This window comes from Artemia sp. Qi Xiang Cuo, chromosome 2 (assembly GCF_049724085.1).
Source record: "Artemia sp. Qi Xiang Cuo chromosome 2, ASM4972408v1, whole genome shotgun sequence".
In the NCBI taxonomy this organism is placed as follows: domain Eukaryota; kingdom Metazoa; phylum Arthropoda; class Branchiopoda; order Anostraca; family Artemiidae; genus Artemia; species Artemia sp. Qi Xiang Cuo.
The window spans coordinates 85,657,642-85,729,730 of record NC_142795.1 but is presented as its reverse complement, the minus strand read 5'-3'; the positions used below and the strand labels follow the sequence as shown (position 1 = coordinate 85,729,730).

Sequence of the window (72,089 nt, the reverse complement as noted above, 5' to 3'; positions counted from 1 at the left end):
CTTAATTAAAATTACACCATCAGATTCAGCGTATCAGAAAAACTTACTGTAGAGGTTTCAAGCTCCTATCTGCCAAAATGTGGAATTTTGTATATTTTGCCAGAAGAAAGATCACGGATGCGTGTTTGTTTTTTTTTTTCTCTCCAGGGATGATTTTATCAACCCGGTGGCCCTAGAATGTCGCAAGAGGGCTCGTTCGAACGGAAATTAAAAGTTCTAGTGCCTTTTCTAATAAAAAAAATAAAAATAGATTCACTTTTTAAAAAAATTGCATTTTTGATGTCTTTTCATACTGCAGTCTTTTCAAAGATATTTGATTTTTTAAATAATCAAAAAGTTCGTGGTAACGATCTGTATAGTAAGAGCGACTCGTCTCAATAGTAATCGAAACTCTAAGAAACAGAATTTGTATACCAATAGATGCATCAAAAGAATCGGATTTTGATCGTGATTTTAAATATATAAGTTAACAAGTTTAGTCTTAGCTATCAAAAGTTACGAGCCTGAGTAAATTTGCCTCATTTTTGAAAAAAAGGGGAAAACATAAAAATGTGGTTTGTTCTCAGTTCAGGATCACTAAATTTATTATGTAAACTGAAAATATATTTATGGTATCCGAGTAATAATTTGAATCTTTCAATACACTAGAAAAATACATTGAAATTTTAAAATTGGTTTTATTTTTATACATTAAAAACGAACTGTAGCCCATAGCAACTGAAGTGTTAAAGGGAATCATTATATAGAGGATGATATAACACATATTTATCTTTAGATAAGATAGTATAACATTATAATAAAGTTATATTAAAAGACGATCATTAAAAGAACAAACAATTGCATATATTAGACTTAGCTGCCTGATTCTTTGAGATTTGTTTCTTACTATTCCAAAGAAGAAAGTTACATTAAAGAACGAACTATAGCCTATAGTAATTGAACTACAAAGCACGCCATTAACCTAATATGAAGGATGGGTCTAGTTAACTATAAATGGAGATTATGTAAGTTAAATCGGTATCTAGACTGTAGAGATGGCTGAAACCTGGTAAAGAAGAAACCATGGCACATTCTGGATTTAGTCAGCTGCCTGATTCTTTGATTTTGGAAAGAGCGGCACATTAGTTGCACTGACAGTAGGTTCTCTAGAATATGATGTCATTTCTGCTTAGAGATCGGCTACATCCATTTCATACATTTTATGAATATCAAATCCAACACCTTGTAACAGCATAGTGGATAAAGCCACGCCTGGAAACTTTCGGGGGTAGGTTCAATCTCGGCTGTTGCAAGGAACAGAAAAAGAGAACAGCAAATTAATGGAATTTTTGTTACTATAATTTACAGTATAGGTTACATTATTATAAATAGCTTCTAATTTTTCGTTATATTAGTCACTTGGCTTTTGTATGTTGGTTCTTGTATGAGATTAAACTTGATGAATCTTATATAATTAAAGTCAGCGTAAAAATCCAATTTTTTTGATGTATCTATTGGTACCACAATTCCGTTTTTTAAAATTTCGGTTACTATTGAGACGAGTCTCTCTTACTATACAGTTTGTTACCACGAACTGTTTGATAACTCCTAAAAAAAAGAGTCGGATCAAAACAAAACGTACACCATTAGAACCGCCTTGTCCGAAACCCTTGTATAGGAAACTTTCTGTCCCTTGGATTGAACAGCGAAGGAAATATATTGGCTTGAAAATCAAGAAAACTGGCAGCTACTACAGCATTCTGCCTAAACGGCATCTTTTTTTCCTCTTTTTTTTTTTTCCACAGATAACTTGGCACTGAAACATCGTAGAGAGTTGTTCAATGGCTTATTTTAAAGGAAATTGCTAGATCTAGTGCTGTTTCTAATTAAAAAAATATTTTTAAAATAGAAATAATTTTTCCACTAAAAACTGCATTTTTATGCAGTTACAAAAGCATTTTTATGCAGTTTTATGCAGTTACTAAAACCTGCATAGTGGGCTCATCTATCAGCTGTTCGAGATAGTTTTCGTTAAACGTTTCCATGTAGAGCCGTGTAGGCCCATGTGTCAAAGTGCCAGTGTGGCGTTGTTGCCAGGCAACCTTAGGTAAGTTGAAATAACTGACAATTACAGGGCTCAGGTCTTGCTCAGTTGCTACAGAGGAAATTGTGGAGCATATCGACTGGTCATTTTCCAAAGAGCTGTTGGGACTTCGGTAGGTTACCCCTACAACAATGCTGTTGCCACTAGGGATAGTTAGCTTGTTCCAAAGGCATTCGTGAGGGTTAGAATTTCTGAAGGAAACGCGCTGAGCTGATAGTTCTTCGGAACAATAGCATGTTATTCCTCTGTCACTTTCATCTTCCAGGTTTAAGGCAGTCGTAGTGTAGCCATCCAGTTTAAATTTGGCTAGTGTCGGTAGGTATCTTCAATTTTTCGGCTTCACTTCGATTATAGCAACAACATCCGGGTTTTGCTTCCTGATTAATTCCTTTGTTCCTGAGAGTTTATTGAAAAGCAAGTTATTGTTGAAATAAATGTATTTGATAGTTGTTTTCTCAGTTTTTCTTCGGTTTCTCTGATGTCAGTTTTGTTGTATCTTTTAAATAGGGTTTTTAGGGATTTTGAACTGTCTTTGTGGGGTTCTCAAGGGATTTTACGGATTTTCCGACCTTCTATATTGACGCTTTGCAGCTTTATGGGCTCTTTGTCTTGGAGTAAGATCGAGGTTTATGAAAATGTTTAATTTTGTGAAATTTTCGACAGAATTTCTAAGGTTTTGGGCACACTTTACTATCTTGTTATGCTTTCTGAGGCAATCGTACAAATTTTTCTTGAGCTTGACCACCAGTAAACGAGGTTTTCTGTTTTCTCTTAGGACTCCTATACTCAAGGTTCCGGATGTGTCGTCGATTTGCAGTTCTGCGCCCAGGTCAATTTCTATAATTAGTTTGATCACCGTCTGTTTGTCAGGCACGGTCTTTGATTCTGGAAGTCCAAACACGACGAAGTTTGTTTGTTTCTCTTACCTCAATCTTATCTCGTTTTCTGCTTTGAGCAGGGCATCGACAGTACAGCTAGAGTCGAGAAGCATTTGTTGGCTCGCTGATGTTGTAATGGGAGCTTGGTTCGTGGTTTGATGAGGGGCCAGCACTACTTGTTGCAAAAACGGAGTTCCACCTGTTTGAAGGCTTTCCCTTAGCTTCAGCTGCAAGTATGAGACACTTCTTTTACAGCAGGTTTGGCATTCGTACTTGAAAAGGGTCGAATTCCAATCGTGCATCTTGATTGCAAGGAAGAGATGAGCTTTGATTCCTCTACAAGCGGCATGTTCCAGCTCTCCACAGAAAAACATCTATTAGCCGTAGCTTCCTCTGTAACTAATGAGTAGCAATAGCTGCACGGTTCGTCTGAAGTTTGAAAAGAGATTTCCTTCAATTGGGGAGGGTCGCGCCGCTTGTTGACTTCAATTGACTGCGTTCTCTTAGACAAGGGTGAGGGAACGGGAAGCTGATTGCCTTGATGACCAGAGGAAGAGGTCACTACTGACCCCGCACGGGCTCTGGTGTTTGCAAGCGAAAAGGAGGCGCGAGGTATGCATTTCCAGTTATGTGCAATCACTTTGGCGTCGGCAGACGGAATCTTCAGGCATTTTTTGTATGGAACTGTTTGTTGCAGGACTTACAGGACAGGGAGTCGCCCTGTTTTGTATGAAGCTTACTAATGGTACAGCTCATTACTCTGTTTGGAGCTTTTACGTCGAGGAAAACGAGGGAAGCGTAGAGCCCCGCTACCTATTCCCCGCAGTTTAAGAGTCAAAGGACCCGGCAGGTACCTCTACGGCCGTTGCAACAGGTTCCCTTCCCACTTCTGCTCGTTTTCATCCCAAGAAGAGCCTCAAATCCCGCTAATACAATAAAATACTGGTTTGTGCCTTGACCGCTAGATGGCGCTCCGACGTAGGCTTTCACGGGAGAGGTGTACCATAGGTGAATGAAACAGGAGTGAAAGGGATCGGGAAGAAAAGTGCTTAAAGTTGTTATTGTTCGGCGTTGTAGAACTACTGGTAATTTTGGTTAATGGTGAGGGTTTTAATTTTAAACAACAGAAAACTGTGTCCTGAAGACGTTTCTTTACTCTAGCATCAGATCTTCACTATATTTGTAGGTAAATTTCACTATTCAAAGACTATATATATATATATATATATATATATATATATATATATATATATATATATATATATATATATATATATATATATATATATATATATATATATATATATATATATATATATATATATATATATATATATATATATAGTCTTTGAATAGTTCGGGGGAATCTTTTGTGTTCATAGATCTCAATGTGAGTTTTGTCACAGAGTTGTTTATTGTAATTTATATTTTTACTTTTTTATTAATTAAAACCCGATCGCTAATTGAACCTTGAAAGTGTTGGTGTTAATCAATCTTTTTAAATGAGTAATGATTGTATATATGTCTAAAAAAAATTGAAACCGTGCTATAATAATGTTTTGTGAAAATTTCCCATACTACAATTTTCCGATATGAAACTAACGATCTAGATAAGTCACAAATTTTGGTAAAATCGTTTCTTCTTTCCGGCCTCATTGTTTCAAGGCGCAACTCGTTGACAAATTTCCTTTAACGGTATTCTCTGTACAAGGGTGGGTGAATAGCAATCGCGTGATTACTATTCTTAAATATTCCTACCTGGACTAATTCAATCTGTATGCAGAGGTTGCTTAATTAATTAATTAGCCCCCTCGCTTAATGCTGTGTAATAGAATAGGTCAATTGAACATAGAACAATAAGAACAAGAGAGAGATCAGTTGGAGCTTTTGCATTTAGGTAAATAGTATTCGACCCAACATCAAGGGCGCCCGCAGAAAATTTTCCAGGGGGGGTGGTAGATACCAGAAGAGAATTTTATTTGGGTTTGAACTTTTTAATTTCCGTCGGGAGAAGGAATTTTGTTACTTTTGTATTATGCGCCACTCACTCAAGTCTACGCTGTGTAAAATTCGAGAACATATCGGTTTTTTTGTTAGTTTCTTCGTTACTTTAGGAATAAATCTGGGCTATAGATTTGCACATTAGGGGGGGGGATTAAGTATAGCGGGACAGAATATATGTAAAATATATAATTTGGGCTATATATTTGTGCATAAGAGGTGGAGGGAAAGTATTTGGATAGTTCGAAGACAGAAAACAATTCTTTCTAGGTATATGGCCACTAAAAAATTACAGAAGAATAGCGAGGTATCTCGATATTTTGTAAACTAAAAAAAAAACATTATAAAGTAAATGTAATGTTTCATTTTAAGCGTTTTTTCCATGAGTTAGCTTTTTTTTTTTTTTTTTCAATGAACGTTTTTCAAGTATTAAGTACTATTATTAGGTTAATGTAGTATTTCATTTAAGTGTTTTATGATGATCGCTGATCAAAGTTTATGTTATTTGTGCCTTTCATTTATGTTATTTTACTGTTTTCTTGGCCGTATGTTTGGCTTCAAAATACGCTTATCTATCTATGTATCTAATTTGCAGAATACTACTTCTACTACTAACAACTCACCGCAGCACCAAGCCGCCTGAGGCCAACACAGCTACGCATGCTCCTCCTCCATCCCAATCTATTCGAGGCCTCCCTTTTTACACCCACCCACGAAGTTCCCATTTCCTTTAAATCTTTCTTTATGACTTCCTCCCACCCCAGACAAGGACGACCTGCTTTCCGTTTAGCCCTAGACAGTTGGCCGAAAAGAAAAATCTTCGGCAATCTGTCATCATTCATCCGCACAACATGCCCTAGCCACCTCAACCTTTCTTTCATTAAAGCCCTAGAGAGCGGTATTGAACCACATTTTTCGTATAGCCTATTGTTTGAAATACGGTCAGTCAGCCGGGTACCCAGAACAATCCTTAAGCAATTCCTTTGGAAATGCAAAGCGTAAACTAGAGTGAGTGGCACATAATACACAAGTACCAAAATTCCTTCCTCCTACGGAAATTAGAAAAATAAAACTCAAATGGAATTCTTAAGGTTGGAAAGCCTTTTTTCCACGCGGGGGGGGGGGGTATTTTCCTGCGGTATTTTCTGAGGGATATTTGTAATTTATTTAGAATTGTTTGTTGATTAATTATTAATTATTTGTTGATTTATTAAAATATCAATATTTTTAATTCACAAATTCTGGTATCTTTACTAGATTCCTGTTCAGGTTTAAGCTAAAAGTTAAGTTTCATTATTATGAAAGAAAAGCAAGCAAGATTCCTAATAGGATAAGACCTTATATGATACAACCAATTGAATAGAGACAGGATGTTCATTATAGACTTAAGCAAAATTAGAATCTTACCCCTTAACAAGGATTATATTTTAAAAACTAAGAAAAAGAATAAAAATAAAATTAGACGTATATTTTTAGCTAGACAAAATATGAGCAAAAACCAAGGCCAAATTGACTCCTGGTAGGGCACGACAGTATATATATAAAACTTTAGAGTATTTACTCTACCCCCTAAATGGGGTTCCGGTTTCGGTCTCCTTTAGATAGATAAATAATGACCTATATTGAGTAAAAAGATCTAAGAATTGAATGATTTTACGAATTGATTTTAAACAAGTTTCATACCAGTTCTTAAAGACGAAACAAAAATAAGAAATTCTTTTTCTTTGATTAGTTGCTATACTTCTATTTTCTTCTTACTCTGGTCTAAATTCCATGGGGGGCCACTCCCCTGCCCCCACCCTGCGGGCGCCCATGCCCAACATATTGTTATTTTGGATTGGATTTTCACCTGTCTTCCTTTTCACTGAGCGAAGCTCGGACCCCTGGTTCTAAAGTATTTAAGTATTTTTTCCAAATACGTGAGAATTCATGTGCAAGATACGTATCTAAAATGTGTGAAAAGCATTCAAAGACATTTCAAAATTCATTTATTTTAATGTTTGGTTCAGTACACGATTAATATGCATCTTGCACCTAGTTTTGAATGAGATTTGTTTTGAACAAATGCCAAAAAGATGTTTAAAGCTATAACTAAAAACGTACTAAACAAGAGTTAGGTTGAGAAGAGAGAGAGAAAACCTTTGTTTAACATAATTTTCACCAGTTATTTAAGTACGTTATATCAAGTGTTAATATTCAAAAGTATTAAGTGTGCATTTCAAACGCTTGAACAGGAATGTGCAACTAATATGTATTTAACATGCAGAAGACGTATTAGAGCGCATGTTTCAAGATACATAAGGTCCTTTCTTTTGCATTAAGGTCTTACAGCTAATATCTCACATCTTCCTGCAAAGATTTCTGTTCTTTTAACTCATCTTTGTTCTAAGATCTTACAGCTCGCTGATGTTAGCAACAATTGTGAAAGACGCCATCTTTCAGCTATATAGAAGAATGACGAGAGAACTTGATGATATAATCATCATTGTTCTTAGACCGCTGATCAGAGCATAATGATAAAAGAGGTTTGCAAAAGAACGCCATAAGATGTAAGATCTTACTGCTAAGATTCCACTTTTAAGCGTTCTTTGTCAAAAGATGCAAGATCTTAGCACCAAGATGAGTAAAAGATCAGTCCTATATATATATAAGTAATTACTATGACTGATATTGTGCACGATATGGGACTAAAAAATAGAATACATCAAGTAAACAAAAACACTACAATAATGAATTCTGATTATATAATCAGATGCAAAGCTATAGCATTGCCTATAGTAAAGGCTATATGGCTTACATTTGTTATTTGTTATTATTTGCTCCATTATTCCATTATGCTTACATTATTATTTGTTTCCTAGAGGGGTTTCGTGTGGAAGGAGTGGTTGTATAAACTGTGGAGAGGGGCTGTTTGATTGGTGACTAGAAGTTTTAGTTCATTTGGCATTAGACTCGGTCTACGCTGAGTCTACTGCTTGGTAGGGGCCTATCCCTAGCCAATCAGCGTGTTCCCAGGTAGCAGATACGGGAACACTCTACAGATATGTATGGTACCTTCATAGGAATTGCGGACCAAGGTGCCTTGTCCCTGGGGGTCCATAATAGAAACGGGAGAACCCTCACCTGGGGCTGTAAATACAGAAGGGGGAGGAAGGCCCCTCAAATTTCCACTTCTCTACTTACCCTCTATTCCCTCTTGACAGGCGGCGTCTTTTGATGAAATTATAGCCTAGTAAACAACACAGCATTCGCACGGAATTCTGATTAATGGATAGTTCTTCTGGGCTTGTCCCAGGATTTCGACTCTTATTGATAGAAAAGCATTGCCAAGTGTTGAAAACCATGTTGTGACCAAGATAAGCCCATGATTACACAAAGCCTCCATTCATGCTGGAGGTCCCAGGAACTTCTTGCTGCCTGGTTCTAAGCCGGCTTAAGTGCTTCGCTGTGGACTTGAGAAGGTGTGTTGGCCCCCCTTCACTGGTTTCTAGGACCATTGCTTTTCCTGAGGCAAAAATAGTTTCAATGATTTAAAGAATATGAAAATTGCAACTTGGAATTTTACGACAGTAGAAAATAACTGTCGTTTGCACATTTTGACTGACGAACTCAGACGCTTTGAACTCGACTTATTAGGAGTTTCAGAACCTCATACGCCAGGGGTAGAAAGCATGAAATTAGGTGATATAGGATTTATTTACTCAGGAAGGATGGATGGGGTATATAGACAGGGAGTAGGGCTCATGATGAATAAGGAAGCTGCTAAGTCTTGTTTAGCCTGGGAAGGTATTAATAATAGAATACTAATTTCTCAATTAATTACTAAAAAATGCAGGGTATCAGTCGTAGTAGAATATTCCCCTGTAAAGCCGACTGACGGAGATAGTGATGACTCAGACGAATTTTACTTCCAGTTCATAGGCAGCGCGCTAGCGCTGCCTAAGTAAAAACGATGTGGGCACAATATGTGTTTTTTTTTTTCTCCATACCCGGGCACTTCATACCGAAGGGGTTATTGTAGAAACTTTGATGAGAGCTCATTCAATTGGAAATTGGAATGGTTAGTGCCCTTTTTAATAGTCGAAAGTGATTGGAGGGCAACTAGCATCCCCCACGCCCATGATTCCCCCAAACACATCCAATCAAAATTTTGAAGGGGTCGTCGTAGAGACTTGAAAAGGGGCTCATTCGATTTGAAATCGAGAGTTCTAGTGCCCTTTTTAGTAGTCAAAAGTTATTGGAGGGCAACTAGCCCCCCCCCCCCCTCACGGAAATCATTCCCCCAAATACATCCAATCGAAATTTTGAGATAGTCATTTTGCTCAATGTAGTGGATTTCCAGATAGAAAATTTGTTTATGAGGAGGACACTCCCCAAAACCCTCAGGTAAAGGGTTTTGAGTTATGCGCTGGGGGCATATAATGTTGTTTATAGAAGGCGTTGTCGTAGAAACTTCAAAAAAGGCTCATTCGATTGGAAATTCAAAGGGCTAGTGCACTTTTTAATAGTCAAAAGTGATTGAAGGGCAACTAGGCCCCCCCACGCCCATCATTCCCCCCATCACATCCAATCAAAATTGTGAGATAGCTATTTTGTTCAGCGTAGTTGATTTACAGATAGAAAATATATTGTTGAGGAGGACACTCCCCAACAACCCTCAGGGCAAGGGTTTTAAGTTATTCCCTTGGGGCATATAAGGTTTTTGTTGAAGGTGTTGTCGTAGAAACTTCAAATAAGGCTCATTTGATTGGAAATTCAAAGGACTACTGTCCTTTATAATAGTCGAAAGGGATTGGAGGGCAACTAGCCCCCCACACCCATCATTCCCCCAAATACATCCAATCAAAATTTTGAGATAGCCATTTTGTTCAGTGTTGTTGCTTTCCAAATAGAAAAATATATTTTTGAGGAGGACACTCCCCCACAACCCTCAGGGCAAGAGTTTTAAATTATACCCTGAGGGCATATAAGGTTTTTATAGAAGGCGTTGTCGTAGAAACTTCAAAACAGGCTCATTCGATTGGAAATTCAAAGGGCTAGTGTCCTTTTTAATAGTCGAAAGTGATTTGAGGACAAATAGTCCTCCCACACGCCCATCCGTACACCACACACCTCCAATCCAAATTTTTAGATAGCCAGGTTGTTCAGCATAGTAGATTTCCACACAGAAAATATGCTTTTGAGGAGGAGACTGCTCCGCAACCCTCGGGGCAAGTGTTTTAAGCTATGACCAGGGGGTATTTGGGATTTTTATAGAAGGTGTTGTAGTACAAACTTCTAAACAGGCTCATTCAATCGGACATTCGAAGGGCTAGTACCGTTATTAATAGTCGAAAGTGATTGGAGGGCAACTAGCCTCCCCCCACGCCCATCATTCCCCCAAACACATCCAATCAAAATTTTGAGATAGACATTTTGTTCAGCGTAGTTGTTTTCCACATAGAAAATATGTTTTTGAGGATGACACTCCCTCACAACCCTCAGGGCAAGGGTTTAAATTTGTGGCCTGGGGGCATAAGGTTTTTATAGAAGGTGTTGTCGTAAAAACTTCAAAACAGGCTCATTCGATTGGAAATTCAAAGGGCTAGTGCCCTTTTTAATAGTCGAAAGTGATTGGGGGGCAACTAGCCCCCCCCATGCCAATCATTCCCCCAAACACATCCAATCAAAATTTTGAGATAGCCATTTTGTTCAGCGTACTTGATTTCCGGATAGAAAATATGTTTCTGAGGAGGACACTCCCCCACAACCATCAGGGCAAGGGTTTTAAGTAATGCACTGGGGGCATATAAGGTATTTATAGAAGGCGTTGTCGTAGAAACTTCAAAACAGGCTCATTCGATAGTAAATTCAAAGGGCTAGTGCTCTTTTTAATAGTCGAAAGTGATTGGAGGGCAACTAGCCCCCCCCACGCCCATCTGCCCCCCAAAGACATTCAAGAAAAATATTAAGACAGCCATTTTTTTGAGTATAGTTGATTTCCGGGTACAAAATATATTTGTGAGGATGACTCTCCCTCACAACCCGCAGGTCCAGGGTTTTAAGTTATACCCTGGGGGAATATAAGGTTTTTGAAGAAGTCATTGTCGTAGAAACTTCAATAAAAGCTCATTCGACTGGAAATTCAAAGGGCTAGTGTCCTTTTCAATAGTCGAAAGTGATTGGAGGGCAACTAGCCCCCCCTCACCTCCCTCCTTCCCCCAAAAACATCCAATAAAAATTTTGATATAGGCATTTTGTGCAGGGGAGTTGATTTCTTGATTTACCACATATTTTTGAGAAGAACACTCCCACAAAACCCTCAGGGCCATGATTATAGGTTAATCCCTGGGGGACTATAGGGTTTTTATTGCAATCTTTGTCGCAGACACTTGAAAAAGGGCTGTATTAATTTGAAATTATTGGGACAAGGGACCTTTTTAATATTCAAAAGTGATTTGAGGGCAACTAACACCCCACCCACGCCTACCTTTCCCCCAAACACATCCAATCAAAATGTTTAGGTAGCCATTTTATTCAAAGTAGTCGAAAGTTTTGGAAATTAGGTCTTTAAGGATGACAACCCCTCACCCACAGCCCTCAGGGCAAGGGCTGTAAGTTATGGCCTGGGGGCATATCAAGTTTTTACTGAAAGCGTTGTCGTAGAAACTTCAAAAGGGCTCATTCAATTGGAAATTGAAAGGGCTAGTGCGTTTTTTAACAGTTGAAAGTGATTGGATAGCGACTACCGCCCCTCTCACGCCCACCATTTTCCCAAACACATCGAATTAAAATTTTGAGATATCCATTTTGTTCAACGTAGTTGAAAGTTCTGGAAATTTTGACTTTTAGGATCATAACCCCCTCAGACCCCTCAGTGCAAGGGTTGTAAGTTATGCCCCGAGGGCATTTACGGTTTTGATCGAAAGCGTTGTCGTAGAAACTTCAAAAGGGCTCATGCGATTGGAAATTGCAGTGGCTAGTGCCCTTTTTAACAGTCGAAAGTGATTGGAGGGCAACTAGCCCCCCCCCACGCACATAATTCCCTCAAACACATCCAATCAAAATTTTGAGACAGTCATTTTGTTCAGCGTAGTTGATTCCCAAATAGAAAATATGTTTTTGAGGAGGATACTCCCCCTCAACCCTCAGGGCAAGGGTTGTAAGTTATGCCCTGGGGGCATATAAGATTTTTATAGAAGGTGTTGTCGTAGAAATTTTAAAACGGGCTGATTCGATTGGAAATTCAAAGGGATAGTACCCTTTTAAATAGTCGAAAGTGATTGGAGGGCAACTAGCCCCCCCCCCACGCCCATCAATCTCCCAAATACATCCAATCAAAATTTGGAGATAGCCATTTTGTTCAGCGTAGTTGATTTCCGGATATAAAATATGTTTTTGTGGAGGACACTCACCCACATCCTTCAGGGCAAGGGTTTTAAGTTATGCCCTGGGGGCATCTCAGGTTTTCATAGAAGGCTTAGTCGTAGAAACTTCAAAAAAGGCTCATTCGATTACAAATTCAAAGGCCTAGTACCCTTTTTAATAGTTGAAAGTGATTGGAGGGCAAATAGTCCCCCCACGGCCATCATTCCCCCAAACACGTCCAATCAAAACTTTGAGATAGCCATTTTGTTCAGCGCACTTGATTTCCAGATAGAAAATATGTTTTTGAGGAGGACACTCCTCATAGATTTTAGTCTTCCTCAAATCCAATTTTTATTTACAAGATATTCTACCTATTCATGAGGAAGAAACTTTGCCATTCGCTGCTGGACGCTGGTCTTCTTCATTATTCATCAAGAGAAGTAGAAACCTGGTAAAAACGAAATGGCTGTGGCATTTCAGAATCCTCTCAGAATAGCTGAAATATCTAGGAGCTATGTTTTTCTAAAAGAATTAATAATCAAAATTACTATTATTTTTATTCCTCGAAAACTACTGTATACTAAACTTCGAATACCGTATCAAAATTCATCATTTATCTTTGAATATTAGTGCGTCGAAAACAAACTCCTTCAGGCAAACTTCAGAAGTATATTAGAACTACGGGATGTGGCTATAGTTATTGCGAATGAATTTTAACTTATCCACTCTGTGTGAACTGAGGCCGTTTCTCTTCTAAGTCACTATCATAGTCACTATCAGGCCTACCACCAAAAATGGTCTTTTTGCGGAAAACCTAGTCGCAGGAATAGGCATTGACTTGCTGGCAAGTGCGGCGACTTAGGAAATTTCATCGCGATTGTGTCTTTGGAACAGAAGAACGTTGCCGTCACCGTCGTCTTCGGTTTCTTCCTATGTCTTTAAAAGGATGAGGTATAGTGCAACTTGATTCCTGATTGGTTCCAGCTCTTCTCGATTCGCTACTCTTTTTTAGACAACCTCCTTGTTCTCTTTTTCAGCCTTCTTTTTTTGGCAACGTTTCTTCAAACTAAAAAAATTTCAAAGAAAATCATTTTTTCACACGACCTCTTTTCCGCACCACCCAGGAGGTAGAGGTCAAGGCGTGTTTTTTTTTATAGAGGTATCGCCATTAGCCACTAAGCCTCTGAGTAATTTTCATTAAAAATATTTATTGAAAATTTCAAAAATTGTTTTTAATGAAAATTAAATAAAACAAGTTCTTACTAAACCAAATTTAATGAATGTATATTTTTTTAAAAATATTCAGTATGGTCCACTAAGCCTCCTTTAGAGCCCGTGGTTTACATTTATAAAATTCACATATATTGTGTATTATATTTAAAAAAAACCTCTTTTCCATACCATCCAAGAGGTAGAGATCTAGGTAGGTTTTTTTTTTAGAGGTTTCGGCAGTTTCTTTTACTCGTTAACATTAGTCAAATGTCATAGGCAGCGCGCTAGCGCTGGCTAGGTAAAGAACGATGTGGGCACAATGTGTTGTTTTTTGTCCATACCCGGGCACTTTGTATCGAAGGAGTTGTCGTAAAAACTTCGAAAAGGGCTCATTCGATTGAAAACTAGAGTGGCTAGTGCCCTTTTTTATAGTCAAAAGTGATTGGAGGGCAGACTAGCCCCCCCCCATGCCCGTCATTCCCCCAAACCCATCCAATCAAAATTTTGAGATAGCCATTTGGTTCAGCATAGTTGATTTCTAGATAGAAAATATCTTTTTGAGGAGGACACTCCCCCACAACCCTCGGGGCAAGGGTTTTAAGTTAAGGGCATATAAGATCAATGTTGACAATGTACAGTTTATTTTTTTTTTCTTTAAAACAGGGCACTTCATATAGAAGGGGTCGTCGTAGAGACTTGAAAAGGGGTTCATTCGATTGGACATCGAGAGCTCTAGTGCCCTCTTTAATAGTCGAAAGTGATTGGAGGGCAACTAGCCCCCCCCCCCCCTCACGGAAATCATTCCCCCAAATACATCCAATCGAAATTTTGAGATAGTCATTTTGCTCAGTGTAGTTGATTTCCAGATAGAAAATGTGTTTATGAGGAGGACACTCCCCAAAACCCTCAGGTAAAGGGTTTTGAGTTATGCCCTGGGGGCATATAATGTTTTTTATAGAAGTCGTTGTCGTAGAAACTTCAAAACAGGCTCATTCGATTGGAAATTCAAGGGGCTAGTGCCCTTTTTAATAGTCAAAAGTGATGGGAGGGCAACTAGGCCCCCCCACGCCCATCATTCCCCCAATCACCTCCAATCCCAATTGTGAGATAGCTATTTTGGTCAGCGTAGCTGATTTCCAGATAGAAAATATGTTTTTGAGGAGGACACTCCCCAACAACCCTCAGGGCAAGGGTTTTAAGTTATGCCCTGGGGGCATATAAGGTTTTTATAGAAGGTGTTGTCGTAGAAACTTCAAAGCAGGCTCATTTGATTGGAAATTGAAGGGACTAATGCCCATTTTAATAGTCGAAAGTGATTGGAGGGTAACTAGCCCCCCACACCCATCATTCCCCCAAACATATCCAATCAAAATTTTGAGATAGCCATTTTGTTCAGTGTAGTTGATTTCAAAATAGAAAAATGTGTTTTTGAGGAGGACACTCCCCCCCCCCCCCAACCCTCAGGGCAAGGGTTTTAATTTATGCCCTGGGGGCATACTCGGTTTTGCTAGAAAGCCTAGTTGTAAAAGCTTCAAAACTGGCTCATTCGATTGGAAATTCAAAGGGCTAGTGCCCTTTTTAATAGTCGAAAGGGATTGGAGGGCAACTAGCCCCAACACCCACGCCCATCTTTCCCCCAAACACATCCAATCCAAATGATGAGATAGCCATTTGGTTCAACGTAGTTGATTTCCAGATAGAAAATAAGTTTTTGAGGAGGACACACCCCACAACCCTCAGGGCAAGGGTTTTAAGTTATGCCCTGGGGGCATATAAGGCTTTTATAGAAGGCGTTGTCGTAGAAACTTCAAAAGAGGCTCATTCGATTGGAAATTCAAAGGGCTAGTGCCCTTTTTAATAGTCAAAAGTGATTGGAGGGCAACTAGCCCCCCCCCCAAAAAAAAACAAACAAATCCAATCAAAATTTTGAGATAGGCATTTTGCCAGCGTAGCTGATTGCCAGATAGAAAATATCTTTATGATGAGGAGACTCCCCCACAAACCTCAGGGCAAGAGTTTCAAGTTTTGCCCTGAGGGCATATAAGATCAATGTTGACAATGGACAGTTTATTATTTTTGTTTTCTTTAAATCAGGGCACTTCATACAGAAGGGGTCGTCGTAGAGACTTCGAAAGGGGCTCATTCGATTAGAAATCGAGAGTTCTAGTGCCCTTTTTAATAGTCGAAAGTAATTGGAGGGCACCTAGCCCCCCCCCCCTCAAGGCAATCATTCCCCTAAACACATCCAGTCAAATTTTGAGACAGCCATTTTGTTCAGCGCAGTTGATTTCCAGATAGAAAATGTGTTTTTGAGGAGGACACTCCCCACAACCCTCAGGGCAAGGGTTTTAAGTTATGCCCGGGGGGCTGCGTAGCTGATTGCCAGATAGAAAATATCTTTTTGAGGAGGATACTCCCCCACAAACCTTGGGGCAAGGGTTTTAAGTTATGCCCTGAGGGCATATAAGATCAATGTGGACAATGTACAGTTTATTAATTTTTTTTCTTTAAAGCAGGGCACTTCATACAGAAGGGGTCGTCGTAGAGACTTCAAAAGCGGCTCCTTCGATTAGAAATCGAGAGTTCTAGTGCCCTTTTTAATAGTTGAAAGTGATTGAAGGGCAACTAGCCCCCCGCAACAGCTGACACACATGCTGAAGTTTTGGGATCTTTACTAATAAATAAAGCTAATCATGCTATCCCCAGGACAACACCCAGGAAAACCTTCCCAAAACATATTCCAAAAGCAAGCTCGACAAATTAGTGCCAAAATAAATGGAAAACAAAAAGGCAGCTAGGAGAACATTCTTACAAAAACAAAAAAAGGCAGCTAGGACAGAATTCATAAAAATAAACCATCACCTACTACATATTTAAAAAAATTACAAGCAGAATCTAATCTAAAAAGGACCATAATAAATGCTAAATATAACTACTGGAACAATTTTGCAAATAATCTCTCCTGAGAAACACATGAGCCAATTATACATAAAGTCATACGCCACATCTGTGGGAAATAGACTTCCCCCAACCCACTCCTGTATGAGCTTATACATAATAATACCCATTATGACAATGATAATGAAAAAGTTAAGCTATTTGCCACTCTTTTTGTTAATAAGTTAACATCAAATAATTGTAGCAAAATGCCCCCAATTCCTATGAACCCAAGTTACCGACCTCGCCCAGGATCCAAGTATATAACCAGTCCATTTTCAATCCAGGAATGCAATACATCATATTAGGACCAAGACTAGCGGCAGCTATGACAATATACACCCTACATGGATAAAGAATCTCACCTCTTCATACAAACAGGAACTTCTAAATTGTTATAATCATGCTTGGGCTTCATCTATGTTCCCCAATATCTGGAAATGTTCGTCCCTCCTACCAATCCTAAAGAAAAATAAAACCAAAAATAACCCTGAGTCTTATAGGCCCATAATGATTACTCCTGTGATTGGGAAAATAATGGAGAAAATGATTTATTACCGCCTCTCTGGTTTGTTGAAAAAATAATATGATCCCTCACACTCAAACTGGATTTAGGAAACACTATTCCTCAACAGATGCTTTCATATTGTTAACAAATGCAATAAATGAATCATTCTCAAAAAATAATGCCCTAGTTGCAGCTTTCCTAGATTTTGAAAGGGCATAAGAAAATGTGAACCACCAAATCCTTTTAATTAAACTTGCAAACCTTGGACTATCCCCCAAGCTAGTATTTTTTATAAAATCTTTCATAGAATTGCGAAGTTTCATTGTTTGCGTAGGTTCAGCCTCTTCACCCCAAAAGACAATAACCAAACGCCTTCCTCAGGGAGCAGTCATCAGCTGCCTCCTCTTGCCCTATATCTCTGGGACATGAACCTCCCCCACACGAATCTACAATAAGCTGATGATCTGGTACTATGGTCATCTGGAAGCACCTTTGGAATAGTATTAGCAAAGCTGAAAAAGCTATCCTCCTAATTTGAAAAATTTTCCTACCCGTCAGATTGATTCAGTATAACGACAAAGTCAAAAATCAATCAATGTAAACGTCAGCAACTCCGGGCCGATATGCGATCGTTTTATCAGAAAACAACTATTCCACAAGATAATCAAACTAATTACCTACTGGTCTCATGCTTGACCAAAAACTCAATTTCCAGCTCCGTATTTCAAACACAATAAAAAAATGCTATAGAAAAACAATTATACTAAAAAGACTTCTTTCCACACCCTGGCACTGTAAGGAGAAAATCTTACTCCAGTTCTATAAGTTCTATAATGGTGCATGTGCAAAGAACCAGATGCAAAAAATTGAAACAATACAAAACGATAAAATACGTCTCATATTTGGTCTTAGGAAACCCACAAGCACCAAGTTTCTGCTTATGGAGAGTGGATTAATAACAATAAGGGAGAGACGTAGCTTTCTCTTAATAAAACATGTTACAAAAATTGAATCAAATAGCTCACAGACCCTACGTAATTGGTTAAGAAATCCAGTCATGTATAGAGGCATTGCAGATGAGTATGCCAATATTCAGAAAAAGTTCCTTGTACCCACAAAGTCTATTGCACCTACTTTCCCCCAATCCCCTCCATGGAATTCATCAATCCCCATAATAAATACTGATTTCTCAAAGTGAGCTACAGATTTAACCCCCATCACTTTTGTCCAGAAAAAATTTGCTGAACTTAATACAATTACTTATAAAAACCATTTCCAAATCTTTGTTGATGGGTCCAAAATGAATGAGAAGGTAGCAAGCGGTGCCTTCTTTCCTCACCTGAAAATTGCAATGGGTGAGAAATTGTATAATAATGTGTCTATAATGTCTCCAGAGTTAAATGCCATAATCATGGCATTAAAACACCTTATGAAAAATAAACCCTTGATTGCTAATTCAAATAATATTATAGTTTATTCTGACTCTTTATCAAGCCTTGAGTTGCTGTCTTCAGCTCCTCAGTATAAGCTGGATATTGACTTATCATTGTCTTAGTATTATAGATAATTTTGCTTCAAGTGGCATAAGAACTTATCTTCAGTATATTCCTAGCCACTCTGGTATAAGTGGTAATCGTCAGGTTGATGAAATAGCAAAAAATGCTATAGATATTGACCACCCAAGTGGGAGACCAATCCCCATTAGAGATGTTTACCGATGGAGACTATTATATATTATGTTTAATAAGAAAAATCCTACTCTTTCCTCCTTTCCCAATAAGTATTTTTCTAAAATTTATCATAGAATTTGTTCTGGAACAAATGGACTAAACTTTCTGGCATTCTTATATCAGTTTCCTAATTCAAATGGTCCAGGTTCCCTGTCCCCTCTGTGCAGGTATTGTATTATGAATAATGAAACAATTGACCACTTCCTATTTGAATATAATACGCTGACGTCTGCACAGCATACCTTGCATTGTAAACTGTTAAAGTGCTTCAAACACCACAAAATCTCACTATCAGCCAAGAGCCTAGCCAACTATACCTGCACACAGAGCACAGAAATTGATATCTATCATCTTATATTTGAACTCCTTGAGCCGAAAGACCTACTGAAACATATCTGAGAATATCTAATAAATAAGAGACAACCAAGCCAGTATTTCTGTAGCCCACAGAGTGAAGCAAAAGGAAAAGGGCTAAATAGTATCAACTGAAAAGCCCGCCTGCTGTGTGGGCTGTGAAATAGAAGAAGAAGAATTATTGGTAAAGAGGACGATCTCTTGAAAGACTTCTGAATTTAATATTTAATATTTTGGAAATTTGTGGACCAAAGAAAACCTAGAAAAAAGGTTTCTCGTGATTGTACTGCTAAGGAGCTCCATACTGGTGTAGGCCTATAATAGGTATGGTGAACTTGAATTTTGCTGGCTTTTGAATAGCCTAAGTGTTTTTGCTTGGCTTGCTTCTTATTGTGTAGTGCTCGTTTTATTGCTATTTATTGTTTTAGTGCTTGCTTTGTTGTGCTTATTTATTTGCTTTTTGGCTAGCCTATTTCCTATATAGGCTGTTGACAATTTCTCTATTGACATGGGTGAGCCTTCTGATCACCCATTACAGTGTGATGGGGCCCCTGGGGCTGGGACTGGTGGTCAGGCTCCCAGTGTCCTGGTGTGGAGAAAGTGTGCCGACTATAAAGACAATGGACCTTTACCCAGGACATGAATAGGATACATAGGAAAGTTACTGTCACAAAATGGGTAAGTTTTTACCAAATTATATTATTGACTTATGAATAAGGTGAATGGCTATATACCAATTCAAGGTATATATTTGCACATTAGGGGGGAAGGGGTAAATTTTAAAATTACCTCCCATTTACAACAAAAATAAAATTTGCCCCCCCCCCCTCTACTGTACAAATATATACCCTGAATTGATATAAATAGAGGTTGGGGTGAAATTCATTTCTGACAAAAATGATTATTATATTTGGAAAGAGCATAAAAAAGACATTGATTGGTATGTTCACTTTATTTGTAAGTCAATAATATGATTTGGTAAAAATTTACCACAAAATGTATGCAGAGATTTTGGGGTGGTTCACCCTAATGTAACACTTCGTGGTGTTGTGGAAGTACTGGCCAAGAACAAGGAAATTGCTTCTAAGATTATGCTGCTTAGAGGACTAAAAGTTAATAATACTGAAGTAGTCTTCAAAGAGAGTTCTTGGAAAATTATGGAAGGGAAAATGTTTCCTTCCCCAGGCAGTTGGGCCAAAAGAGGAGGTCTTAGAAGAAGTGAAGGTTCAGCCTAATATAAAAGATGTCAAAATTGTAAATGAAGAGGATATATCAAATAGCAGTAAAAGACAAGAGTCATATATGATCTTAATCAACTTCAATACTAATGTACCATTCCCAGCAAGAATTGATGTATGGGGTGCCCAGATATATGTTCATGAATATGTACCAAACCTAAGGCAATACTACAAGTTTTTAAAATTTGGCCATATAGCTGTAAACTGCTGGGGAAAAGAGAGATGCTTGATTTGTGCAGAAGCCCATAATTTCAGAACATGCCCCTCAAAAGATGAATCAACCCCCCCCCCCCAAAAAAAATGCAGCAACTGTAATAAGGCTCATACAGCCAATAGCAGAGGCTGCAAGCTCTACAAAGAGAATGCCAATAAATTAAGAGCATCAGTAATTAATGAAAGGAGCTTTAGCCATGTCACAACTGGCCAAACAACCCAAGCCACAAGACCTACTGGATTGGCAAACCCACAAATATCCTACAATGCATTCCCACCTCTAATATATAACCACGAAGAAGAGATCCTTAAGTTGAGAAAATCTTTTGAGGAGTTAACAAAGCTGGTAACCTCCCTCTCCTCAATCCTCCTCCAACAAAAAGATACAGATGAAACAAACAAAGCACTCATTAGGGACATGGCTGATGAGCTCGGTTCTGATGAAGACCTCTCAGACGTTGTCTTGAGTATACCAGAATCAGAAGATAAAGAAGGAGTAGGAAATGGCTATAAGAGGGCAAGACTAGGAAACAAAGGTAAAGGAAAAGAGAAGATGTTGAAAAACAATGATCAAAGGAAAAGAGGAAAAAACACCCATGCAATATGAAGGTCCTATAGCTAAATACACAGGGTTTGGGAAGGACAAAGATAATTGAGCTCCATAATCTCATCCTCAGGCTACAACCAGATTTAGTTTAGGTACAAGAAACATTCCTTACTGCAGAAAAATTTACACCAAAGTTCCAAGGATATACTGCAGAAAGGTGGGACAGAGACCATGGAACTGGGGGTGGGCTCATAATCTTGGTTAAAGATTGTCTTGCCCATATTGTGGAGCCTAGTGTACCAGGAAGAAATGAAATAGGATCAATTAAAGTACAGTTCAAGGAAAATTGGATAAGTATTATCAACTATAATAACAGTTCTACAGGAAATTTTGATGTGAAACAACTAAAGGAGGTTCTGAATAGTTGTGAAGTTTAAAAAATATTGGCAGAGATTTCAACCTCCATAATCCCATATGGGATACAGTATCACCTCAGGATCACAAGTCAAATGAACTGACCAACATTATCATTGATCCTACATTCTTGACATGCTTACTCACCCTCTGGATCTTGGTACAAGACTTAATAAAACAACTAGAAGAACATCTAGCAATTGACTTGACCTTGGCTCCCCCAAACCTATCAACTGACTTTGGCATTAGAATCCCACAAACTTTCTCATCAGATGACTATCTAGCATTAACTACCTTTCACATGCTTGAGGAGTATAGGAACTCATACCAAGTACAAGAAATGAAACTATGGAGTTTTGAAGAAGAGATGTGGCCAGCCTGGAGATATGAAGTTGATTAGCAGCTTAACAAAATCCAAGATACAGTTGCCATGACTACAGATGAACTGACAGACACAATCACCAACACCTTAATCTGTGTAGGTCAGAAGGTATTTGGTTTTAAGAAATTTAATGCAAAAAAGCTCAGCTCAATCCCTGGATGGAATTCAACATGCTGAAAAGCCCACACTGAGAAGAAACAAGCTGAGAACAAGGTCAAGTGGAACCTTAGCACCGAAAACTGTACTGAACTGAATAAAAAGCTAGCAAAACTCCACCAGACCATAATCCAAAAAACAACTGCAAGCTGGACCTCTCTAATTGAGACAAAATTCAAAAAGTCAACAGATCTGCAGCAAAATTTCCAAGCATTTGTGGGGAAAAAGAAAACAAGGAAGGAATCTCCATTCCTCCTGAGAAATGGCATCCCAGTTACCTCAACCCAAGAACAATTTAATGTTCTTCTGGACCAGTTAACTGTACAAGCACCAGAATGTGCAAGACATCACCAAAAGACCCACTCTGCCAAATACAACATACCTTTTGAGCCTTTTACTGCATCAGAAGTTATTCAGAAAAACTAGGAGACTGAAATCGGGTGCAATGGGACTTGAATTGATACACAATCAAATGTTAAGGAACATTATCCTCAAAACAGTAGACATCATTACAGGTTTGTTCAGCTAGTCTGCAGCAACATCAACAGTTCCAAAGCGGTGGAAGAAAGCCACCGTAATTCCTATATTGAAGACAGGAAAGGATCCAAAACTTCCGGCCTCCTACAGACCTATAGCCCTCACATCATGCCTTTGCAAACTTATGGAACACCTTGTTAAGTTAAGAATCCTCCCAGAACTACCAAATTCACTCCAGCATGAACAATTTGGTTTTCTTCCTAATAGAGGAACTACAGATGCACTTTTAAGGCTAGACCACCAAAAAAAATCTGGTTTCAAGCAGGGTAAGGAGACACTAGCAGCCTTCTTGGATATGAGGGCTGCTTTTGATAGGGTTAGTGTCGATAACCTGATAGGAAAGTTACATTCTTTCCAAATCTGCCTAGAATTGAGGACGTGGATAGAAGATTACTTGAGAAGCCAGGAACTGGAGATCTATATGGGGGAGAGCAAATCTCCATCAAGAACTAAGCCAGATGTGGGAGTACCTCAGGGGGGGGGGGGGGGTATTAAGCCCATTCCTCTTCCTTATTTATTCCAGTGATATTAGTTTTGAACATATTCTGGGATGCAATCTGTATATGTATGCTGATAATATTGCCCTTGTTGCAACATCAAGAGATAAGCATGTCCTGAAAGCTGCTGTCCAGAAGGGTCTTGATTATCTTAGCTTATGGGCAACTGTCAACAACATGGAATTCTCTCCTGCTAAATTAGCAGTGCTCCTCTTCACAAGGACAAAGATTCATTCAACGCCAAAGCTTTTGATCAATGGCACCTCTGTCCCAGCAGTTGAAAAATTCTGCTACCTTGGGGTGATTTTTGACACTTTACTCTCATGGACTCACCATCTGAATTATTTAATTAGAAACCTCAAGAGCAGAGCCAACTTTGTCAATGCTATTTGCTTATCTAAGAGAGGAGCCCTTTTCTCTGTTGCCACCCAGCTTGTGAGAGCAGTTGTAATAAGCAAGCTGGATTATGGCTGCCTCCTATACCAAGAAGCACCTACCCAACTCCTGAAAGAACTGGATACAGCCCTACATTGTATAGCCTACTGAGGAAAATTCTTGGATGCATAAAATCAACCCCCCTACCTGCAATATACTGTGGACTAGGACTGACAACATTAGAAACTAGAATGAAGAAATTAGAAGCACAATATTTTACTGAGAAGATGTTGATCCCAAATGACATTATCTACAAAGAACTTATTGGAACATATGATCAGGACCAAAGATTCAAACCAAAATCAACTCCATCATACTGTCAAATGGGGGAACACATCTCTGAAACACCTGCTCCTATCCCAACTCCTGATGTCATTGATGAGGTAGGTTCAGCTTCTAGTACAGGTATAAAGTCAAATATAGCACTACCCTCATTCTCAAGAGGTAGTCCAGAGCAGTGGCGTATCCAGGATTTTGTTTCGGGGGGGGGCGTCAGTCTACCTTTTTATAGCAGTCATGTGAGCAAGAAAATTATCTATCATAGTGCAAGATTTCAGGCAGGGGGTAGCTAGGTAAAGAAATTAAAAGTACACACTTGTCATGAGTATTTCTAGTTGTAGACTTTTTTTGTTTGAGAATGGATGACAAAATTTTGCCAACAAAGTCGGAATTAAAAAAAAAGTTAGAAGCAGTGAGAGTTTCTATTTTGGGCGAGTAGTTGTTTCGGAACTGCCATGAAGCAGCAGAATTTAGAAAGTATAAAATAAAGAAGTGCATTAGGGCCTATTCCTTATATTTGCCTATGGGACCCTTGTTTTAGAGAACCAAATAAATACAAATAATATTATATCAAAGACAATTGCCCAGAATTTGGTTCCGGAGGGGTGGGGCCTCAGTCTACCTATTATAACAGCCATGAAAGCAAGAAATGTAATTGATATTAACATTGTTTACAGAGGATAAAGCACAATTAAAATTTTAAAAACAGAATCAACTGCACTTGAGAAACGAGCAACGAAAGACAACCTAACCTCTCACAGTAATAGCCGCCAGTCTTTTTTGGCTGCAAATGGATCAAAAACTTATTCAGTATCAACCTGGATATCATGGTTCAGGGTCATGTGAGCTAGTCCATTCAGACGCTCCTTGCCCGTTGAGCTCTGCAGATAGGTTTTTAATCGCTTAAGACAGCTAAAGCTCCTCTCAGCAGAAGCGGTAGTCACTGGTAATGTCTGAAAAATTGTCAAAAGCCTTTGAATGCATGGGAAAAATCTTGCATCGCATGACGCAAGAGTCAAAGCAACAGTTGATGGTTTCTCAGACTTTCCGAGCCACTTCTGTTTCCAAAGGACTAACTCACATTCGAGCGCACGTCTACCCCTGTGAAATCCCTTGTAAACAGCAACAGCGTTCACAAATTCATTAATATTTAGTGACTCGTTGTTAGCTGGCAAAAACCTTCCGATTTTGAAAGATCCCTCCTGATGGCGCAAAAATCTTTGATCAAGTTCTTCAATAAGTGAAGCAAATTAAGGTTCGAACAATGATTCGCGATAAAAAACCTTGATGGACTCATTATCGTTGATGGACGTTCGGCGGATAGACCATGGAACAGCCAGAGCCACATTTACCTCTTGTGCAAGCTCATAGTCTTTCTGAAAAATCGTTTCAAAATCATTTTGTTTTGACTGCAGTAAAGTATCAGAACATAGCTTAATATGCCGACAGCACTCAACTAAGTCTAAATCTTCGGCTTGCAGTGCCTTAGAGACAGAGAGCATTATGGCACTAACAAACTCTAGCAGAGCCAACGTGAACATAAAACTAAATTCGGTTGCTGCTGAAACCAACGCATTCGCTTTTGAAATAACTTCTGTATTGCACCATATGCTACCAACTATTTCCTCAAGTACGGAAATAATCGCACAATACAAAGACATAAAAACTAAAATGCAATCATGACACTCCACCATCTCATTTCGCACAACTTCACAAGCTTTCTCACAGGACTATCAGGACAAACGACAGCAACCGCTTCTACAAACATATTCATTCTTTTTGGTGAAGATGATAAAAATGATATAATCCACTGTATAGTAGCAAAGGTTGACCTAACAAGTCCTACCCTACTAGTTTTACATAAAGCCAAATTTAAGCCGTGCGATGCACAATGGGTGTAGATCACATGCGGATATTTTTTCCTAATTTCTGTCTGTGCACCAGAATAGCAGCCTGACATATTGCTGGCCCCATCAAAACCAACCCCCACAAATTTCTCCATTCTTAAGCCAAACGCAATGCATTGGCTGATGATTTGCTCTGCTACTGCAGAGCCAGTGAGATTTCCGCAAACAGAAAACCCGAGAAACCGCTCTTCGAGTAAAGCACGAGTTCATTGTAGTATCTGACTACAAGAACTAATTGTTCCTTATTGGAAATGTCTGTAGTCTCGTCGGCAAAGATTGAAAATGCTACTGAATTATTTACATCGCTCACAATGCTTGGCACGATAATGGACGCGGCACAATCAATCAGGTCGTTTTTAATGATGGGAGATATATAATGCGCATTGTTTGCGCCATTTTCGAAGTGTTCTTTTAGACATTGCTCTCCACTCTCTACCATTAAAGGCAAAACACCACGAAAAATGCCTTCATTTACGTTAGTTTCGTCGCATAGTTTACTCTCCTCTCTGTGTCCTCGTAGAGGTAACTCATGCCGCCCGCAAAAAAGGACCGCGTGCAGAATTGGTGTTAGAATTTCGCGATTTTTGTTTTTTATTTCAGCCTCTGCACTCGATATAGCAGACACAATGCTCCTAGTTCGTTTTTTATAAACGGAGACAATGCTTTCAGCGCTAATCATTGAATCAAGATGGTAACGAGAGTTCTGATGCGCCCGCATGTCTGAAAGGAAATGCTTGAGTCCTGTGTATGGTTTCGAGACTAGAGAGCCTTGAACCTGATGGCTACCCTTCCCAGCAGCTTGACAAGCGAATAAAACGGATTTTGAACAAGACACCCATGCACGATGGACTGAAGACCAACCATTCTGGGAAAGTTTGTAACCAAGAGTACTGAAAGGATCGAACTTTCGTTTTTCCCTTTTCGATAAATGCTTTCGAATGAAATGAAAAATTCTGGTTCGGCTTGAAGTGACTTGTTAAAAGATTGTATTTTTCTTCGTCTGAAAGGTTTTTGAGTTGATCTGGTTTTCTGGCATACAAGCCAATATCATGTTGGAGAGTTTGAAAAGACGTTCGAGCCCAAGCCATTTGAATCGACAAATGAGAAGCACTAGGGAATTTCATTTATCTCTAGGCAATGGTAAAGGTTTGTGGTAATAAAATTCTCGTTCAAAGCATAATGTCCCCTTTTTAGGACCCATGATCTCCAATGTCGAACGCAGTAAACAACACGACCAAGTAAAGATAAACTCTCAAGAGGAGAAAGTTTGCCGTCGTAAAAAACGCGCCGTACGCTTTCCATAAGCCAAAGATAAAACTGTGTTCCTTTGCTTCCAGTAACACGCTGTTTCAGGTGTGCCGGAGGCACGGAGGCACGAAGGAAGGGACACCTGCGACGGTCAGTTATTAGCCCCTTGGTTGGAGCATCATGTAGTGTGACCTTAACAGTAAAGTACCAAGAAAATGCACTCTACCCGACTGTTCCAAGGCTTCAAAGCTTGCCCTTGAATCGTTAAATTACTCATTTTATTACTTATCTCGCTGTTCCTGGACAAACATCAATTTTGGCAATTGAATCATAATCGGAACATTTTTTCTCCCAATTTTACTAATGGTCGCAAAAACTCGTTTTCTTCGTAAAACTCGTAAAAACTGAAAACATTTAACTTTTTTTAATTAAATGATTTGCGTATATGACTTATTTGGTAGGTCAAAGTTTGCCCACCCCTCCTCAAAAGTATTGAATTTTAGAGACTCGGCTAAAAATTCTGGAACGGCTCTAAATGATCAATTCACACAGTAAAATTACCGTTTTTGCGGGATTCACAAGTTCACAATCAGAGACTTCAGCAGCAACATTTTAAGAAATTTAAAATAAATTTTCTTGTGAAATATTATCTCAATTAATCAGCAGCTGTACCAAACCAATCCTGCTCAAATCATCCTCAGGGCTATACTGTGGTGTTTCTCCTCCCCATAGTATTGTACCGACGGTTTGGTATGATTTAATTATCCCTTCTTATTTTAGTTTTGTCTTAGTTTAAAACTTTTTCCAATAAACAATGCTTAGAAGTCCTCCAAAAAAAAAGTCCCACCAGACCCCAACCCAAATACCAGTGAAACTGATACCCATTTTGGCTGGTCATGCTCACTATCTGAAAGTTCAAATGATAACTCCAATTCTGAGAATAGGACAATGATCAGTGTAGGGGCTAATGTCACTATAAATGATGATAATGGGTTTCAAGAGGTCCTTTCTAGAAGCTCTAAAAAGAAAAAAAATCTCCCCAATCAAAAGCATTTCCCCCCTCCCTGCCCTAGATCCTCCCTCCCAAAACTTAGGAATTTACCTTAAAATTACTCCTACTACCCCCTTTGAAATAAAAAAGATTACTGCAATAAGAGTTGCAATTTTCAATTTGATAAAATCGATGTTCTCTCTTAATATTCACAGTGATGGATCTCTGCTAATAGCTGTCCAAGATCAGAAATCAGCAGACACAATAATTAAACTAAAATACCTTCTGAATACCCCAATTAATGCATCTAAATTGAACCCAAAACAATCCCCAACAAAAATGGTTGTTTATAATATTCGCCCAGAAATATCCGTTCAGGAGTTAAAAGAAGGGCTCTCAGATAGGGTTGGCAACATAATCCCAGTTGAAGATGTTACCAAACTTGGTAAACCTAACTCTAATGGCCTAAAAACAAATTGATCCTTCTTATTTAAACTGAAGGAAAAAATTAATATCCCAGAAAAGTTATTCCTATTTGGGCAAATCAAACCACACAATGAATACAAACCTAAGCCTATCCAGTGTCAGAAGTGTCTCAAACTGGGACACACAACAAACAAATGCAATGAAATTCTCCTAGAGTGCAGTAACTATGCCCACTATGCCCTGCATATAAGAAAAGAGCTCTAGCACTCCAAATAGCAACAGAGAAGGCCATCCCATACCCCTTTGCAGCAATGGAAGCAAATGCTGCCCAACAATACCAAATAAAGCCCATAATGAAACCAACCAAAACCCCCAAGTCACACGCCCCCAATGCATCAAGTACCCCGCATAAAACACCATCTTCTACGCCCCCTAGCTCACATCCCTATCCGAAGGAATCACCAAGTCAACAAGTCTCCTTGTCCGGTGAGATGAGGTCAGCCTGCCCCCCCTCCCAAGAAGAAACAAACCAGAAACACTACCAGGAATTAATCCCTTAACTGACAAACAGGATGCACAACCAAAAATGCAATCCCCAAATATATGCTTATTCATTCTAAACTGTAATGCAGTTCAGGCCATGAACATACATCAACTACAGAAAACAAAAATCATTGCAGAATTGGCAAAAATATACATCCCTGATGATATGCTCATTCAAGCAAAAAAAGATCTTGCTTTACTGTTAACAAAGCTGAACATTGATACACAGTCATATGAAAAATAAATCAACAATACAACACATATCAATACTCCAGTGGAACATAAGATCACTCACAGAAAATAAGCTAAATGAACTATTATCTTTTATGAATAATAATTCCATTAATATTGCTTGCCTCCAGGAAACTCATTTAACCCAATCTCAACAAATCCAGTCTCTGGGATATACTATCCTGAGGAAGGATAGATCATCAGAGAGAAAAGGAGGTGGAGTAGCTCTATTAGTTAAAAATAATATAAAATTCTGTGGCATCAATTTTCCAGATTTTGCTAATGATGTTGATGCAATTGGTATCAGTGTTTGGCTGAGTAATATAAAAACCTACATAATAAGCTTTTATAACCGTAATGGCCAAACTACAGATGCCATGGATTTCTTTAATTTTATAAATAATTCTAATATGTTAAAAATATCATTATTTGTTGAGATTTCAATGCCCACAGCCTTTTGTGGGGGAATAAACCAGCAAATAAAGCTGGTAAATTGATTGAGTATATGACTTCAAATAATAATGAATTAGCTGTTGCTACCTCTCCAAACCTGAATACTTATTTCAACCCCAAAAGTGGCAGATTCTCCACAATTGACCTACAAATTGTGTCATTAAATATTTTGAATAAAATTTATATAAATAGAATTGATAGTCTATGTACTGACCACTTTGCTATAGTGTGCTCCCTTAATGAACCTGCTGAAACTCTACCACATACCTCCAAATATATCAACACTAAAGCAAATTGGTCTATGTTCCAAAATAAGCTAAATGATGAAATCACAAGTTTCACCCCAAAATTCATACATTTCAAACACAACAGTTGACACGAATACTGAAGTATTCACATCTTTCTTAATAAATACAGTTAATCATGGTATCCCCAGGCCAACACCTAAGAAAACCTACCCTAAACACATTCCTAAAGCATGGTGGACAAATGAGTGCCAAAATAAATGGAGAATAAAAAAGGCAGCTAGGACAGGATTCTTAAAAAAACCATCACCTACTACACATTTAAAAAAATTACAAGCAGAATCTAATCCAAAAGGTACATAATAAATGCTAAATATAATTACTGGAATAATTTTGCAAATAATCTCTCTAGAGAAACACATGAGCCAATTATACATAAAGTCATAAGCCACATCTGTGGGAAAAAGATTTCCCCCAACCCACGCCTGTATGAGCTTATACATGATAATACCCATTATGACAATAATAATGAAAAAGCTAAGCTATTTGCAACTCTTTTTTTAATAAGTTAACATCAAATAATCGAAGCAAAATGTCCTCAATTCCTATGAACCCAAGTTACCAACCACGTCCAGGATCCGAGTATATAAGTAGTCCATTTTCACTCCAGGAAAGGAATAATGCAATACATCATATTAGGACCAAAACTAGCGGCAGCTATGACAATATACACCCTACATGGATAAAGAATCTCACCCCTTCATACAAACAAGAACTACTAAATTATTATAATCACGCTTGGGCATCCTCTATGTTCCCCAATATATGGAAATGTCTGTCTCTCCTACCAATCCTAAAGAAAAATAAACCCAAAGAGATCCCTGAGTCCTATAGGCCCATAATGATTACTCCTGTGATGGGGAAAATAATGGAGAAAATAATCTATCACAGACTTCTCTGGTTTGTTGAAAAAAATAATATGACCCCTCACACTCAAAAACTGGATTCAGGAAACCACTCCTCAACATATGCTTTCATTTTGCTAACAAATGCAATAAATGAATCATTCTTAAAAAATAATGTCCTAGTTGCAGCTTTCCTAGATTTTGAAGGGGCATATGACAATGTGAACCATTAAATCCTTTTAAACAAACTTGCAAACCTTGGACTACCCCCCAAGCTAGTATCTTTTATAAAATCCTTCATAGAAGTGCGAAGTTTCATTGTTTGTGTTGGTTCAGCCTCTTCACCCCAAAAGACAACAACCAAAGGCCTACCTCAGGGAGCAGTCCTTAGTTGCCTCCTCTTTGCCCTATATCTCTGGGACATGAACCTCCCCCACACGAATCTACAATATGCTGACGATCTGGTCCTATGGTCATCTGGCAACACCTTTGAGATAGCACAGTCAAATCTGCAAAAGTCACTTTTCCGATTTGAAAAATTCTCTCAACATTCAGATTTACCCATTGCACCTACCTAGTCAAAAATAATCCAATTTCACCGGAAGCGAAACCATGTTAATGCAAAACTAACTCTAAATAAAACAACTATTCCAGAAGATAATCATATTAATTACGTAGGTCTCATGCTTGACCAAAAACTTAATTTCCACCTCCACATTTCAAACGCAATAAAAAAATGCTATAGAAAAACAATTATACTAAAAAGACTTCTTTCCACACCCTGGGGCGGTAAGGAGAAAACCTTACTCCAGTTTTATAGATCACATATAAGACCCCATATTGACTATGGGCTCATCGTATATGGTGCATGTGCAAAGACCCAGATGCAAAAAATTGAAACAACAGAAAATGATATAATACCTCTCATATTTGGTCTTTGGAAACCCACAAGCACCAAGTTTCTGCCTATGGAGAGTGGGTTAACAACAATAAGGGAGAGACGTTGCTTTCTCTTGACAAAACATCTTACAAAAATTGAATCAAATAGCTCACACACCCTACATAATTGGTTAAGAAATCCAGCCATGTATAGAGGCATTGCAGATGAGTATGCCAACATTCAGAAGAAGTTCCCCGTACCAGCAAAGTCTATTGCACCCACTTTCCCCCAATCCCCTCCATGGAATTGGTCAAGTCCCATAATAAATACTGATTTCTCAAAGTGGACTAAAGATTTAACCCCCATCGCTTTTGTCCAGAAAAAATTTGCTGAACTTAATACAATTACCTATAAAAATCACTTCCAAATATTTGTTGATGGGTCAAAAATGAATGAGAAGGTAGCAAGTGGTGCTTTCCTTCCTCACCTGAAAATTGCAATGGGCGCGAGATTATATAATAATTTATCTATAATGTCTGCTGAGTTAAATGTGTTCGCATTAGAACACATTAAGGAAAACCAACCTTTGATTGCAAATACAAATAATATCATTGTATATTCCGACTCTTTATCCAGCCTTGAGTTGCTGGCCTCAGCTCCTCAGTATAAGTTGGACATTGACGCGTATCATTGTCTCAGTATTATAGATAATCTTGCTCCAAGTGACATAAAAACTTATTTTCAGTATATTCCTAGCCACTCTGGCATAAGTGGTAATCGTCAGGTTGATGAAATAGCAAAAAATGCTATAAATATTGACCAGCCAAGTGGGAGACCAATCCCGATTAGAGATATTTACCGATGGAGGCTATCAGATATTAATTTTAATAAGATTAATCCTATCCTTTCCCCCTTTCCCAATAAGTATATTTCTAAAATGTATCATAGAATTCGTTCTGGAACAAATGGACTAAATTTTCTTGCATTCTCGTATAAGTTTTCTAATTCAAGTGGTTCAATTCCCCTATCCCCTCTTTGCAGGCATTGTAATATGAATAATGAAACAATTGACCATTGCCTATTTGAATGTAATATGCTGACGTCTGCACAACATATTTTGCTTTGCAAACTGTTAAAATGCTTCAAACACCACAGAATCTCACTATCAGCTAAGAGCATAGCAAACTATACCTGCACACAGAGCCTAGAAATCGACATCTATCAACTCATAATTGAACTCCTAGAGTAGACAGATCGACTGAATGATATGTGAAAGTATCTAATAATCATGAGGCAATCAAGCCAGTAGCTCTGTAGCCCACAGAGTGAAGCAAAAGGAAAAGAGCTAAATAGTGTCACTGAAAAGCCCACCTGCTGTTAAATAGAAGAAGAAGAATCCCATTTTGGGCTCTAGAAAAAGATTAATTTTCAAAAAAGTTTGATCCCACCCAAATAATGATCATTTTTACTGTTTCCTTTAATTGGTCATAGATAAGAAAAATTCTTACAAGAAGATCTCCAAACTTAGATTTGGTCGTCTTAAATTTAAATTGGGAATTGCATTTAATTACAAGTAACACATGCGTGCTTCAAAACCCATTAAATACAAACTATTGTCAGAAGATTAGTAAACTCCTTACCGTTATTGCTGGTTTTTAATGCTGGGCTGGCGTCGCTTCATTTTCTTTCTTTCCTCTCACGCGACCTTTATGTTTCAATGCTTAGCTTACTCTGGAATTATAGCACCGTTTGAATGAACTATCGCCTCTTAGTCTGATTCCTTATTGCAATTCTTTCATTGCAGAGAAGCTAGTGCTTATAGCTCCGAGGGTTAAATAGTGAGAAAAACTTCTTGACATCTTGTTTGATTACAGGAGGTGATTTCACGTTTTATGATAAAATAATGATATAAGCTTGCCAGAGAAATGGATAGCCATTTAACAAGAAATGAAAAAAGGAACGGGTGGTGCAAATAACTTAAAAGCGTGAATATTTCGGAACTTACTACATTGGCACTTAAAAAAGAAGAAGAAAACAAATTTCGGGGGGGGGGCCCCTCCGCCCCCCCCCTGGATACGCTACTGGTCTAGAGGAATCACCAGAGATGGCAAGAGCCAGGTGGTATAAATGGGTAGACCAGTGGACACAGAATGGTATTCACTGATGGATCATGCTTTGCCACTGGGGGTGGGACTGCAGTTGTGGTCCTTGTGCTAAGTCTTGCACTGTCTTTTAAAGTAACAGAGAAGTTGTCAATCTTTTCACTTGAGTTGTATGCACTATTGAAAGCGTTTGAATTTATTGCAATTGTTTTACCAGTAGATAAATATTTGATATGTAGTGACTCACTTTCAATACTGAATTATTTGGTGTATGGTCATAGGCCAGCAAGAAAATCAGTGCTTAAATACTGCTAAAATTGATTACAGCCAAGTATGAGATTGTAGCAACCTGGGTACCAGCACATGTTGGAATTAGGGGAAATGAGCAGGTAGATAAGCTGGCAAAATGTGGTGCTAGGTATGGGGAGAATTTAGTATGTCAGTATTCAGTGAATGATTTCTTATGTTATTATGATAAGTTGGTAAAGGAGAAGGAGAAAGAGGTTTTTGGTCAAGGGTGTCAGAACCATATCCTTGATTTGTATGATTATGGTACCCCACCTCCTGATCTATGTCACCCAGTCAGACACCTGGCTATCAGTATATTCAGGCTCAGAACAGGCCATGCTTGAATTAGGAGTGTTTTATTTAAATGAAAGTCAGTAGATTCTCCATTATGTGAGGTCTGCAATGTAGAAGAGGATGTTAGGCATGTTTTAATGTATTGTAAAAAGTATGAGACACAGAGATTGCCACTTAAAAAACCTTGCCTTAAGTATTTTGGTGCATTCACGCTCAGAAGTATCCTGGGCCATGCACAGGCACCACCATGGGCTAGGAAAAAAAGTTGTGGAAGTATTAGGCCATTTTATTGTCGATACTAAGCTACACTTAGTGCAGTAATATGTTGTAATAACTCTATATATTAATATTTTTACACATTATTTTAATATTGTACATGTAAATTAGTGGTATGTGTGTGTATGAGTATGTGTATATATTGCAAGCCAAGCTCATCAGTTTAAATTGCCATATCAGCCAGTTGTGTTTGAATTGTAAATATGGAGGCTCAGATGTGACATCATTAGATGGAGTTGAATATAGCTTACCATTGATTTAATGGTTTCTGCCTTGAGACTCTTCAAAACCCCTCTCTAACCTTTGACCCTTGGTCATGACAGAACAACAGCTGGACAGCTGAATTTTGACGTGGAACACCTTTCACCCCTAAAGGCTCTGATGAAATTGAGGAGGCGTGCACAATAAGCAGCCTGCCCAGGAGTACATCTGCCCAGGAAGTTATATATCTGTGAATTGATTTTAATAGGCAACAAATTTGTATGTGAGTGTTCTTTGATTAGAACCTTGGATTATTAATTGGGAGATGAGGGATGGCAAAACTGCACTAAACCTAGACTAGGCATACAGGTGATTATTTGGAAGATGGGATATACTTCATGGTAATCCCCACAGACTGTAACACTTTTATTAACACTTTTAATTCACCACTGGCCAGAATTCCCTAGCAAGCAATTACTATGACTTGGCCTTGTTTTAGAACAACTTTCACAAAAAGGAAAATTTGGAGATATTCCATTACTGAGCTTGGTAGGTTTAGAGTTAACAAAATAATTTGGCTAGGATGAAAGTGAATTCATCACTTGGTGCCTTGTCTATGGTTTTCTATTATCTAATAACTGTTTTTGGGGGAAATTCATTTTTAAGACCTTCATAGGGCCCCAAAAGATAAAACAGCTGTAGTAACCGAAAGGTAAAAACATACTTAGGCTTCATTTTTTTTATTTCTGTGAGTTTGTTTTCAAACTAACATTTTAACAGGATTAAGACTAAGGGAAATAATAAGTAGTATTCTTGAATCAGCTGCAAATGACAATGTTTTCTCAGTAGCCAGTTTTATTTAGAAACATGTTTTAAACTATTAGTTACTAAGGGATCAAAAAGTAATTTCTTCCAAACCAATTAGGCTATTGAATTATGAAATAGCATAAAAAAGGCAGCAAGTTATATATTCACTTTTATCCTAGCTCTTATTTTTGGCTCTACAAAAGGGTGAAAAATAACTGCTTACTAAAGTTCATAATACACAGAACAATTGTTGTTAACACATTTTGACTGCAGAACCACTATATTTTACCTCCTTTCCCTAAGTTTGTAAATACATTTTACATTTATGTATTTCCCAAATTATGTATTTCCCATGATTTTTCTGGTTCTTGGTTTTGTCATAGTCGATACGATTTATAGGTACACATGTTTAAATAAAAGTGACAATAATGGGTTAAAGTAAATTTGGCAATTTTTAAAAGTTTTGAATTTTTTTATTCAATTGGATTATGATGAATCAATCCCTGTAAATTATACAACTCTAACAAAATGGAATTGTGGTCATATAGTAAGTTTTTAAACTGATATTTTAACCCTATTCTTTGGCCAAAAATTAGAGAAAAGGGTATTTTATTTAAGGGACCATAAAGGGCTTAAAATTGAATTTCTTAGTAAAAGGACTCAAATTTTTTAGAAAGAGCATAACAAAGACATCAAGTGGTATGTTCACCTAATTCATAGCTCTGTAATAGAAATATCTTCAAATTTACTGTTAGTATAGGAAGAAAAGTATTGGTAGAATAACACTAGAGAGTTGCAGCTCTTATCAAGGAAAAATATTAACAAGATGAAAGTTGTAGGCCTACCATTGCATTCCTTATTTTATGTTCATCTTAAATATCGTAGTTCCATAAAAAAAGCTACTGTGAAATTTGGAAAGAGCATAAAATAAAGAATCTAATAGTACTTGTCTCATTTTATTCTGTTGTCAAGTTTCCTTCTAGAAGAGTTGTAACTTTTTAGTGTTACCTAAGTGTTCCCTTAGAATTTGCATTTATTGTTCTTTCCAATTTAATTATCAATGTATCAATTGTATTTTAATCCCCTTAAAAGGTACAAATATAGACATCAACTAACGTAGGCTATATACAAAAGCTGCTAAAGTTTTATTTGAGGGGCTTTTTGCTACCAGGAGCCCTATTTTAAGACTACGTCACATCCAACATGGAGATGGGAATGCATTATACATGTTATTATTTTGAAGGCTTGTGTTCAGGTCTTTCAGAACCAATGCTCAATGATGCTATTTGGGAGCATTCTAGTTTTGAAGGACTCAACCTAACATGCTTAGAACCTGCAGATAAAATGCTTTAATGCTTGCTGTTCAAACATAGAGAACCCAAAAATGAATTTTGTTGAACCTGCTTAGAATATTCTCTGGATAGTTTCCAAAGCCTTGGCAAAATAAATTTAAGCAAGAGCAAATGCTATTATGCTCAGCAGCAGGGCATGGCCAAAAACTCATCTGTGGTGTGCTATCAATTGATTGGTATTTGTTCCATTTTTAGAATTTTTGGTTTGTTATTTAAAAGTTTCAACAATTAAATTGGTATCAGTTCTTTTCAGAATACCTTTTAAGCAAATGTTCTTGAAACTTGCAACCGATCTGAATTACATTTTTGGAACAGTTTGATAATATACTTGAGATGGTTAACTAAACCTTTTTGTCCTTTATGCTTTAGATAAAACTCAGAAAGGGATATAGAGGCATTGAGCAATTCACACACACAGGACTTGACTTTTTGACTAAGTAGCTGGAAAAGCAGATCTAGGGTTTGGAGAACATCTGTCTTCAGGGTATCCTTGATATCCAGTGGATAGATTAGCTCACTAATGCCTCTATGCATTAAAAGGAAGGGCAGCTGCTCATGATTGATAGAATTGTGACTAACAGATGGCACTATTGGGGTCGCATGGTTTGGATGGGTGAGGGCCACCTACCCCATGATGTGTGGTGTTGGGTTCCTTCCAGCATCAGATGACATGGGCAACAGAAGGCAACACTAGGCAAATGCCTTGAGAAGGATGCTGTGCTATTGAGATTGTTGCTCAAAGGACTTTGGTCAAAAGCACAAGAGAGGTTGTCATGGGCAGGCACTGTTTGTCACCTTATGCACCAACCACCATGGGGAGACCTAAGTCTAAGCAAGGAAGAAATTGAAAAAGTCAGCCACATGTTTTTTAATTATTTCATTGAAATCTCAAAGCTGCTATTGATAAACAGGTTTATAAGGTGTTGCTCACTCCATGACAAAGATTTAAACTTTAGTTTTTGGGGCTTTTTTGGACCTTAAATTGCTGGGATTATGGCAGCTCGAGAACTCGTACTTCCCACAAACCATCCAATTCCATTGTTTCTTATTTTACTTTTTTTTTCTCTATTTTTCATCCCCTTCCGAATATTCAGTTACTTCCCACATTTATCAGTATAGCACAACGGTATGAGTACTTCCTGAGGCTGTGTTAACTTAGGTTGTGATCTTGGATGAGACATTATATATATTTTTAATTGGAAAATTAAAATTTGAAAATAATTTTTTTTTTTCCAGAATCTATAAATATAAGCGAAAATTAGGGGCAAAAAACGATTCATTTTGTCATAATTTGAACGTTTTTATTTGTTTTCCTCAAATCATCGACTTACTTCGCCTATGCCTTAAAAACCTAGATAAATTTGGTGTTAATGTTATGTAAAACTCAATGCTTTTTGTGCCCCTCATGTTCACTTATATTAATATATTCTTGAGAAAAAAAAAACTAATTCTCTACTTTTTAGTTAAATTGGAAAATGAGTTAATTTTTTCTATTGTTTGACACCCTCCCCTAAAAATTCTTTGTACTTGCCCGTACTTGTGAGATCCATCAAAACAGGTTTAGGCTAACGTTCTTGTGGTTGAATTATGTGAACTTTTGTTTTATTTCTTGATTTCTTTTGTTTGGGAGTTACAATTCAAATTACAAACGGAAAAAGGCATTTTATGTAAATGACTGTTGTTTCGTATAGGAACTGAACACAACGATTGAAAAATTTTTTGTTCGATAAAATAAAAACAAAACAAAAACTCTGTCACCAGAAGTTGCTCAAATCTTCATGTAGGAGCGATGCAAATTTAAAGCTGGAGGAGGTGAGACTAAGACCGAGCCAATCTAAAATATTAGACGGGAAAGGAGCGATTAAAATGTTTTTTGGGTCTTTTTAAGAAGCTGGATTTATTAAGATCGTTTAAGTTGAAATTTAACAGTTAAAAAAATCTAGTTGGTTATCTTCTTTTTTGAAAAACAACAAAATAATAAAAAGTGGAGCCTGGGGTTAATATACACGCAAGGAGGGGGAGGGGGTTGTCGTTCTGTTGTGCCAGTAAACCGGAAGAAGTACTTGCAGTTGAATAAATAGTAAATTCCCCAAGGCAACGAATCATAGATTTTTATTATTTTCTACTTTTTAGGCATCTTTTAAAAGTTGAAGGGAAGATATTAATGAGATCATGTAAAAATATACTTTTCAAATTATATAGGCAACAAAAGTCCCCTCCCTCCCTTAAGTGCCGCTCTTGATAGTGAAATTAACGCACCCTGCCTTGAAAAGAGACTTTCCTATCAGAAGTTGCGAAAAAGTTACGTTTTAAGAGTTTGGACGTTACGAGATTTTTTGGTTTGGTGGCAACCCTGGCTGGACTAGCAGTGTGTTGATTTAAAGACGATCGTTGGTTTTCGTCGGTAGCTAGCTCCGCATTTACTGCATGTTCTTGGTGACCCCCCCCCCCCAGTGGTGTCAGGGTACCAGTGTGCATGTGGTGCTTCATAGCACATTGTGGGTGCTTTATAGCATATTTGAGTGTGCTTTCATAGCACATTGCGGGTGATTCAAAGCACATTTGTACGTGGTTCAATAGCACATAGTGCGTACTTCATAGCACATTGTGGCTTTGTAGCACATTTGAGCGTGCTTTCATAACACATTGCGGGTACTTCATAGCACATCTGTACGTGCTTCAATAGCACATTGTGTGTGCTTCATAGCACATTGTGGGTGCTTCCAAGCACATTTGAGTGTGCTTTCATAGCATATTGCGGGTGCTTCATAGCACATTTGTACGTGCTTCAATTGCACATTGATGATGCTTCATAGCACATCTGTACGTGCTTTCATAGCACACTCTGTGCTTCATAGTACATTGGAAACGCCTGTATCTCACCGACAGCCAAGTTCGCAGCTGTATGAGTCTGAAGGGGCATGACAAAGGGTAAAGTACGCACGAGGTCACAGGCACGGGCAAAACAACGCCTAACTGAAGATAAGACCCAGGAAATGGACGAAGAACGTCAGATAGCCATGTTTTGTGCCTCCATGAAGGTGATCATGGAAACAATTCAGGCCTCTATGAAGGTGAGCAGAGAAGCAATTCAGGAGGGACTAGAGTGAGAAACGTAGACAAGCCGAGGGTAAATGCAACAGCAGGTGGAATCATTGACTTCGCAGTTTACTCCTCTTATTCAAGCTGTACAGACGAATCAGTCCGCCATTCAGAATGCACCAGTTACAGCTGAGAGTACTACGATCCAGATTGTCAAGTTTACTGATGGTATGGATATCAATGCTTACCTCATAACCTTCGAGCGAACTGCCACCCAAAATAATTGGAGTCGTGCTACATGGGCAGTTATACTCCAGGCCTTGCTGACAGGCAATGCCGCAGAAGCTGCTGCGATCGTCCCAACAGCCGATAGCTCAGACTATGACCGTGTAAAAGAAGCTATTCTGAGAAGATTTCGAGTGATATCTAAAACCTATCGCCAGTTATTCCGTATGACCCAGAAGGAAGCAGACCAGTCATTTATCGACTACTGTAGGAAGCCAGAGCAGCTGCTGACCAAATAGTTGGACGTCGCCGACTACAGATTGATTTCTACCGCAGATGGGCTGAGAACAAAGATTGCCGATAACCTTAGAAAACCGGTGATAGAGCAACACATCACTTCCATCAACCCAACTCTCGGTGTTGTCTGCAAGGTGGCTTAAAACTTCTTTCTAGCCCACAAAGATGACAGAAGTGAAGGATTGAAAGGAAGCTCACATCAGTCCTCAAGGAAAGGAATGGATCCGAAGCAAGCACAACACGTTAAACCCACGAACAAGCCTGTGAATGCCGAATCGGAAAAAAACAGGATCCAACAGTTGAGACGCTCCGCGCCATCAAAATAACAGAGGGGCACGAGGCTGTTTCAATTGTGGAAAGCTTGGTCAGAAAGCTGTTGACTCTAGGGAACCGAGGAGGCGAGAAAACTTGTTGGCTCGCAGCCCAAGTCCGGAAGAAAGAATCAAGGCGAGATTTTGTGTCAGTAGTCTGATAGATGAGAAGCTAGCAGAGCTTCTTATTGACAGTGGAGCATCCATCACTATGGTCCCTATAAGGTACGCTGGAAGCCTGGGGGAACATCGTCCACCACGGAGATCTGATGTTTCGACGGCGTATGTAAGCCATACCCTCTACATAAGGCTTATTTAGAGATAAGATGTGGCAGTTATACCTTCCAAAGCAATGTAGAAGTTGCAGTTTCTGATGATCTACCCGTAGACGCTATCATCGGAAGATTATTGCCAGTATTCCTAGAACCTTTTAGCCGAAGTCCAAAAATAGACAGGCCTCTATCGCTATTCTTCTGTCGACTAGAGAAAAATGCTACGCAGAATCGGAAGCTGAGGTCCAAGCCCCAACAATAAATTTTCCGTGAAATGATGTTTCTCAGATTATGGTAGAGTCGGAGAATGGGAATGGCAACATGAAGAACAGAAAGAGTCGACGGTTCCGAAGAAAGGAGAATGCAGAGTGGAGACGAAATTTTTTTGATAAAACGCCTTCAGAAGTTGATCCAGAACAGCTAGCTTCCAAGAAATTGGCTGACCTTCAACAGCAAGATTCTACACTAACAAAGTGTTTCACTCTAGCCACTTTAAGCCAGGGCTTCGAACTCATCAATGGTTTGTTCTAAAGGAAGAGCGATATCAGGCTGGATAGTGAAGAGATTAAAAAGCTCGTAGTTCCCAGGGCGTTTGGATCATTTGTGCTGGGAGTCGCCTATAATTCCCCAATGAGTGGCCAAATTGGAGTTGTACGCACTCTGGATTGGCTCATACATAGGTTCTTCTGGCCTGGGGTACGTCAAGATATCAAACGATTTATACATACTTGTGGGCCCTGCCAGCTAGTTGCATAGATGAAGCCAAAAGAACGGGTCCCCATGTTACGCCTGCCGGACATTAAAGAGCCTTTCAGGAGGATTGCAGCAGATATTTTGGGACCATTGGTACCTTCTCGGAACAGGTATCGATTCCTCCTAGTGATATCGGATTATTGCACTCGTTATCCCGAGGCAATACCCTTGAGATCGATGAATGCCAGGAAAATCTCAGAAGTATTGGAGCAGTACTTCTGTCGGGTTGGTGTTCCGAAAGAGATCCTGACAGATCAGGGTTCGAATTTTATCGCTAAGAGCTTACTTGAGGTGCACAATTCATCCACAAACAGATAGCCTGGTTGAAAAATTAACGGGTCGCTTGTTCGTCTTTTGAAGAAGCTCGTCGGGGATAGCCTGAGAGACTAGGATCGCTTTGTCCCCTACGTCTTGTTCGCTTATGAAGAAACTCTTCAAGCCTCAACCAAGTTTAGTCCTTTTGAGCCTCTTTATGGGCAAAAGTCAAGAGGCCCATTGGACGTCATCAAGGAACAATGGGAAGACGCTGGAAACTCTACCGTTAGACCCGCACATGAGCTCTTGTCCGTGCGAGAACGACTGCGTCAGATCCTAGAAGAGGCCCATAAAAATCTTTGGGAAGCGTCCGAAAGGCAGAAAACCCAATACGTCAAGAAGGCCAAGCCACGTGATCTACATGTGGACGACGAGGTTCTCGTCCTTCTGCCGACTGGAACGCATAAATTGGAAACCAGATGGCAAGGACCCTTCAGGATATCTCGGAAAGTCGAGACTGTTAACTATGAAGTCTTGTTCCCGGAAGGAAGAAAGAAGAAGATTCTACACATCAATCTTCTTCGGAAGTTTGAGTGTAGGCCAACGGATTTCCTTCTCTTTATTCACAAAGCTCCGAGTATGCCTGAGCTTGACCAGACAGATAATTCTCTTAACCAGGATGATATCCAGATTTTGATAGATTTGCTAAGTGAAAAGAGAAAGAAAGGACTTCTTGGGATACTAATGGGATTTAGAAAGTTCTTCTCCAAAATTCCCAGAAGAACATCAGAGGTCAGACACCACATTGATACAGGTAATGCCCATCCTGTGCGTCAGAAACCCTACAGGATATCACAGAGCCGACAACAAGCCATTCAAGAAGAAGTCTAAAGAATGCTGGATTTAGGGATGAAACAGCCGTCTTCATGTCACTGGTGTTCTCTGGTAGTCGTAGTTACAAAGCCAGATGGAAGTATTCGGTTCTGTTTGGACTTCCGAGGTTTGAATCGAGTATCTAAGTTTGATGCCTACCCCCTTCCCCGCATAGATGAATTTCTGGAGGAAGTAGGTAACAAAAAGGTCTTCAGTGTTTTAGATCTTACCAAAGGCTACTGGCAAGTAGAACTTACGCCAGAAAGCACGGAAAAGACGGCCTTCCAAAGGAAGCCGGATTCTACGAGTTCAAAGTCCTTTCTTTCGGTTTTCATGGGACACCAGCAACCTTCCTGCATGTCATGGATAAGATTTTGATTGGATGTCGTTGCTTTGCAAGGGCGTACATTGACGACCTTATAATATTCTCTGATAGTTGGGAAGATCACGAGCAACATTTAAAGGAGGTTTTGGGAAGGATAGCGGCTGCTGATCTTCACATTCATCCTAACAAATGCAAGTTTGGACTGGATGAAGTTCAGTACTTGGGTCACAAAGTGGGAAACGACAAAATCACACAACTTGAAAGCAAGATTATGGCTTTGAAGAACTTTCCAGAGCCCAACACCACAAATGAAGTGAGGTTACTCCTCGGCATTGCTGCGTATTACCAGAGGTTTGTCCGCAATTTCTCTTCAGTTGCGTCACCGCTGACGGATCTTCTTCAGGAAAAAATACAAACAACTTTACGTTATCTCAGAAGCAGAGAATCTTCAAGGCCCTGAAGACTGCACTCACTACCGCCCCTTTCCTGAGCAGTGCAGGCATTGCCAAAGAGTTCGTGCTTCAAACAGATGCTTCAAACACGGGGATTGAGCAGTCCTGACTCAACGCAACTCCCAGTCGGCAGAAGGACGAGGACCTCGTCGTCCACTTGCAGGTCTCGTGCCTTGGCCTTCCTGACGTATTGGGTTTTCTGCCTTTCAGACGCTTTCCAGAAGATTTTTATGGGCCTCTCCCAGGATCTGACGTACTCGTTCTCGCACGGACAAGAGCTCATGTGCGGGTCTAACGGTAGAGTTTCCAGCGTCGTAAGGTAGAGTTCTGGAAGCACGTACAAATGTGCTATGAAGCACCCGCAATGTGCTATGAAAGCACACTCAAATGTGCTTGGAAGCACCCACAATGTGCTATGAAGCACACACAATGTGCTATTGAAGCACGTACAGATGTGCTATGAAGCATCCGCAATGTGCTATGAAAGCACACTCTAATGTGCTATGAAGTACCCACAATGTCCAATGAAGCATGTGCAATGTGCTATTGAAGAACGTACAAATGTACTATGAAGCACCCGCAATGTGCTATGAAAGCACGTTCAGTTGTGCTATAAAGCACCCACATTGTGCTATGAAGTACGCACTATGTGCTATTGAACCACGTACAAATGTGCTATGAAGCACCCGCAATGTTCTATGAAAGCACGCTCAAATGTGCTATAAAGCATCCACAATGTGCTATGAAGCACGCACAATGTACTATTGAAACACGCTCAAATGTGCTATGAAGCACCGCTTGCACACTGGTACCCTGAAACCACTGGGGGGGGGGGGTCACCAAGAACATGCAGTAAATGTGGAGCTAGCTACCGACGAAAACCAATGACCGTCTTTAAATCAACACACTGCTAGTCCAGCCAGGGTTGCCACCAGACCAAAAAATCTCGTAACGTCCAAACTCTTAAAACGTAACTTTTGATAAGAAAGTCTCTTTTCAAGTCAGGATGCGTTAATTTCGCTATCAAGAGCGGTACTTGAGGGAGGGAGGGGACTTTTGTTGCCTATATAATTTGAAAAGTATATTTTTACATAATCTCATTAATATCTTCCCTCCAACTTTTAAAAGATGCCTAAAAAGTATACAATAATAACAATCAATGATTCTTTACCTTTGGGAATTTCTTATTTATTAAACTGTGAGCGTTGCTTCTGGTTTAACTGCACAAGAGAACGACACCCCCCCTCCCCTTCCTTGCGTGTATATTAACCCCAGGCTCCACTTTTTATTATTTTGTTGTTTTTAAAAAAAGAAGATAACCAACTAGATTTTTTTAACTGTTAAATTTCAACTTAAACGATCTTAATAAATCCAGCTTCTTAAAAAGACCCAAAAAACATTTTAATCGCTCCTTTCCCGTCTAATATTTTAGATTGGCTCGGTCTTAGTCTCACCTCCTCCAGCTTTAAATTTGCATCGCTCCTACATGAAGATTTGAGCAACTTCTGGTGACAGAGTTTTTGTTTTGTTTTTATTTTATCGAACAAAAAATATTTCAATCGTTGTGTTCAGTTCCTATACGAAACAACAGTCATTTACATAAAATGCCTTTTTCCGTTTGTAATTTGAATTGTAACTCCCAACCAAAAGAAATCAAGAAATGAAAGAAGAGTTCATATAATTAAACCACAAGAACGTTAGCCTAAAGCGGTTTTGACGGATCTCACAAGTACAGGCACGTACAAAGAATTTTTAGGGGAGGGTGTCAAACAATAGAAAAAATTAACTCATTTTCCAATTTAACTAAAAAGTAGAGAATTAGTTTTTTTTTTCTCAAGAATATATTAATATAAGTGAACATGAGGGGCACAAAAAGCATTTAGTTTTACATAACATTAACACCAAATTTATCTAGGTTTTGTAGGCATAGGCGAATTAAGTCGATGATTTGAGGAAAACAAGTAAAAAAGTTCAAATTATGAAAAAACGAATCGTTTTATGCCCCTAATTTTCACTTATATTTAAAAATTCTGGAAAAAAAATTACTTTCAAATTTTAATTTTCCAATTAAAAAAAAATATATATAATGTCTCATCCAACATCACAATCTAAGTTAACAAAGCCTCAGGAAGTATTCATACAGTTGTGCTATACTGATAAATGTGGGAAGTAACTGAATATTCGGAAGGGGATGGAGAGTAGTTCACAAATTAAAAGAAAAATGTGTGACAAAGAAATAAATGGCAGATGAAACAAAAAGATCAGTGATTTAATAAAACGAACAGGAAATGATTTAATTAAAAAAATTAGGGGGGATAGTAAAAAACATACAATTTAATAAAGAAATTCCGTGAAATTGGAAGAAATTTAAGTTCTCAGTGGGCTGGGGCCCCAACCCAATCTGCGTGGTCCCTAAGAACCAGTATTAAAGTAAACTGCAAACCTACCCTATACAGATACAAGACTGTTTATCTTCTTCATAAAAATGGGCACTAGTCTTGTTGTCTTTTTCTAAAGCCAAATATTTAGTTATTGTCCTTTACTAAAGAAAACATGCTAAACACACAAGCAGTACCATTAAATCCTTTATTTTATAATATTTTCAAATATTATGGCCCCTTTTCTGAAAATACAGATGGGGAGGGGGAGTATAATGTCAAAAAAGTGGCCATGATACTTGGAAAGTCTACCATAATATCGAAAATTCTGGCTCAACTAACCCTCCTGAGTGATTAGATATAGCTTGATTATAACCAAAAAATGGCACATTTTTACAGTTTCATACATTTTGTCAATATCAGCTGTTAATAATCCCATATAAAAAGAGCAAGTTTTGTATATAACCTGATATTATGTCCAACCAATGAGAAGGGGGGGGGGAGGTTGTTACCCAAAGAATAATATATGTATCATCTTACAATCACATATTTCAAAAGAAATTATAAATAAGATATCTTTTATTATTATTTACCTGTTTGTATTATAAATGTTCCTTCCTGACTTCAGCTAGCCCCTTCCCCATATCATTTCAGTATGACTGTTGACTGAACAAGATTCAAAGTCAAATGATGAAATTGAAAGTTGGTAAGGTGACTAACTGACTATTGTCACTTGTCACTAAGCAAATATAATCTTATGCTCATGATGTTTTCTTAACTTACAATGCGAGTAAGCGAAGTGGGTATCTTCTCATCCTAATAACTGAGTGATTGTTTGATAAGATGAAATGACCGCGATGTGAAATAATGTCGATACTCATGCAAGTGTAATTAAAATGGGGACAGCGGATTTTTTCACGGGGGAAAAAATAGATTACTCAGAAAATATGAAACTTACTTATCATTCAAAAGCGTTTTTATAATTGTAACAGAAATTCAAAAACGTAACAAAAGTGTAACGTTTTTAGGACCGTAACGTAAAACGTACCAAAAATGGCACGAACGTAACCTTGGTGGTAACCCTGAGTCCAGCAACTATCTCCCCTAGCGAAAACGGTTGAATACGGGAATATTTTTCGCAAATAATAATAACGGTAAAATGTTTTGTTTTTTTTGTAATTTTAACTGGATATCAAAACTGAAGCACAAACAGATTGTGAATGTTTTTAAGCTTATAAATAGTGGAAAATTTAACGCAAAACTGGGGCAAAGTCCAGTTTACCACGAATTCTTCGTTACTAACGTTTCACACTATCCCCAAATCAGAGATTTTTCGATGGATATAACGATAGCAAAATCCAAAAAGTATCTTTTTAACAGCACTAAATGTTACGAAAAATTTTGGGTTCTGTAACTTAATTTACGCTATAATTTGATCAGCCAAAAATCCAAGTTTCACCGTTTCAATGTATATTCAGTTAACAATCCTACTTCTGACACCACTTATGCCGTAATCCGTATAAAGAAATACAAGTTTTATTAACTCTATTCGGTACAACATATAACAATTCACATCTATTCACCTTTAGCGCCGGTAACTAACTAACTATTTCATTCAATGAAACGCAATTCACCACCCAGGCTTACATCTGCTTTCAGAGTTTAAGGTTATTCATTAAACTTACAGAATATATAATAAGTTGATAAATGAGTTTAGAAAAAATCACCGAAGCTTTTGGAACCTAAAGCACTTTTGTGGGACCTGCTTGTACTTGGCCACTTCGAAAGAATCATGTCCTAATTTAATTCCGCTAGAAATTGCCAAGTTCCTATTTTTGAAAGTCAGTTTCACAGTTTTAGTTTGGCCAAAGCATGGGTTTGTGTGTACTAAAAATAAATTAATAAAAGAACAAGTTCACCCTAACCAACATAAAGAGTAGCACTAAAACGTAAAACAAACTAAAATTATTCTGTTTATCAGGGGGGCTGCCCCCTCTTCAACCCTGTTATTAATGCTAAAGTTTGACTTTTTGTTAAAATATAGTTAAAATCCAATATTTTAACTATTTTTTGTGTTTAATGGGTGCTTTTTATTGCTAAGCTTTGGGGTAAAATTGCATAAAATCTCAAAACTACTTTAAAACACTCATAGATACTTACTTAGCTCATTCCTAAAAGTGCATTACTGCACTTTTAACTTCTCGCCCTCCCTTCCTAGTAGAGCCAAAATTAGAAAATTCACAGCAATGCAACTCTTTTCTTCTTGCAATTAAGTTGGTTAGTCTTATCTGAAAAATTAAATGAAAAAAAAAAGTTTTTTCAACTGAAAGTAAGGAGCAACATAAAAAGTTAAAACAAACAGAAATTATTACGTTGGCCTGTATGGGATTGCTCTTCCTCAACACCTCGCTCTTTATGCTAACGTTTTTTAGTACTTTATAAAAAGCTTCTTATTGTTTTAATTAAACAAACACAGTGTTTCAGGAGTCGTTCTCAAAGAAACGGGACAGAGTTCAAACCTTAGCGTAAAGAGCGAGGTGTTGAAGAGCAACCCCCCTCATAAACGTAATAATTTCTGTTTGTTTTAAATTTTAATGTTGCTCCTTACTTTCAGTTGAAAAAAACTCGTTTTTTTTATTTAATTTCTGATCGTTCTTTAAATAATGCCTGGAAATCTGGCTACACCTCCACGGAAAAATCCCTGTTCCCTATGGATTTATTCTCTAATACATTTAAATCCCGGTGAACATTTACCACGTATAGTTACCCTCAACATCTCCATGCGTAAAATTGAGTTAGCGAAGAGAAAGCAAGACATAAGACGAATTTAGAATAGGAATTCTAGCAAATTCCCCGAGTGTAAAATTTCCCTCCCCATGGAAAATTATCCCTGAGGAAAATCCTACCAGCGAAAATTTGCCCCCCACCGAAAAAATGTATGCATACTTACCAATAACAAGTAGGCTATTATACATAAACAATGGCAAATTTTTTAACTTAAAGACCTTTCCCTGGGGCTGTGGGGGATCATGGTATCTCCAAAGACATAGTTATTTGGTCTTTCAATTATGCTGAAAAGAATGGCTCTCTCAAAATTTTGATCAGACGATTTTGAGAAAAAAGGGGCATGAGAGGGGGCCTAGTTGCCCTCCAGTGCCAAAAAGGGCACTAGAAATTTTAATTTCCATTCGAATGAACCCTCTCCCGGTATTCTAGGACCACTGGGTCAACACAATTACCAACTGGAAAAAAAACAACAAATAAAGATGCATCCATTGTGTTTCTTCTGGCAAAAAATACAAAATTCCGCATTTTTGCAGATAGGAGCTTGAAACCTCCACAGCAGGGTTCTCCAATACTCTGAATCTGATGGTGTGATTTTTATTAAGATTGTATGACTTTTAGTAGGTGTTCCCCCTTTTTCGAAAATAAGGCAAATTTTCTCAGGCTCTTAACTTTTATTGGGTTAGACTTTCCCAGAAAAAATTCACTCCCTGGAAACTTCCCTCCCCATGAAAAATTATCCCTGAGGCATTTTTTCTTCTTCTTTATTATATAGGCTAGTCTTCTTGTTAGTCTTGTTGGCACCTTTCCAAGTAGTTCCTCTATCTCTTTGACCCATCCAAATAGTAATTCAAAACTTTCTCTGAGAAATTGCTAGTTATAACGGTGATGGCCTCTTCTTTTGACAAAATTTGAGTAAAATTCCAGATTAGAGGCTTTTTGTTATTTTAGAAAGTAAATGAGCTATGAGAATTATTTCTTCAGTAGTGGATTCAGGTCTGAAAAAATTCTTTGAAAAAGTGTTTTCAAGCTCCTGTCTTGACTCCTTCCTAATATCTTAGGCTTATAAAATTGCACAAAAAAGCACTGGCTTCAACCTTGGGGGAAAAAAATTACATTTAAGCTACATTGTGATTTTCTACCAAGCGGGTATAGATTATTTTGGGTACTCAACTGATTGACCATATCTCAAACAGTAAGCTTTACAAAAAGTGTTGTTCAGTTCCTTTTTCGAGGGCTATAATGAGAGAAAGATTGAGATGGTTAGTACACGCTCTGTAGATGAAGTATGACGGTTGCCAACGATATTCATTGTTGGCCAACCGTCTAGGGCCAAACGAAAAGCAGGGTGTCCCTAAATGGGATGGGAGGATGTTGTAAGGAAAGATTTAAGGAATATGGGAACTTCTTGGGATGGTGTAAAGAGGAAGGCTTAGAATAGATTGGGATGGAGTAGGGGCGTACTTAGTCGGGTGGCTTGGTGCTGCAGTGAGTTGTAAGTATTAGTAGTACGTTAGTAGATCTAGCTGTTTATAAATTCAACTGCCCAAAATTTGATGGTAGCAAATGAAGATACAAAATGCATACTAGTATTGCATAGAGCTTGACTTATGAAAGTGTCGAAATTCCAGTCCAAAATGTGTTTTTTATGTTAGTCCGATTTATAGAAGGATGCTTTTTGTATCAGCCTGATTTATAGATGTATGCTTTTTTTGGTTTTTCTGCACCATAGTATAGACTTGTCTAATATAGAAAGCATAGTTTTGGTAAAAATTTCTTACTCTCTTTCATATGTGGTTTACAAAATCTAAAAAAAAATTATAAACTACTTGAATTACCCTTCATGAAAGCAGAAATTTTTGCTTCATTTTTGATTTCATTTATACTGATATCAGTTTCAGCTAATTGTTATTTTATTTTTAGTGTTTGGCCTATCCTAAATACACTCTTCAATGGAGCAGAAAGAACTTCGTCTGAAATGGGATAAATACACTGATGTTTATAAAGGAAGGTTTGCTACACTTTTGAATAATGAACATTTTACAGATGTCACTCTGTCTTGTGATAACCAGATTATAAAATGTCATAGACTTGTTTTGTGTGCATGCAGCTCATACTTTGAGAAGTTGCTCATTAACAATTCACACTCTCTACCCATTATCATTTTGAAAGATGTAGAATTTTGTGACTTACAAGCATTAGTGGAGTTTATGTACCTTGGAGAAGTGACAGTTTCACAAGTGAACTTTAATTCTGTTCTAAAATTAGCGGAAATGCTGAAAGTTACAGGACTTGCTGAAGATAGGAAATCGTTTCCACATGTTGCCAATTCTAGTCACCCCTCTCAAACAGCTGAAGTTTCAAAACCGTGTGTGAAAAGAAATAGGATTGACAATGACTTTGAAAATAGGGCAATAATGCACGATCTGTCTCAGGATGTGGCTTTTGCTTTTGACAATAATGGCACTCCATCCATTAATCCTATTGAGATGGTTCCAAGTCTCTCACTAGCTCAACAAAAAGATCTCATAGCAAAAGAACCACTTGTGAGTAGCTGCAATTTTTGTGTTTCTTGAGTTATATATATCTAACAAACTTACAAATTCAGAAGATAACAAATAACAAAACATAGTTTCTTCTATCTTTAGAAAGGCTGGCAGTAAAGAAATTAAGAGAGAATTTCAAATCTCAATACGATTGTGTTGAGTAAACTTTTCAACAACATGAACATTTTAACAACATAGACAAATTTATAATGCAAATAATATATATATATATATATATATATATATATATATATATATATATATATATATATATATATATATATATATATATATATATATATATATGTCGTGTGTGTGTGTGTGTGTATCTGAAGGCAATATCTAAAGGCGTAAATTATTTTCTAAGGACATTTTCTTTACTAGGCTATTCTTAAACTTCTGAATTCTTTTCTGTATAGCCAAAAAAAGATCGGAAATATAATATGGTTCACTTATCACATAATTGCTTCCCATGGGGGCAAATATAACAAACTTTAAGAAGCAGTAAAAACCAAACTGGAGTATGCATTTGTTTTTATCCATTAACAGAGACCAAAATGGAGAAAAAGGTAACATTTTAGGCACAACAAAAGAAGAATATAACTTTATGCAAATATGATGATCGCAAGAAACATTCAAAGATATAAGCACTCCGTATGCCTTTTGAATTTAACTCAACATATATTTCAGTTAATAACAAATGTGTAAATTTTACATAACAGGCAAAAGGGTGATACTAACTTAACCTAATTGTGTTTGTTTCTACAATCCCGTTTTGTTGTTGTGGCAGATTTTAAAAGATGTTACTACAGGTTTAAATTTTTTCTTTTCTTAAGACAAGGTGTAGATACCAATAAAGAAAAATCTTTTTGAGTCAAAAACTGAGAAGATCAAATAAAATGAAGGTAGCTCTGATTTGGGTGATGCCTGCTTTATAAAGCTCTTTGTCCGTCTATTTTTATCACACAGCTGGCTATTTTTATACAGCTCTTTTTCTGGCTATTTTTATCACATTTTATCAAATAAAATGAAGGGAGCTCTGATTTGGGTGATGCCTGTTTTATACAGCTCTTTATCTGGGTATTTTTATCACATAGCTGGCTATTTTATACAGCTCTTTTTTGGCGATTTTTATCACATTGTATCAAATAAAATGAAGGGAGCTCTGATTTGGGTGATGCCTGCTTTATACAGCTCTTTATCTGGCCATTTGTCATGGCAGACCTTGAATGATAAAGAATTTAATCATTTTATTCTTTTGCAGAGCAACAACTACTATTTCTACAGCTGTTTCTTTTCTTGTGATTAGTGGTCGGTAGCTCTAAAGCGGTAAGAAATACAAGTTCAAAAGTTTTACTGGGTATGCGAATTGTGAAATGGGGTAGAAAAGTTCCATTAAAGTTTGTAAAATTTTCAGTACTTCTCCAGAAAAAAAGCTTTTTTCCTCATGTTGTACTTGGTGTCAAGAAAAACTATCCTAGCTGGAAAATTAAACTTGTTTAGACCAATTATATTTCCTACTTCTATTGAACTTTAAATTATCTTTCTGAAAGTAGTTAAACAAAGTGTTGTATGTCTTCTAGATTTCTCGGAAATAATCCTAGAAAAATTAATCTTTTTGGCCAACTTCTGACTTATTGGGTTGTTTTTTTTTTGTTTTTTTTTTTATTTGAATTATATTTCATTATAATTGAATAACTCATTTAAAAGTATGCAGGATTGAATGAATTATCTTATATAAGGAATTGGTTTGTTCACTTAGAAAGAATTTCCAAAATTTTTATTATACATTAAATTTTTTTGACATGTTAATAACAATATTTTTTTCTAGACAAGGCAGATGTTTTTCTTCCAAAGTGATTTCCTACTTTTTTTTAAGTAAAATGTCTTAGCTTCAATGGTAAGATTTTTGGAAATCAAGTTACTTTAAATACTGAAAGAACTGTATATTATCTCTTTAGAAACCTCAGTAAAATTTCTGTACCTCTCATATATGTTGGGGAAACAATACTGTAAAGCCTAATTTCAAAAAACAGAAGATGTGATTTTTTTTTTTATTTAAAAATTTTCGATTTTGATGTTTATTATATTTTAGGTGTTTAATGCTTTAAAAAGTATGCAAGAAGACATGCACTCTTCTATATTTAAAAATGAACCGTACACTAAAAAATAATTTCTTAAGTTACCATTGTGCATGAATTTCCTTGACATAATTTTTTCCAGATAAGTTAGAGTTTATTTTTGCAATACGGATCGACAGATCTTCTCAGAACCAAAGCTGTTTTTCCTGGAATAGAATTGCTTCTTTTTTTTAGTTTTAATTCTGAAAATTCCCTACATTTTATGTAAATAAAATATCTTGACTCTAAAGCTAAACTTCTTATAAATAAGATACCTTTGAATGCTGATAGAACTTCATGTTATCTGTTCGACAACTTAAGCAAAACTTCTGTATCTCTCAAAAAAATTTTGTGGAAGTAGGCCTAAACTGAAAATCCAGATTTCAAAACAGAAATTCTGTTTTTGTTTGATTTTGTTAGATTTTTTCATTATTTTGGAAATTTAATAGCATGAAAAGTAAGTAAGAAGACATTCAGTTTTCTATTTCTGAGAAAGAATCGTACACTAAGAAATGATTTCTAAGGTTGTCATTGCACACAGATTTCCTTGACATCCCAGGTGTAAATTTTTTGCCTAGAAAAGGTAGAATTTTTTTTTTGTACACCGATAGTTAGGGGTTGATATTCCATGAACTGGAGCTAATATTAGTTTTCCTAAATAAAATTGGTCCTATAGCTTTTTCGATCTTGAAGTCCTCATTTAACAATTTTCCACAATTTGTAACACTAGCTTTAGAGCCTAAAATAGTGATTTTTTGTGGTTGCTTCCTCGAACTTTTAGTTTGATGTTTCTTATATTTTAAACGAAAAATATTATGGGAAGTATATAAGATGGCATGATTTCTCTTATATTTCAAACTGCGTTCTGCTATTAGAAATTATTTTAAATTTTGTTATAGCACATCAAATTTGTTCCAAAATGAATAGAAATTGCTTTGTGCTCATAGAAATAATTTGTAATATCTTATTGTCACATCAAATTTGTTTGAGATTCTAGAGGTAACTTTTTTTTCTGGAAAGATTGTTTTTTCGTTTTGTTTTTTTTTTCAAAGTATTGATATTCCAAAAAATGGAGTTTACATTAGTTTTGTGGACATAAATTTTCTTCTGTGACTTCTTCTTTTTAAAATTTTTGATTTTGCGAATTCTTTAAATTTTGTCTTAGCAAAATGTCCTAGCTTGGAAGGTAAATTTTTTAGAAATCAAATAACTTCAATTACCCATAGAACTTGATATTATCTATTCCGAAATGTCATATCTTATATATATATTTTGCATTTTTCTTATATAAATTGCTTTTTGTATGTAAAAAGAATTATCCAACGTTTTCTTGGTACATACAATTTTCCACAGATATTCTTTAACTGGAGTAAATAGTATATAATCAAGTAAAATACAAGAAATCAAATCATACAAGTAAAATAAAAAAAATGTGGATACAGAGTTAGATTATCACTTTTTACATTTTAGAAATCCTCTAATTAGACGTTGAACTTACAGTTAATAACTTAGAATAATCCCAGCGCATATGCAAACATGGTACAAAAGCATGCAAATATGTCATCCATGATATATAGTTGTATGTATTGTCCTGCGACTGTTACCCATGGGCTCCAGTTACTGCACCACTCCATGGGCCATGATCGGATATGTATTTCATTCCCTATGTTTTGATGACTATTGATACTGACTGACTGGCTTTAGTACTGATTGGATTATAATTGGTTTTAGTACGACAAAACTGGCATACAGCTTAAAATAAGAAGATGAAATCTCCATTTAAGCGCTTTTCAGATGAGCGAATTTTTATGAAAGATTGAAATGTCTCATCTGGAAGTGCGGTACATGTGACCAATCAATTTTACTCACTTTAATAGCTATTCTTAACCAGGCAAGTGCAGTGAATAAATTAGAAATACCGATTTAGCATGACAGAAAAGTCGATATTTGAGGTTCTTCGAGTTTTCAACTTTTCAGCTGTACCCTACGTAAGGTATGTTTGGGTATGTACGTTAGTATACCTTACGTTAGGTTACGTTCCAGCTATAGCCTACTAGTAGTGCTTAGAATATTTCTTAAAGCCATTCGACACATTAAAAATCATTTCGTAAACCTCAGCGCCATCTGACCGTCTCAAAGACAAAGGGCCTATTAGCGAATTTTCCCAGCACCACAGGGGACTTCCAAAGCCATTTTGGTAAAAATTGATAGGGGATTTTAAATATATCAACAGTTGGAAAAGCTAACGAGGGAAAAATGAACTTAACCAGTTTCTTTTTTGCTCTCTAATGGGTTATCCACAGCCTCAGTTGGACTTCCACTGCATTCGCCACTTCTTCTCTAATTTGTTCTCAAATGTGCAAACAGCTTGAAATTACGCTGTCAGAAAATAGAAATACGTCTTTCAGTAACATTTTCAACACTCATTTTATCTGTAAACTTATATTATCTTTTGTTTTGTTTATTACTAAAGGTGGAAATCAATTAAGCTCCTTGTGTAGATTATGTGTAGGCTATTTGTAAATCCAAATTCGCAATCGAAATTTTTCTAGAAATTACAGTGTTTTTGTCACAGCTGTATATTGTAGGTAATTTCAAACTATTGCTTATGGAGATAAAATAATTTTATTTATCATAAACAAAGTTGGAATTTTCTCCCATATATTTTCACTATAAATGTTTACAGCTGAGTCATCTTAAGTTTTATAGTTTTACATATTAATAACTTTCAAAACTGTCTAAACGAGTATTCCATAAGTAGCATTCGAACACACTCACAGCCCCCTTTTTTATACTATTAAAAAAAATTCCAAAATAAGTTTTCAAAGAAAAGTAAACGTCTACATTAAACAAAAAATTAGCCGAAATAAAGTCAACTAATATTCGAAGCTTAAAACTACCACAAAATCACAAATAACTAAATGAAGCCCCAAACGAACAGAAATTGCAATAAATAACCGAGTCAAAATCAAAACGAGCAGAAATTAAGATGAGTAGGGCTGACTCTTCTATTACTTCTGAAGACCAGAATATAATTTGCACTTTACTAAAACAATCTTGATTTTGAGCTTAATGTTTCTCTTGCTTCGATTTTTTTTTTTTTTAACATCGTCATAACGAAGATTATTGAATCTTCGTTGCTAAAACTACTTTGCTAAAACTACTCTAATAAAACTACTCTAAAACTACTCTAGTCTTTGCTAAAACTACTTTAATAAACTAATAAACAAAATACAATACTAGAGTACACTCGTGAACAGTCTTCTTGAAGCCGTAGAGAATCCAAGCTATAGTCAACTTGCACCGGTTGGCACAGTTGATTTGGAGGTGGCTGCTGCACCCTCCAAACTCTGGTTTATACTCCTAGTTTTCAATGATATATTTATCTTTCTTTTCTTGCTTTGTTTTATTTCTTTGTATTTTTCTTCTTTATTTTATCCTCCATTGTTTTTTAAAGTGGGCCAATAAATGAATACATAGTATGTACATAGCACCTTTTTTTCAACATCCTCCTCAACATACACTGAAAGTTTCCACTGAAAACCACAACAGCTCCTTAGGCATTGCTGGTACGTCCTCTTGAAATCCTTTATGTGCATAGTCTGTTTTGATTTAATTCAACATTTCCCAAAATTTTGCCTTAATACCTTTAGTTTTAGTATCCGTCGTAGTAGTATCAGTAGAATTAGTGGTTGTATTCTTAGCTTTAGTTGTAGTAGTAGTAGAAGCAGTATTAATAGAAGTGGCAGCAGCAGTAGTAGATTGCAAATATTGCCCTTTAGTTATTTCAACATCCTCCACAACAAGCCCTGTAATTTTCAACTTCACGTTCCAAACTATTCCTGAGATTTTGATGATATGCCCTTTGGACAAATTACAGGCAGACGACATGCTGTTATTCAGTTCAACTTCCCCCTCAATATTCCCTGAAAGTTGCACTTTCATATTGGTAGGAGTACTAGTTCTACCAGCTATCGGATTGGTAGTCGTATCATTTTTTGCGTACACAGATTGCCTCTTGGTTAATTGATCTTTTCATTTAAGCCTTTCCTTAAAGTTCCAACTTAATACCTTAATCTAATCCTGAGATATGCCTTTTTGATAATCTGCACGCACATAGTGTATTGTAATTTAGTTCAAATTTTTCCATTTATAGCTTTAGCCTTAATAGTAACAGTATCATAGTATTAATGGTAGTAGTAGGATCAGTAGTAGCAGTAATAGTGTTTTATAGTAGCAGTAGCAACAGTATTAATAGCAGTAGTAGTATGCACATGATGTCTTGGTTAATTGAATATCCCTCTCATGATGCCCTGGAAATTTCAGCTTGATACATCAAAGGGTTCCAAAGATATTACTGATACGCCCTTTTGACAATTTGTATGTGCATAGTATGTTTTGATTTAGTTCAACTTTCCTTCGAATTTTCACTTCGATATCCTCAGCCTTGGTAGTACTTGCTACAGAAGCAGTAGTGGTAGTAGTAGTTGTAATAATAGCAGCAGTAACCAGCAACTATTACATTTTTGGTCATTCCATTAAACTGATCATTCAATTGATCAGATGATTCAATTGATCATCTTCCTCATTATTTCCCGAAAGTTCAAATCGATACATTCAGTCATTCCTGAGTTACCTATTTATTTTATCCTATCTTGTTTTATTTCATTAGCCTTAACCAAACTTCACTCCTCGCGTGTTTTACAGCTAATAGAATAGTACCCAATAGACATTGTAGGAGTACTATCACAACTATGGTCACAGTAGATGTAATGAAAGGGGTAATAGCAATATTAAGGGTCATTTTAGGGTTGCCACCGCCGCTTGGGGTAGTCTACTGATAAGGTTAGCAATGATAGTAACAGAAATACTGTTGGTAGAATTGGTCAAAACTATTTTAATACAATATAAACAATAAATTCTGTCTTGTTGAGATTTATAATTTAAAACCATTGGGCTATTCAAATTATCCCTGAGTGATCGTATATTGAATGAAATGTAACATTTCTGTACCTACGATGTTTGAGTGGCAAAACCTCTTTTGAACCATCTTTGGGTCGAAAAAAAGGCTGCTGTCCGAAAAATATTTTTCTATTCACTTTCTAAATCTGTAACGAGAGAAAGGTTGAGATGGCTACATGTTCTACGGATGAAAGATGACAGGTTGCCAAAGATCATCCATTTCGGCCAAACGAAAAAAGGCCGTCCTCCAATTAGTTGGCAAGAGGTCGCAAGGAAAGATTCAAGGGAAATTTGGAATTCTTGGGAGGGTATAAGATGGAGACTTTGAATAGATTCGGATGGAGGAGGAACTTGTTTTGCTATGTTAGCCTCAGGTGGCTTGGTGCTGCAGTGAGTTGTTAGTAGTAGTAAGTAATCTTACCATTCGGAGACGATCTGCTCTTGGTTAGCACCAAATGGATGGTCAAAACTAGAGTCTTTGGCAATCTTTTATTGGTCTTGCCATCTTAATCTTTCTTCCATTAAAGCCCTAGAAAACGGGATCGAAACACGCTTTCATTGCAGTTTGTCGTTTTATATACGGTCACTACCATTATATTAATTAAAAAAAACTTTTTCCACAAAATAAGTTTTTCAGAGAAAAGTAAAGAATTCCACTAAACCAAAAATGAGCAAAAATAAAATCAAATAATCAACCAAGTATCAAACTACCAGACATGAGTTTCGATGCATAAATGACATCCAAAACGAACAGAAATTACAATTAATAGCTAATTCCAATTGAAAACAAGAAGAAGGTCAAATGCGTAGGACTCAAAATTCCTGTGTCACTTCAAGGCTGGGACATAGCTTGTACTTCACTGACAAAATTTAAATGTTTTCACTTTCATAACTTTAAAAAATCAAATAATATTAACATTTTGATTACTAAATATCAGTGTATGTATATTAAACTGACAATGCATTTTCATTTGTATTTTTTTTTTCAGTAAAGTGCAAATTATATTCTGGCCTTGGGAAGCCATAGGGGTTTTGAGCTAGCCCTTGCCCTTTGAATTTCCAATCGAATGAGCCTTTTTCGAAGTTTCTACGTCAACGCTTTCTATAAAACCTTATATGCCCCCAGGGCATAACTTACAACCTTGCCCTGAGGGCTGTATGGGAGTGTCCTCCTCAAAAACATAATTTCTATCTAGAAATCAACTACGCTGAACAAAATGGCTATCTCAAAAATTTGATTGGATGTGTTTGGGGAAATGTTGGGCGTGGAAGGGGTGTTAGTTGCCTTCCAATCACTTTCGACTATTAAAAAGGGCATAAGCCACTCAAATTTCCAATCGAATGAGGCCTTTTCGAAATTTTCACGACAGCTCCTTTGATATGAAGTGCCCTGGTCTAAAGGAAAAAAAATATAATACATTGCGCCAAACCGTTCTTTACTTAGGCAGCGCAATTGCGCTGTCTATGATATGCTACTTAATACATTACTTAGCCAGCTCTTCTGCAAAATATTTAACAAGTTTTCTTCAGCCATTCGAATCGCTTACATCTAAGAACAACACTTGACAAAAGTCATTACCATGGTCTCCAATATCCTAATATTTGAGACTTGTATTCCTATTTTTCCAAACTTTTTTCAACTGTGAAAACACTTCTGCCTTGGCTACTCTTTATTTTATATCTTCAGTACATCCAACGTTTTTACTAGTAACACTACCCAAGTAAGGAAAGCTATCCATTTGGTCAATTAAATTTTTATTTAACATCACCTCTTTACCCTCATCTAATCTCTGTTTTAGCGTTAAATTTCAAGCCTATTCTTGCTTCCCGAACTTTTAAAAACTATGAAAATTCAATTATTTGGCTTAAATTTCACTATAAGATGTATAGGACACTCAAATTATTTGCATACTCAAGTCTGGAAAAATGTTACCTTCCCATGCTATTACATATTCTCTTACATTCTTTGTTGTATTCTCTTACTGTTCTCTTAAATTTCATCCATAGCATGTCTTAGTCTACTAATTATCATCAAGTTTGAAATGATACACAAGCCTCTGTATTTACCGCTTTTTGTCTTTTTCACTTTACTTATAAACTTGTTTAATCAAAGTTTATAAAATTACTAGTTAAAATTACTTCTCGTTTCTCAAAAATCAAATTCGCAATCTTCAGTAATTAATCTCTAATTTGCCTACCACAATCTTATAAAAATTCGTTTAACGCACTATTGATACCTGACGTCTTATTGAGCTTTAATGCTTTCATTACTGTCTAATTCCTTCTTGCAAAACGAATCTTCATTCACTTCCAAATTGTCGTAAAATTTTTCAATCTTTTGTGCATCATTTCCAACGACTTTGTCACGGTTTAACACATTCTCAAAATGTTCCGTTCATGTCTTTCTAACGTTTCATTCTTGTAAATTGAGAACCATTCTTAAATTTTAGTGGGACAGGTCCATTTTGGCTTCTTTCACTCAATTTCATAGTACGCCAACACAATGCCTTACTATTATGTCGTCTTGTTAAATCTTACAGATCCTTAGAAATTTTATCCATTACCTTCATTTGATGTCTCCTTGATTTACGCTGCGATGTTTTCTCTATTTCCCTTACTTTCTTCTTATTCTTATATGATCTGTCACTCAAAAACGTCTTGTGCAAAGCCATTATTTTTTCTACCAAGTTTAGAGTTTATTCGCTTATATTCCTGGCCGTATTTCTAACTTCTCACTGGGAAATTTTCCGCTACTCGGCTGAGTTTCTTCTTATAATTCTAACATCAAGCTTCTACATTGTAAAATTCTAAACCCTCCAGTTTCACATCTAACTGTTTGTCGAAAGTGCCTCTCGAATTCTTAACCTGGAGTCCATTAGCGTCATAACTACCCAGTAGGTTGCTACCCTTTATAAATTTCAGCTGAGAGCTAAATTTGAGCAAATATTTTCAGTTATTATTGGCTTCCCAACTTAGCAAGAGTTTTAATTTTGTAAATAGTATGGGATTCACTGAACTTAAACAATACAATTGATATAAAAATCAGACGATGCAAAGATCATTTGTCGGCTGAAATACCTCTTTGAGAATAGAGCCAATCCAAAACTAAAGCTTTCTGGAATGGTCTGGAGCAAATCATGGGGAATAATAATGGTAGATGCTGAAGAAGAAGGTTCTGATCAAAGCTTAGTTGGTGCCAGATATAGCAATGACACCTTTTAATATTTTCTTTTTGACCTTATCAATGCTCAGATAACCGCGTCAACCGTTGGAACCGATTTGGCCTTTCATCTGGGAAACTGAACTAGAGAGGACTTTCAATCTTATATTAGCCACTCTCATAATTGCTCCATTTTTCTTACTCCTATAACCCCAGTTGAAATGTTATTTACTGTGAATCTTTTAAGGAATGGATCTTTGGAAGGGACTGACGGGTCACCTTCTAATCCTATCCAATGTATAGCACCAAATATTGTAAACCCTCTATCCCCTGTATTCAGCTTCTGTTTTAAAACCGGAAGATTTTCTTTTTTCAAGTTTGCAAGAATTATCCCTTTGTATAAAGGAGGACACCCGAAGGAGCCAATTAACTTTCGGCCGTTTTCTATCCTGTCTGCATTTGGAAAGTTGTTTGAAAGTGCATATATAACCGTATAGTCAGCTTTCTAATGAAAACCATATTTTTTATTCCGATGCAATTTGGGCTCTGTAAGTCTCACCCCCCGTATGTTGATAATATAAGAGTAAGATCAAAGCTGATGATTTTTGGCACCTCATTCTCAGTGCATACAAACAGCTCCTCCCATTAACTCTGACATTAGCGGGTCAGGTCAGTATATATTTGTCAGTCACTGAAAAATGGTGCGAATTTCTATTATTCGTAATTGCGAAAGCAGAAAGAAACGTGCTGAGCTGGCGAAGTGGTTTTCAACTGTCCCATCTAACAGGTATGACTTAACTGATTGGCTTATGTAGGATTTCTAAAAAGGGGGAGGGGGTTGATTAAATTTGTGAAAACAAGGACATTTCTAGAGCTAACTTCTAATCAATACTACAGCAGGGAAATAGCCGGAATTTCGTAGTGGAGAGGGATCCATGAAGTGGAGGGAGTATTCGAAATTTGCCGCAAAATGTTTTACCACAAAAGGGTAACCTAACAGTTTAAGCACAGATTAACTATTAGGTTTCACAATAGTGTGTGGTTTTAGATAGTAATATTGCGCCATGGAGCGTCAAAACATTTTCTTATTGTTTTTTTTTTTTATTAGTAAGGAAAAATGTACCCTTTGATTTCCATTTTATTTTATTTTCCTTTTAATTTTAATTTCCTTTAATTTTCATTTCATTTTCCTCGTTTTTGCTCTTTTTTGGGCCATAGCAATAGCATCCAAAATTTGATATAGGATCTTTGTTTTTCTTCTAATAACGGGTGGAATAGCTGTGATGTTTTATCATTTTTCTTTTCTATTTGTTATTTTCACGTCGTGATATTTATTTGCCCAGATTGTAGTTCATTTGTGACTTGAAAAAGACTAATAACCTGTTTTGGCCAAGATAAGACCTAGTTTCGTTGTGTATGAATGTTCTTGTATGAAATTCTCAGAGTCTGAGCCTCAGACCTTTCCTGAACTGTAAAGAATGAACACCTCTGTTTGAAAATCTTTGCACTTTGTGAATTTAGATAGCAATAAGGGTTCCTGATTGGGACCAATTTTAGGACTTGGTTTCTAATTATTGGTTGCTGTGGTAAAAGTTGCCACAATAGCCCTATCCAAGAAAATACCAAACGTCTGTTAAGAAGAGTTTTCGTAAAACTCTTAGTGAGTTTTCAGAAAATTGAAGGACATCACACGTTTTAATGGCAGATCCAAAATTTTACGGGGCTTTACGCTAGAAAAGCTTCTGTTATGGAATATTCTTCCAGTTTGTTTAACCAGAAAATAAATAAAATGAATTTCTTACTGCTGAGTCTGTATAATCTTAGACCTTTTACGGCACAATTTCTAAAATATTTAAATTAATATAAAATTAGATTCTTTAAAATTTAATGTTACAACGATGAAGCCAGTTTTCGCGTTCAAAAGAAATTAGACTTATCTACCCGTGAAAAAATCGAATGTCGCTTATGTTTATAGTTGTTTAAATGTTCTCTGGAGCACTTGCATCTCGGTCAGGGTTTTTATAATGGTTGAGATAGGGAAAGATCCTACTATCTATTATTTATATACAGTGGTCTCACCGTACCGAGCATGCTATTATGGCCATGACTCACTTTGTTCATGACGCCTTCGAAAAAGGTGATATTCCTGTTACGGTTTTTAGTGACATTAAAAGGCATTCAATGTGACCTCTCATAAAATATTGCAAGCTAAATTAGATAACTATGGAATAGGCCCCATTAATGACCTTGTAATGTAATATCTAAGAAATCGAAATCAGTAAGTCGATGAAGGTGTTACTTCTTGACCCGTCGCTGTTCTGGAGTTCCACAGCCTTTAATAAAATCTGAAAGATCCTTTTTTTCACCACAGCATAGCATTATATATAATTGGGGCAAATTAAGTAGTTTTGTAGATTTAGATAAATCCCTAGTTAATTATAAAATTAGTTTAATTAAATCAGTAGATAAAAATTTAAATTGAATTCGGGGGTGGAGGATCATCATTTTGTTTATTTTTTATTTTCTTACTGTTTCAAACTTATTGGGTGTTATGTTTTATTTGCATGTGAAGAGTTGAAGGACCATATTTTTTACTCCCCTGATTGAAGATAGTGTTATTTATTAATTGTTGTGTTTATAATCCACACGAAGTCACCTTGCCGTGGCCCGTCGCGTAAAAATTGGGGTAGCATAGTAGCAATGCTCCTTGGTAGTTTTCATGGCCTAGTGAAACTTGTTGGCAGATTTTGTCTGAAAATATCATTTTTATATATAAAAATACTTTTTGCTCAAAGAAAAGCTGTCAAAACACAACTTGTGCTGCTAAAAGTGTCGATAGCTTTTGGAGTTCTGTTGAATTCTGCTACTGACAGTTTTGGAACTTTTTTTATATCTGAATGTGTACTATTTTGAAAATTTTGTTTATTGAATATTAAAGAACTTGAATTTGGATATGATGCATTTGTAAACAAGATTCCAAAATAATTAAATGTGAAGTATGCTTCTTTCTTTAGGTTCTGGTGAAAAGAGTTCTCAAGGCCCGGATTAGGGGCAGGTGTCAGACAGTTCTCATTTGAAATCACTAAATGGGCAGAAAACTGGGCCTTCGTCCTGGAATATCGATTCTAGGCTGGTGGCAGTTATATAGTGAAAAAGGGATATTCCGTGGGGAGTGTCAACCCAGTGGTGAATTACGGGAATCAAGTAAGAAATTAATTACGATTGTGATTGCATTTTATGAATATGCGGAAAGAAAATAACCAAGACTTCAGTTAGATAATTAGATAGGACTGATCGGTGTAAATTCCGGTTCTAAAAGAAAATCAAACTCGTAATTCTGATTAATTATTCCAACAATAGTTCTAATGTCTTAATCTTTCAATTTGTAGGTAAATGATATCAACTATAGAAGTAATATTTACCAAAGACGCAATTCATGTGAACAAAAGCCTAGGACCAGTCATTATGGCTTGTCAGATTCATATTCGAGGTCAAATGATAATAGAAGTGACAATAGTCCATCCGTTGTGATGGAGACTGAATTAGGTAAACAGATTCTACTTTAGTAAAGTTAAGTAATGCATTATATTGGTCTTAACCAAAGAGTAGTCACGATTCTCAAGTCATTCTTGTGATTATATTGTAATAATCACCTAATTATAACTCAAGTGGCTGTTGCTATTTTAAGTTGATTTTTCTACACATGTTTCAGATTATAAAACCTATATCCAAATCAGAATTAATCATTAATATATATATTTTGGTGAAATAGCTCGTGGCAATAAACTGTAAGTTAAGAGTGACCTGTTCTAATAGTAATCAAAAATCTAAGAAAAGGAGTTTTGATAACAATGTGTATATGAAAGAATCTGCTCTTTGCGCGATTTCAAATATCAAAAATTCATGAAGTTTAAAGTTACTCATAAAACTTACAAAACTGAAAATTTGCCCGATTATTTAAAAGGGGGGCAAAACATCCCCAAAAAGGGGAATATTTTTTTTTAAAGGAGAAAAACATCCCTGTCAAGAATGATCTTGATGAAGATAATATCATCGCATTCAGTGTATCAGAAAACCCTGCTACATATATTTCGAACCTCAGTCTAAATGTGAAATTTTGCATTTTTTTTTTCAAGAAATTCTAAATGTGTTCATGGGTCCATGTTTATTTATTTAATTTACTTTATTTTTCATCGGGCTATAATATCAAATCAATGGTTCTCGAGTATAGAAAAAGGCTTCATTTGAATGGAAGCTTCTAAGCAGCGAAAAGGTTGTGCCATAGCGAAGTGTTTTTCCTTTACCATTTCATGATGAAAAACAACAATTCGTCGCCTGAAAGCGGTTTTGCCGAAAATGACAATTTTTGGTCGAATCTGAGTTACAAACTCTATCTTAAAAAAAAAAATATCTTTCGCATGATCTAATTGACTTTGCTTTAAGCATGGGCGTAGGGAGGGGGGCGGGGCGGGGGGCAGCTGCCTCCCCTGGACTTTCAAATTTACATTAGATAAGGCTAAAAAAGCAGATGGTTGAAAAAGCAGTTGATAAAAAGCCCTCCATCACACTATCGACTGCCCCCCTAGACAATATGCTGCCTACGCCCATGGCTGTAAGACGTCTCCAACTGCCAGTATTTTGCAATTCTCCTTTGCCGAATTGCATATTCTTTAAAGCGGTGTTGCTGCATCACATAAAGCGTTGTTCGTTTTGCCGAAAGTTGCTGATTTGCTGAACAAAAGTTGATAATATGGTCCGAAAAAAATCAACGCTCTAGCTATAGCGGGGTCTGAGATACAAATGTCAAAATTTTCATCTCGTTTTTCTCGGGTTTTTGGAAAAACAGATCGGGCCGAACCCCTTTCAGGCGACGAATTGTGGCCCAAAAAGGGACAAAATGTAATTCAAGAATAATTACTAATTGGCTTAAAACCGGTTAAGAACTACAGAACGTTGCTTTATTACAGGTAGTGGTCAATTTGGTTTGGATTATTATGAATAAGTCACCAGTAAAATTTGTATTATAACTGTAAACTAGTCAGGTAGGCGCAAGTATAGGCCATTCATTGTATATTATACTTCTGTTGTATCTACATGGATTGGATGTAGATAACATTGGTTCAGTTTTTCATTTTAACGTTCTTTTGATTTCAGAGATTATCTTTTTTATTGCTTGGTTTAAATTTTGTTCCTTTTTCAAAGCCAAGGACGCCTTGTTGAGTGCAAGTAAAATATTTGTTTGATTGTTTTCTTTTTCGTTTTCATCCTACTGGATGTAGACCTGTTGTTTTCAACATTCACTTCACTGTTGTTGGATGTTCCATGGCTTACGCCCCTTTGTTTCTGATTTCAGCTAATGTAATTTTCTAATCTGCTTCTTTCCTGTTCAGGTAAAAGCAGTGGAGAAGGATCTGACGTTGAATCCGAATCGGGTATTGTTTTTAAAAGCTTGCAAAATGATATGTTTCTGAAAAGGAGATGCAGAACTACTTTCACTACACATCAAATAGATGAATTAGAACGCGCCTTTGAACGAACCCGGTATCCTAGTTGTTCTGAAAGGGAAGAATTGGCACATAGGATCCAACTCACTGAAGAAAGGGTGCAAGTTAGTTTTATAAGTTTAGTTCAGTAGCTCAAATCAGGCGAAAATTTTCAACGAAAATGGCCATTATTCAAGTTGTAGTATTTTCCTTGACTCCCGATTGGACATTAAAAAAAAAAAAATTAAAGATTTAAAGGAACATAAAAAATTTTGTAAACACCTTTTATGCCTTTCTTTAGGTTTCTATAATTTTTTCGAAACAGGAGAAATAAAACAAGTTTGCAAAACTATGTGCAACTATATTTTTATATAAAGTTATTTTTTAATAAAAGCACCATTAATTCAGAAATTTTTTTCCAACTTTCGCATGAAGATATTTCTCTTATCAATAAAATTTCATATGCTTCTCGAATCGTGGTAATTTTTCACTTTTTCCAGAATTAAGTAATGTTTGATATATATTTTTTCGTTTTTTATTTAGTTATGTTTGTAAGTCTAATGTAAATCGGTTCTTTGTTTCATTTGTTAAAGTATTATTGCATTTCAATCATGTATCTTATATACTCCTTGATTTTGAGGGAAGTCAATAAATAAAGGCTGAACGGAAATTACCACGTAAAAGAGGGTGTTAGTCAGAAACCTCCGCCAAGAGATCTAAAGATACACGAAGATCCACCAAGAGTTCTTCCAAAACAGTATCATAAGTGGAATTCATTTTGTCAACATTAAGTAAATACGCGTTATTGAAGATGTTTAATGTTTTCAGTAAAGCACAAGTGACATTAGAGCTATAATAGAGGGAACAGTATCAATACTAGGGTGGCAGCACCTCTCTTTCACAAGTTAATCTCTTTAAAGATTGAGTTTTAATGTCGTCGTTTGCTTTTGATTATATTTTTTATTTACACATTGTTCTTGTCTAATCTCAGTGAAATGCATCCATTAAATGGAACTAATAAATGAATAATACACACAAGTCCCATTCAGGCACGTACGCAGGAATTTGTTGTTTTTTTGGGGGGGGGGCAAATCCTCCAAACCCATTATTCTGTGAGAAAAATCAGAAAATTATGGGAAAATGAAAAAAATAGTGAGATTTCGCGGGGGGGGGGCGGGCCCGGAGCCCCCCCCCCTCCTGCGTACGTCCCTGGTCCCATTGTTCATCATTATCAGTGGTAATTTTGTTTCTTTAAATTTCGTAGGAAGAAGTCTAGAAATGTTTTCTGGTTGTCGTTAACAGTGTAAAATCTTAATTTTCTTACAATTTCTCAAGGAAAAATTGTTACTTCCAATTTTAAGAATTGGCTTGCATAACATATTTACCTTTTGTGTAGGTATGCATACTGGTACATTGAGTACACAGGACTCTTCCATTTCATACTCTCAATTTTTCGTAATAAGAGGGACTAATAGGCCTACCTTCGTTCTAAATGCTGGATTTCAGTACATTACTTCAGTTAAGGAACGTTACAGTCCAATTCGATCTTTCTCCTTGTTAGATATGAAAGAACTGCTTGAACAGTTTTGGGCTAAAGTTTAAGTTTCCAGCATTCCTTTTCCCATTATGATTATCCAGTGGCAACAATGCACGAAAATGTTGGGAGCAGGGCAAGAGTTTTTTGGGGGATTTTTTTTTTAACGTAGATAAAATGAAAGGTATGTCTTAGGTATATTTTCTTTCGTTTTTTCAAGGAAGGGAATGCTCCTTTCTTTTTATATATTTTTTTTCTAAATATAGAAGAGCTTTCGCATCTCACACTTCCTCACACCTCACACCTAATTGGTGCCATTGTCATCGTCACCTTTTAAAATTGCTGTCTATCAGGCCGTATCCAGGATTTTGTTCGGAGGGGGGGGGTACAAAAACAAACTTTAAGACAAATTTGTTTGTATGTATTTTTTTACGTTTTTAGGAGTCAGGGAAATACTGCGGGTTGGGGGGGGGGGTCAAATCCCGTCCCTCTGGTTATGGCATCGGTGTTCATTATGAAATGTTGTTAATAAGTCTTAAATGAATACAGTTGCTCCAATAATGCTTAAAGTCAGTTTTTTCTTGATAATATTTTTCTCTTTTGGCAAAATAGTCATTTTTCATTCAAAATGGGGGAAAATAGTACTTTGTTGGGACGTGATAGCATTTGATATTTCAAAGAGCAATAAAACTGAAAATTTGTTTTCAAATAAGCAATTTTTTGAATTTATTTTTATTTGTCCCCCCCCCCTCCTCCAATGGAAAATATGAAGCTTCTTTTTCTTACTTTTTTACATGGGACTTAAAGTTTACTTTCCAGAACATGCTAAAGTTGATAGTTTAATTATCTTGTAGATCGAACACCTTCTTAACGGCGTTTTTAATTCATTTTTAGGGTTTGAAGACCAAATTGTAAACTTAGTAATTGCTATAGATTTAAAATAACATGAATATAAGATTATTTTGTACCTATATTATCTTTCCACTTCTTTTTTTAATATCATTTAGTACAGACGAGAGGCGCCCTTCGCTTACAGTTCATTTATACTGAAATTTATCAATTTGTTTTATTTTCTTTATTTTCTTTTTTTATTATTTTGTTTTCTAATTATTTTATTTAATTCTATTTTAAATTATTTTACTTTTTTGTATTTTTTTTACTGCCATTTATTTTATTTATAGGTATGGTTCTGTAATCGCCGTGCAAAACTTAGAAAGCAACTGTCATCAACGTCTCCTGCTAACCAACATTTATGAGGGATATGTGGTCTCTTGGGCCTGAATCTAAGTCTGAAATTGCAACATATAAATCCGAAACTGAAAGATTTAAATGGATATTTTACAAATGGTGGATATTCCACCTCTTGATAATTACCTAGGATTAACTGGTAATACTAATAAAGATGATTTGTCAACACTGCTCCTTTTAATACGTATAAAAATTGTGTTAGTTTAAAATACAAAATAAAACAGATTGTTTTGAATAAAAAGACTCTTAAAAAAAAACTCTGCGCGAATCTATTTGAAAATAGTTTAGTAGTAATAATTTCTTGTTGGAAAAATTATTTTTGAAGGTAACTATAAACTGATTTTAAAAGTTTATTTCTCTTTCTTAGTAATATTTTCTATTCCAATTATTTTTCCTCTTACGAGAAGATGTGTGTGAGTCTGGTCCTCTCACAAAAAAATGCAGAAAAGAAACGGGCCAGTATAATGCGGTGTAAGTTTTGCCTTATCAAACTTGCCTGTTTGGCAACTATTGTGATTTCCAACACTTTTGAGTGCTAAGACTTCTGCAAAAGAACCATTTGTCGTCTAGTTGTGATCTAGAAGGCTTATAACAGAAGGGGTTTAACCTCAAAATAAAGCATCTAATAGGTGTGTTAAACTACATCCCTATATTTTTGAATAATAAACGGTCAAATGAGCTAAAACCAAAACGCACTATTTCAAAGATCTTATTTTTTTTTGTTTTTGTTTTAATTATTTAGTTATAGTTAATACGGTTGATATTTGGTATTGGGCTGAAAAATAGAAGACCTGTCACCGATTCTTGTATTCAGTGTTATTTTTATGAATGATGTAAAAGTGTTTTCGAGAATGTTTTTTTTTTTTTTAATATAAAATTTTTGTTTTTTATTTGTGCATCATCAACATTTAATCATCTCTTTTCGCTTGATAGTAAAGATGTATTTATCCGTTGTCAAGGCTAGTTCAATAGTTAAATGCACCATCTCTAAAGCATATGCTTTATCTCTTTCCACCAAAACTTAACACAATTCGTATTTGTAAAATTGCACCATTTACAAGCAAAGGCTGCGTTACTTTGCCTCGAAACAAAACAGAAATTAATTACTTTAGATTTCATTGATGAAGAAAACCATTTGAATAAATCTCCATCACCGACTGATTGCCACATAAATACTTAACTAATGATTATTAGTAGCCCCAATCAGCACCATGTCGACCAATTATAACTGACGAACTACGCCATTGCATTGCACTATTATTCATATTCGTTGTAGACCATTCATTTGGAAGCAAATTTTACTATTGTTAACTGTATTGGAAACGAATAAAAAGGTATACTAAACATCGCTAGTATTTAATCCCTTGACCCTGAAGAGGAGAAAGCTGTATGATTTAGTTTTCAAGTCTCTTTATGGCAGAGTAACCCCCCCCCCCAAAAAAAAATAGAAATCTAAAGCCTACCAGCCTTCTTGTTGTTAATCTTCAACGATATGAAATTTCTTGATTAAGGTCTTATTGGTTTTTTATGCTCTCATATCAATACTAATGAGCGTAGAAGGTAGGTGAGGTTCATGTGTATTGCTTCTGAAAGTCTCATCTTCACTCTTACTTTGTCTAAAACGTTTCAAGCTGATTGGAGGGCTGACATGCTAAATACGGCTTTGATAATCATCATCCTTGTGTCCCATTGGTCTAGGGTACTTGCTCCATGAATTCTAGACTGATCAGTAAAAAAATCGGACGCCACGAGTCTAATTGTAACCGTTCAATGCGCCAAGTTTGGTGTATGCACTATCGTTTCGCCATCCGTGTACCAAACTTTATTCGAAATAAAGTAAAATTTATAAAATCACTTTTTTGTTCAGTTTTATTTACACAGCGGTTTATGGAATAGGGTCTTATTTTGCTTAACAACACTCAAGTACTGTTTTTTTTTTTTTTGTAACGACAATTCCCGAAGACGAAATATTAGTCATTTTTTTATCTTTTGAATGTAATGAAAAGGTTTGTTTCCACTTTAAGAACATTAACGTAATGTTTTTTTTTTTTTTACTGAGAATTCGCACAAGACAAAACATTAGTTATTTTTTCTTTTTGATGCAACCAAAAAGGTTTTCTTTTTCTTAACAACATTCATGTTTACCTTTTTATGGAATGAAAATTCAGGTAA

General features: G+C 36.7%; 1 protein-coding gene across 1 annotated transcript; it reads left to right on the top strand.

Annotated features, from left to right (window-relative positions):
• The first annotated feature begins 19,237 nt into the window (after positions 1 to 19,237).
• On the top strand, positions 19,238 to 71,125 carry LOC148955733 (uncharacterized). Its single transcript, XM_089108327.1, has 5 exons — positions 19,238 to 19,374; positions 50,788 to 51,410; positions 65,042 to 65,198; positions 67,043 to 67,260; positions 69,851 to 71,125. The coding sequence occupies exons 2-5, from the start codon at positions 50,817 to 50,819 to the stop codon at positions 69,923 to 69,925; spliced, it is 1,044 nt and encodes a 347-aa protein (XP_088964453.1). The 5' UTR covers positions 19,238 to 19,374; positions 50,788 to 50,816; the 3' UTR covers positions 69,926 to 71,125.
• Positions 71,126 to 72,089: the final 964 nt, after the last annotated feature.

Excerpts from the sequence above, each read along its gene's own strand:
- LOC148955733 (XM_089108327.1), top strand. The coding sequence starts at position 50,817 with ATGGAGCAGAAAGAACTTCGTCTGAAATGGGATAAATACACTGATGTT. Across the intron at positions 51,411-65,041 it reads TCATAGCAAAAGAACCACTT|GTAAATGATATCAACTATAG; the intron begins GTGAGTAGCTGC and ends TTCAATTTGTAG. Across the intron at positions 67,261-69,850 it reads TCACTGAAGAAAGGGTGCAA|GTATGGTTCTGTAATCGCCG; the intron begins GTTAGTTTTATA and ends TTTTATTTATAG.